Genomic DNA, 64291 nt, shown 5'->3' on the forward strand with positions numbered 1-64291 from the left:
GGTTATGCCTTAGTGTATTGTACAATCTTATTTTCCTGGCATTTGACAACAGCTGGTGAAATCATGCAAAAATTCATTTAAATTTTATCATTAAGAAATGCATTTCCTCCTTTGTTCACTTTAAGTTCTTTCTTAAAGTCAGTTGCAAAACAGAGAAACCGAACAAATGGATTGATGGAATGATGGATGGATGATAGGATTGATTACTCCATTGCAGATAGATAGATAGATAGATAGATAGATAGATAGATAGATAGATAGATAGATAGATAGATAGATAGATAGATAGATAGATAGATAGATAGATAGATAGATAGATAGATAGATAGATAGATAGATAGATAGATTGATAGATAGATAGATAGATACTGGAAGATAGCTGTGTATGTGTTGGTAACTTATAAATGAAGTAGAGAAATCTTCGTCAAAAACCGTGACAAAACAGTTGTCCTTTTTATTGATTGGTATCTTTTCCAAAACCTGACAAGAAGAAGGCAGGGAGAAAAGGATAGCAAAAGATTAGTTTATACATATCCAATCAATTTCAATACAGGAGAGACACCGTATGCCCCATATGATATTACTGTTTAATGACTAATTGTACCAAAATACAATGAGGATTTGTCTGATATGATTGAACAGATCAGATGATTTTTAATGTAAAGTCTACATTGTTAGCATGTTTGATCTGTTGATTAGACCTATGAGGCACTAACATGTCTTGTATTAACGGTGTACACCAGGTACTAATAGGACTTCTGTTGCATGATTTGTAAACGAAGAAATACATGTACTTTTAGTACCGATGCAAACCATTACTAGATTTAGCTCATTATTGACACAGTTTCTACATGGTTGAGCACACATAGTCTTAGTTTTACGTTTAGGGGTGATAGAAACAGACAAAACTTGAACTTTGAGCGGTGGATTCTGCTTATGGGTATTAATGGTGTTTCTAGCAGGCACATTTGATGACCAAGAAAATAGTTCAGCTATATTTAAAACCAAGTTGCAGTAAGCAAGGTTATGCCTTAGTGTATTGTACAATCTTATTTTCCTGGCATTTGACAGCAGCTGGTGAAATCATGCAAAAATTCATTTAAATTTTATCATTAAGAAATGCATTTCCTCCTTTGTTCACTTTAAGTTCTTTCTTAAAGTCAGTTCAGAAACAGAGAAACCGAACAAATGGATTGATGGAATGATGGATGGATGATAGGATTGATTACTCCATTGCAGATAGATAGATAGATAGATAGATAGACAGATAGATAGATAGATAGATAGATAGATAGATAGATAGATAGATAGATAGATAGATAGATAGATAGATAGATACTGGAAAATAGCTGTTAATGAGTTTTTAACTTATAAATGAAGTAGAGAAATCTTCATCGAAAACCGTGACAAAACAGTTGTCCTTTTTATTGATTGGTATCCTTGCCCAAACTTGACAAGAAGAAGGCAGAGAGCAAATGATAGCAAAAGATCCCATCAATTCCAATACAGGAGAGACACTTTATGACCGATATGAGATTACTGTTTAATGCCTAGTTGTACCAAAATACAATGAGGATTTGTCTGATATGATTGAACAGATCAGATGATTTTTAATGTAAAGTCTACATTGTTAGCATGTTTGATCTGTTGATTAGACCTACGAGGCTCTAACATGTCTTGTATTAACGGTGTACACACAGTACTAATAGGACTTCTGTTCCATGATTTGTAAACGAAGAAATACATGTACCTTTTAGTACCGACGCAGACCATTACTAGATTTAGCTCAGTATTGACAAAGGTTCTACATGGTTAAGCACACATAGTCTTAATTTTACGTTAGGGGTGATAGAAACAGACAAAACTTGAACTTTGAGCGGTGGATTCTGCTTATGGGTATTAATGGTGTTTCTAGCAGGCACATTAGATGACTAATCGCACGTCAAAAATGACCAAGTAAATCAGTTTTATTTAAAACCAAGTTGCAGTAAGCAAGGTTATGACTTAGTGTATTGTACAATCTTATTTTCCTGGCATTTGACAGCAGCTGGTGAAATCATGCAAAAATTCATTTAAATTTTATCATTAAAAAATGCATTTTCTCCTTTGTTCACTTTAAGTTCTTTCTTAAAGTCAGTTGCAAAACAGAGAAACCGAACAAATGGATTGATGGAATAATGGATGGATGATAGGATTGATTACTCCATTGCAGATAGATAGATAGATAGATAGATAGATAGATAGATAGATAGATAGATAGATAGATAGATAGATAGATAGATAGATAGATAGATAGATAGATAGATAAATAGATAGATAGATAGATGGATGGATAGATAGAGATAGATAGATAGATAGATAGATAGATAGATAGATAGATAGATAGATAGATAGATAGATAGATAGATAGATAGATAGATAGATACTGGAAGATAGCTGTGTATGTGTTGGTAACTTATAAATGAAGTAGAGAAATCGTCATCAAAAACCGTGACAAAACAGTTGTCCTTTTTATTGATTGGTATCCTTTCCAAAACCTGACAAGAAGAAGGCAGGGAGAAAATGATAGCAAAAGATTTAATTATACATATCCAATCAATTTCAATACAGGAGAGACACCTTATGCCGCATATTATATTACTGTTTAATGACTTATTGTACCAAAATACAATGAGGATTTGTCTGATATGATTGAACAGATCAGATGATTTTTAATGTAAAGTCTACATTGTTAGCATGTTTGATCTGTTGATTACACCTATGAGGCACTAACATGTCTTGTATTAACAGTGTACACCAGGTACTAATAGGACTTCTGTTCCATGATTTGTAAACGAAGAAATACATGTACTTTTAGTACCGATGCAAACCATTACTAGATTTAGCTCATTATTGACAAAGTTTCTACATGGTTGAGCACACATAGTCTTAGTTTTACGTTTAGAGGTGATAGAAACAGACAAAACTTGAACTTTGAGCGGTGGATTCTGCTTATGGGTATTAATGGTGTTTCTAGCAAGCACATTTGATGACTAATTGCACGTGATAAATGACCAAGAAAATAGTTCAGCTATATTTAAAACCAAGTTGCAGTAAGCAAGGTTATGCCTTAGTGTATTGTACAATCTTATTTTCCTGGCATTTGACAACAGCTGGTGAAATCATGCAAAAATTCATTTAAATTTTATCATTAAGAAATGCATTTCCTCCTTTGTTCACTTTCAGTTCTTTCTTAAGGTCAGTTGCAAAACAGAGAAACCGAACAAATGGATTGATGGAATGATGGATGGATGATAGGACTGATTACTCCATTGGAGATAGATAGATAGATAGATAGATAGATAGATAGATAGATAGATAGATAGATAGATAGATAGATAGATAGATAGATAGATAGATAGATAGATAGATAGATACTGGAAGATAGCCGTTTATGTGCTGGTAACTTATAAATGAAGTAGAGAAATTTTTATCAAAAACCGTGACAAAACAGTTGTCATTTTCATTGATTAGTATCCTTTCCCAAACCTGACAAGAAGAAGGCAGGAAGCAAATGATAGCAAAAGATTTGTTTATACATATCCCATCAATTTCAATACAGCAGAGACACTTTATGCCCCATATGATATTACTGTTAAATGATTAATTGTACCAAAATACAATGAGGATTTGTCTGATATGATTGAACAGATCAGATGATTTTTAATGGCCAGTCTACATTGTTAGCATGTTTGATCTGTTGATTAGACCTATGAGGCACTAACATATCTTGTATTAACGGTGTACACCAGGTACTTATAGGACTTCTGTTCCATGATTTGTAAACGAAGAAATACATGTACTTTTAGTACCGATGCAAACCATTACTAGATTTAGCTCATTATTGACCAAGTTTCTACATGGTTGAGCACACATAGTCTTAGTTTTACGTTTAGGGGTGATAGAAACAGACAAAACTTGAACTTTGAGCGGTGGATTCTGCTTATGGGTAGTGACGGTGTTTCTAGCAGGCACATTTGATGACTAATCGCACGTCATAAATGACCAAGTAAATAGTTCAGCTATATTTAAAACCAAGTTGCAGTAAGAAAGGTTATGATTTAGTGTATTGTACAATCTTATTTTCCTGGCATTTGACAGCAGCTGGTGAAGTCATGCAAAAATTCTTTTAAATTTTATCATTAAGAAATACATTTTTCTCCTTTGTTCACTTTAAGTTCTTTCTTAAAGTCAGTTGCATAAAAGAGAAACCGAACAAATGGATTGATGGAATGATGGATGGATGATAGGATTGATTACTCCATTGCAGACAGATAGATAGATAGATAGATAGATAGATAGATAGATAGATAGATAGATAGATAGATAGATAGATAGATACTGGAAGATAGCTGTGTATGTGTTGGTAACTTATAAATGAAGTAGAGAAATCGTCATCAAAAACCGTGACAAAACAGTTGTCCTTTTTATTGATTGGTATCCTTTCCCAAACCTGACAAGAAGAAGGCAGGGAGAAAATGATAGCAAAAGATTTGTTTATACATATCCCATCAATTTCAATACAGGAGAGACACCTTATGCCCCATATGATATTAATGTTTAATGACTAATTGTACCAAAATACAATGAGGATTTGTCTGATATGATTGAACAGATCAGATGATTTTTAATGGCCAGTCTACATTGTTAGCATGTTTGATCTGTTGATTAGACCTATGAGGCACTAACATGTCTTGTATTAACGGTGTACACCAGGTACTAATAGGACTTCTGTTCCATGATTTGTAAACGAAGAAATACATGTACTTTTAGTACCGATGCAAACCATTACTAGATTTAGCTCATTATTGACACAGTTTCTACATGGTCGAGCACACATAGTCTTAATTTAACGTTTAGGGGTGATAGAAACAGACAAAACTTGAACTTTGAGCGGTGGATTCTGCTTATGGGTATTAATGGTGTTTCTAGCAGGCACATTTGATGACTAATCGCACGTGATAAAAGACCAAGTAAATAGTTCAGCTATATTTAAAACCAAGTTGCAGTAAGCAAGGTTATGACTTAGTGTATTGGACAATATTATTTTCTTGGCATTTGACAGCAGCTGGTAAAATCATGCAAAAATTCATTTAAATTTTATCATTCGGAAATGCATTTCCTCCTTTGTTTGCTTTAAGTTCTTTCTTAAAGTCAGTTGCAAAACAGAGAAACCGAACAAATGGATTGATGGAATGATGGATGGATGATAGGATTGATTACTCCATTGCAGACAGATAGATAGATAGATAGATAGATAGATAGATAGATAGATAGATAGATAGATAGATAGATAGATAGATAGATAGATAGATAGATAGATAGATAGATAGATACTGGAAGATAGCTGTGTATGTGTTGGTAACTTATAAATGAAGTAGAGAAATCTTCATCAAAAACCGTGACAAAACAGTTGTCATTTTTATTGATTGGTATCCTTTTCCAAACCTGACAAGAAGAAGGCAGGGAGAAAATGATAGCAAAAGATTTGTTTATACATATCCCATCAATTTCAATACAGGAGAGACACCTTATGCCCCATATGATATTAATGTTTAATGACTAATTGTACCAAAATACAATGAGGATTTGTCTGATATGATTGAACAGATCAGATGATTTTTAATGGCCAGTCTACATTGTTAGCATGTTTGATCTGTTGATTAGACCTATGAGGCACTAACATGTCTTGTATTAACGGTGTACACCAGGTACTAATAGGACTTCTGTTCCATGATTTGTAAACGAAGAAATACATGTACTTTTAGTACCGATGCAAACCATTACTAGATTTAGCTCATTATTGACAAAGTTTCTACATGGTTGAGCACACATAGTCTTAGTTTTACGTTTAGAGGTGATAGAAACCGACAAAACTTGAACTTTGAGCGGTGGATTCTGCTCATGGGTAGTGACGGTGTTTCTAGCAGGCACATTTGATGACTAATCGCACGTGATAAATGACCAAGAAAATAGTTCAGCTATATTTAAAACCAAGTTGCAGTAAGAAAGGTTATGATTTAGTGTATTGTACAATCTTATTTTCCTGGCATTTGACAGCAGCTGGTGAAATCATGCAAAAATTCATTTAAATTTTATCATTAAGAAATACATTTTTCTCCTTTGTTCACTTTAAGTTCTTTCTTAAAGTCAGTTGCATAAAAGAGAAACAGAACAAATGGATTGATGGAATGATGGATGGATGATAGGATTGATTACTCCATTGCAGACAGATAGATAGATAGATAGATAGATAGATAGATAGATAGATAGATAGATAGATAGATAGATAGATAGATAGATAGATAGATAGATACTGGAAGATAGCTGTGTATGTGTTGGTAACTTATAAATGAAGTAGAGAAATCTTCATCAAAAACCGTTGCAAAACAGTTGTCCTTTTTATTGATTGGTATCCTTTCCAAAACCTGACAAGAAGAAGGCAGGGAGAAAATGATAGCAAAAGATTTGTTTATACATATCCCATCAATTTCAATACAGGAGAGACACCTTATGCCCCATATGATATTAATGTTTAATGACTAATTGTACCAAAATACAATGAGGATTTGTCTGATATGATTGAACAGATCAGATGATTTTTAATGGCCAGTCTACATTGTTAGCATGTTTGATCTGTTGATTAGACCTATGAGGCACTAACATGTCTTGTATTAACGGTGTACACCAGGTACTAATAGGACTTCTGTTCCATGATTTGTAAACGAAGAAATACATGTACTTTTAGTACCGATGCAAACCATTACTAGATTTAGCTCATTATTGACACAGTTTCTACATGGTCGAGCACACATAGTCTTAATTTAACGTTTAGGGGTGATAGAAACAGACAAAACTTGAACTTTGAGCGGTGGATTCTGCTTATGGGTATTAATGGTGTTTCTAGCAGGCACATTTGATGACTAATCGCACGTGATAAAAGACCAAGTAAATAGTTCAGCTATATTTAAAACCAAGTTGCAGTAAGCAAGGTTATGACTTAGTGTATTGGACAATATTATTTTCTTGGCATTTGACAGCAGCTGGTAAAATCATGCAAAAATTCATTTAAATTTTATCATTCGGAAATGCATTTCCTCCTTTGTTCGCTTTAAGTTCTTTCTTAAAGTCAGTTGCAAAACAGAGAAACCGAACAAATGGATTGATGGAATGATGGATGGATGATAGGATTGATTACTCCATTGCAGACAGATAGATAGATAGATAGATAGATAGATAGATAGATAGATAGATAGATAGATAGATAGATAGATAGATAGATAGATAGATAAATAGATAGATAGATAGATACTGGAAGATAGCTGTGTATGTGTTGGTAACTTATAAATGAAGTAGAGAAATCTTCATCAAAAACCGTGACAAAACAGTTGTCCTTTTTATTGATTGGTATCCTTTCCCAAACCTGACAAGAAGAAGGCAGGGAGAAAATGATAGCAAAAGATTTAATTATACATATCCAATCAATTTCAATACAGGAGAGACACCTTATGCCGCATATTATATTACTGTTTAATGACTAATTGTACCAAAATACAGTGAGGATTTGTCTGATATGATTGAACAGATCAGATGATTTTTAATGGCCAGTCTACATTGTTAGCATGTTTGATCTGTTGATTAGACCTATGAGGCACTAACATGTCTTGTATTAACAGTGTACACCAGGTACTAATAGGACTTCTGTTCCATGATTTGTAAACGAAGAAATACATGTACTTTTAGTACCGATGCAAACCATTACTAGATTTAGCTTATTATTGACAAAGTTTCTACATGGTTGAGCACACATAGTCTTAGTTTTACGTTTAGGGGTGATAGAAACAGACCAAACTTGAACTTTGAGCGGTGGATTCTGCTTATGGGTATTAATGGTGTTTCTAGCAGGCACATTTGATGACTAATCGCACGTGATAAATGTCCAAAAAAAATAGTTCAGCTATATTTAAAACCAAGTTGCAGTAAGCAAGGTTATGCCTTAGTGTATTGGACAATCTTTCTTTCCTGGCATTTGACAACAGCTGGTGAAATCATGCAAAAATTCATTTAAATTTTATCATTAAGAAATGCATTTCCTCCTTTGTTCACTTTAAGTTCTTTCTTAAAGTCAGTTGCAAAACAGAGAAACCGAACAAATGGATTGATGGAATGATAGGATTGATTACTCCATTGCAGATAGATAGATAGATAGATAGATAGATAGATAGATAGATAGATAGATAGATAGATAGATAGATAGATAGATAGATAGATAGATAGATCGATCGATCGATCGATCGATCGATCGATCGATAGATAGATAGATACAGTTAGTTCAAGCATATCTTTTACAACATACACCATAGCATAGCATAGCATTGAAATCTCATCGCATAGCATTGGAATCTCATAGCATAGCATTGGAATATCATACCATAGCATACAATTTCATAGAATCGCATTCGTCATATCATACCATAGCATACCATAGCATAGCATACAACATTAGTTAAACTCAGTTTTAAATGTTTTTATATGAAAAAATTAATGTTTACATGATAGATTTGTTGTAAACTTTGGCTTCTTATTATTTCACTTCGAAATGTGTGGAACTCCTTTGTGTATGGAGGCGTTTTTGTTCAAATCTCATAGCATACCATAGCATAGCATACCATACCATATCATTAAGCCCTTCATTTCAATTTCTCATAGCATAGCATACAAATCTCATAGCATACCATACAAATCTCATAGCATATCATTAAAATCGCATACCATAGCATAGCATTAAATTGTAAAAGATATGCATGAAATGACTGTAGATAGATAGACAGATACTGGAAGATAGCTGTGTATGTGTTGGTAACTTATAAATGAAGTAGAGAAATCTTCATCAAAAACCGTGACAAAACAGTTGTCCTTTTTATTGATTGGTATCCTTTCCCAAACCTGACAAGAAGAAGGCAGGGAGAAAATGATAGCAAACGATTTGTTTATACATATCCCATCAATTTCAATACAGGAGAGACACTTTATGCCCCATATGATATTACTGTTTAATGACTAATTGTACCAAAATACAATGAGGATTTGTCTGATATGATTGAACAGATCAGATGATTTTTAATGTAAAGTCTACATTGTTAGCATGTTTGATCTGTTGATTAGACCTATGAGGCACTAACATGTCTTGTATTAACGGTGTACACCAGGTACTAATAGGACTTCTGTTCCATGATTTGTAAACGAAAAAATACATGTACTTTTAGTACCGACGCAAACCATTACTAGATTTAGCTCATTATTGACAAAGTTTCTACATGGTTGAGCACACATAGTCTAAAGTTTACGTTTAGAGGTGATAGAAACAGACAAAACTTGAACTTTGAGCGACGGATTCTGCTTATGGGTAGTGACGGTGTTTCTAGCAGTCACATTTGATGACTAATCGCACGTGATAAATGACCAAGTAAATAGTTCAGCTATATTTAAAACCAAGTTGGAGTAACCAAGGTTATGATTTAGTGTATTGTACAATCTTATTTTCCTGGCATTTGACAGCAGCTGGTGAAATCATGCAAAAATTCATTTAAATTTTATCATTAAGAAATACATTTTTCTCCTTTGTTCACTTTAAGTTCTTTCTTAAAGTCAGTTGCATAAAAGAGAAACCGAACAAATGGATTGATGGAATGATGGATGGATGATAGGATTGATTACTCCATTGCAGACAGATAGATAGATAGATAGATAGATAGATAGATAGATAGATAGATAGATAGATAGATAGATAGATAGACACTGGAAAATAGCTGTTTATGTGTTGGTAACTTATAGATGAAGTAGAGAAATCTTCATCAAAAACCGTGACAAAACAGTTGTCATTTTTATTGATTGGTATCCTTTCCCAAACCTGACAAGAAGAAGGCTGGGAGCAAATGATAACAAAAGATCCCATTAATTCCAATACAGGAGAGACACTTTATGACCGATATGATATTACTGTTTAATGGCCAGTCTACATTGTTAGCATGTTTGATCTGTTGATAAGACCTACGAGGCACTAACATGTCTTGTATTAACGGTGTACACACAGTACTAATAGGACTTCTGTTCCATGATTTGTAAACGAAGAAATACATGTACTTTTAGTACCGACGCAAACCATTACTAGATTTAGATCAGTATTGACAAAGTTTCTACATGTTTGAGCACACATAGTCTAAATTTTACGTTTAGAGGTGATAGAAACAGACAAAACTTGAACTTTGAGCGACGGATTCTGCTTATGGGTATTAATGGTATTTCTAGCAGGCACATTTGATGAATAATCGCACGTGATAAATGACCAAGTAGATGTAAGTCACTGGTGTGTTTTTGGTTAGCAAACCTGTGTCGGACGAGTGGTTTTTGTTCATGTTAAATCACTACGTCATTACCAGCTATACAGTAAAACTGTTGAAAGTTATTTTATTCGATGTATTTGTTTTAGTTTAACGCTTAAATTTAATTTACCCAGATTTTGTACATATATTTATCAATACTTTATCAGATGAGTGATTTTAGTTTATTGCTTCATTAATAGCTTAAGTACAAATCGTTTGAGTCACCTGTTATATGTGGTTATCATTTACTACAAAACATCCACATACATATATGTACATGTACATTAAAAACATGATTTAAATTGTTTTTAAATCTAAAGTTTAGCTGTTAATCAATCAATAAATCAAAAGGTGTTCTATTAAAGGGAGTTTCAGATAAGAAATAAATGAGACGTGAAAGCTCCCGCCATTTTAATCGGACAGTCAGTTTCAACAGGACACCTGTTTTAAAAGAATTAAATTGATTTAAATTTTGATAATATATAAGTTGATTGATAAATATATTTAGAAAATTCATCTGATTTTATCTAAGAACAAATGAATTAAAAGGTAACAGTTTACAACAAAGTCTTAAATATAAAAATTTAACTTCACATTGAGCGCTCGATAACTTTCTGGGTCCGTGTTAAGTCGACATTTTTTCATTCAAAAAGGATAAATATAGTATAGTTTTTGTTTAGCCATAATTCATTTATTTCTAAACATACTCTATTAACATCACAAGTTATGATATTCACGGAGTGACACGGTGATTAGAAAGTTACAGTGGCGGCAACACGGTTCTTTTTCTGGAATTTTCTAGAACACACATACGGCTTGACGCCCTGTAGACGGTTGCTTTTTCTTGATTTTTGTTAGAACACACACACGTCTTGACGCCCTGTTCACAGTGTAACTCAGACGGTTTCAATCGTATTTCTTTCAAGGTTGTTGTCGGGATACCCGTGAGCTGTACTTTGGATAGCTAGAATAAACTAAATGTTTATATCAGTGTCGCCACTTTATTTGTAAAATTCAAGAGGATGAGAGAGGAATTAAGCACTTATCCAGTCTATATCAAGGTGTCATTTCTAGCCGAAAACTATGAAAATATCTAATCTTTCTTCGAAATGACAGAGAGCGGATAATATTTATTATGTGACTTACTGAACTCAAATGTAAAGGAAATCATTGGAAGAGAAATTTATATATATATATATATATAGAGAGAGAGAAAGAGATAGATAGAGATGAAGGCTGTTAGAAGAGAGAGATTTTGAAAAGATAGGAACCGATTAAAATATATAAATCAATTCAAATCGGCAAACAAACCTTAATTTAAAGACTAGAGCAGTGTTTTATTTTGAAACCTGAGATGTAGAACACCATAAAAGGGTATCAGGGCGAACACAGTAAGAGGTTTTTTGAATAGACGTCTGTTGACATCACACGAACCATGACATTTTCATTCATATCTTATTCATAGGCTTTGCTTGGCAAAGGTCGAATATGTACAACATGTAAGACTAGGGTTTTTAAAACGTTTTCTGTAGAGACACGGGTTTATGAGCCATTATATTTAAGTAACATTGACTATGATATTAATATCAATAAATATTTACAACTCCTTGCATAGCATAGTATTAAGGGTATTTAAAAAAATACATATTTACACTATGAATAGGATTCATGACTCCATATTTCCGATCACCTTAGGATTCGACATTAATGGAAATGACCTTAAATATTATTATTTCCTCAAAAATGATTTTATATCTAAATGTTACTTTGATACTTTTATTCAGATTTTTATGTGATACTTTTATGTGGTGAAAAATACAGTATTCCTTTGTATTTATATGTATTTTGTTTAAATTAACCAAAGGCAAATCATACCAAACTTTTGAGTAGCAATATTTCAAACTTTTTATCCTTTGTTATCCTTTCCCAAACGCAATAAGAAGAGGGAAGAAAATAAATGATGGCAAAAGATCTGTTAGTACAAATGGTATTTAAACTAGATACATGTACGATCTCGTTACGAGTAACGAGTAGGTCTTCCGTTCAATTTTTAAACGATACGATTAAAATATCAATGAAATTTCAGAATTCTCCCTCAAACACTCCCATTCCGATAATGTATACGATTGTCAATATCCTTTAAAATACTTAACAAAGTGTTTTGCATTTTCAAATATTGCATATTAAAGATTTAATAGTTTAGTCCCCTAAAGTCCCTCATCATGTCATCAATTGGTTTGGAAATGAGTTTTAGAAACTTATATTGTTACCATCAACAACTTTGTTTCTGTAATGCATTACAAAATCTTGATCGTTTTTAAGGTATCTGAAAAAGACTTTACGAGTGTCTTGGCCCCTAATGTAAGGGGCCAGCCCCTTTTTCTTAAGTTCTGTTGAAAGGCCTTACAAATACTAACATTTTTTGTTCTTACACCTATTTAAAATTGTTTATTATTTTTGAGATACAAATGATTGAATATTTTAGGGGCCAGCCCTCTAGCTCCTTAATGGCGACAGAAATTTGTGTTTTGATTGATGGAATTGATTAGAATCATCAATGCAAGCATTTTCTCTTCTACAATGCTTCACAAAATATGTATCCTTCTTTAGATATATTGCATTAAAGTTTTAGAACTTTGGCCCCTTAAAATCCCTAATAACGTTATAAATGGGCGTGGCAGTGATTTTTTACTGATAGTTATTGTTACGGTCAACAACTTTGCTTCTATAATGCATTACAAAATCTTTATCGTTTTTAAGTTATTTGTAATAGAGTTTACGAGTGTCTTGGCCCCTAATTTAAGGGGCCAGCCCCTTTTTCTTGAATTCAATAAAAAGGTCTCACAAATACTCACATTTTTTGTTCTTACACCTATTTAAAATTGTTGATCAATTTTGAGATACAAATGATTGAATATTTTAGGGGCCAGCCCTCTAGATCCTTAATGGGGACAAAAATTTGTGTTTTGATTAATAGAATCAATTAGAATCATCAATGCAAGCATTTTCTCTTCTTCAATGCTTAACAAAATATGTTTCCTTCTCTAGATATATTGCGTCAAAGTTTAAGAACTTTGGCCCCTTAAAATCCCTAATTACGTAACAAATGGGCGTGGCAATGATTTTTCCTGATAGATATTGTTACGATCAACAACTTTGCTTCTATAATGCATTACAAAATCTTTATCGTTTTTAAGTTATTTGTAATATAGTTTACAAGTGTCTTGGCCCCTAAATAAAGGGGCCAGCCCCTATTTCTTGATTTTGTTGGAAAGAACTTTTAATTATCTACCAATTTTGTTATATATGTTTTAACAAAATATTAACTCATAAAAAGATACAGATCAAAACGTGTGAAAATTTTGATTCGAAATTCATACCCAATTTTCGAGCCTAGGCGAGCTCAACGAAATGGCGCCACTGGCGCAAAAAAAGTACATTCTGCACACCTTCAAACTATGGTCTACCTATCCTGAAAATTTCATATTTATATCTCTGATAGTCTCTGAGTTTATGTCTGCACAAAGTTGGTCGTAAAAACTTACAAAATCGGCCGTAAATCGGAACCGGAAGTGACGATTTCAAAATTTCAAAAAACTTCTAGAAATATGACCACTGGCAATCATCTGTGAAAAAATGGTTGAAATCGGCCGAATAGTTTTCGAGATATCGCGTGCACAAAATTTGTGGAAAAAAATAATAATAATAACTAGATACGATCTCGTTACGAGTAACGAGTAGGTCTTCCTTGCGATTTCTGTTTTTAATCATACCATGAATAATCGATATAATTTTAGAATTACCCTCCCCCCCCCCCCCCCACACACACTTTCAGATAATGTATACAAATCCCTAATTACGTAATAAATGGGTGTTGCAATGAGTTTTCAAGGTAGATATTGCTACAATCAACAACTTTGCTTTTATAATGCATTACGAAATCTTAATCGTTTTTATGTTATTTGTAATATACTTTACGAGTTTCTTGCCCCCCCCTCCCCAAAAAAAAAGGGGGCCAGCCCCTTTTTCTTGATTTCTTTGAAAAGGTCTTAAGAATACTAACAATTTTTGTTCTTACACCCATCTAAAATTGTTGATCATTTTTGAGATACAAATGTATGAATATTTTAGGGGCCAGCCCTCTAGATCCTTAATGGGGACAGGAATTCGTGTTTTGATAAGTGGAATCGATTTAAATCATAAATTCAAACATTTTCTCTTCTATCATGTCTAACAAAAAATGTCTACTTCTCTAGTTATATTGCGTCAAAGTTTAAGTACTTTGGCCCAAAAAAACCCCTAATTACGTAATAAATGGGCGTGGCAATAACTTTTTCTAATAGATATTGGTACGATCAACAACTTTGCTTCTATATTGCATTACAAAATCTTTATCGTTTTTAAGTTATTTGTAATAGAGTTTAAGAGTGCCTTGGCCCCTTAATAAAGGGGCCAGCCCCTTTTTCTTGATTTTGTTGGAAAGAACTTTTGATTCTCTACCACTTTCGTTATATATGTCTAAACAAAATATCAACTGATAAAAAGATATAAATCAAAACGTGTGAAAATTTTGAATGAAAATTCGTGCCCAATTTTCGTGCCCAGGCGAGTTCCAAGAAATGGCGCAACAGGCATTAAACAAATACATGCTGCACAACTTCAAACTATAGTCTACCTATCCTGAAAATTTCATATTCATATCTCTTATGGTTTCTGAGTTTATAGCTGCACAAAATGGGTCGTCAAAAATTACAAAATGGCCGACAATTCGGTACCGGAAGTGACTACGAAAAAATAAAGAAAAATGTATGAAATTTAGATCACGCCCAACCATCTGTGAAAAATTGGTTGAGATCGGTCAAATAGATTTCGAGAAATCTCGTGCACAAAATTTGGAAAAAAAAAATAATAATAATAACTAGACGCGATCTCGTTGCGAGCAACGAGTAGGTCTTCCGTTTGAATTGCAAGAGCAACAACTTAGATCCGATTTTTCAAATTAAAGCTGAACACCGCTCGTAAATAGGCAGTGTCCGCCATATTTCTCTTTCATTACTGCTGTTCCTACAACCCTTATGTAAGGCGAAGACCTCGAAACAGTTTAAAGTAATTTGCTGTAGAGGCTTCACCTGTGTGGATGTACAACTTGCCTCGTCGTATTACTCAAACGCGATGAAATTATCAAGTTGTACGCACTTTTTTTAAAGCCAAGAGAATACTTACATCAAATAAATTGGTCAATGCATTATTTACAAAATTTACAAAATTTATGAAACACTATAATATTCATCGTTGGTGACCTACATGTGATTCACATCGATTATCTCTATCATCACTTGAGAAAACTTGTGGACTCAAAACCGTGGTTTGCGATGATGTATAATATTTGGCGTTATATTTCCTGACCAGCAACAAGAATAGAAAATGTCAAGCATTATGATCATTTTGATAAACTGTGACAACAATAGCTTCATGATAACTAAAGTACGTGGACATTTTGTTAACTTCCACTTGCAAAGATCCAGACACATACACGTGGTCAAGAATTGTTGCTCCTTCTGTTGTATTGAAAGCAACAAGCTGCCTAAACCCCTCTTTTGTCATGAAGGATTGTATTGGTCCTTTTTTGTGTGCATCCTCATTGAAGTCCCCAACGCAAACAATGTTCCAGTTTTTATTCCTATAATGTTCAATTAACTTTTGAAGGTGCTGTAGAAACGTGCATACAGTGGTAGTGCTCGGGCGATATAAAGTAAGAATTACTGTTTCAATATTTTGTAAATGAACAGCAATACCTTCAATATTCTTCACAGGAAGAGGATTAGCTTTATTATCATGTCCATTGCTTTTGATATACACAGCAACACCGCCACCCTTTCCAACACTTTTGTTTTGCATATCTGTAGACTGATCATCGTATGCATTTCCTCTAGCTTGAGAGTGGAAAGAAAATCCATCTAAGGAAAAGTTGAAGAGATTTTCATTTGGTCTCAACCAAGTCTCTGTCAAACAGATTATATCTGCTTCTGTAAAACGCAAATCGAGCTGCAGATTTAAAAAGTGTGCTTTAAGACTCTGAATGTTGTGAAGTATAATTCTTGTACACAGCGATGACCTCTCAAAGATATTTGAAAACTTCAACTTCGTCATATCAAAAAGGGCATTTTTTACTTCAGCATCAGCGTATACCTTTTTCTCTAATGTTTTGACATCATCGGTTTCGATGAATAATCCGTCTTTGGATCTCACTCTTGTTAGCGCAACATATCCTTGACCTGCAGAAAATGTTCGGTCTAAATTGACAACGACTTTGTCAACAGTCATTCCTTGGACCTTGTGAGCTGTACACGCCCATGATAATCGTAGAGGAAACTGATGTCTGACATATGATTTTGATTTTTTTTCCACCACTTCCTCTTGCACCCTCTCGATTAAAACAACATTTCCCTGTGATGTTTTTCTCCCAGTATGTTTTCCAACATTCTTGTTATCGAATATCACCCCAACTGCAAGAACATGATCTACATTTCCGTCTTTCAAAATGAAATTTGAAATGTTTCCCATGACACCGTTTACAAGTCCGTCCTCTACATTACAATTTCGAGTAAGCATTACCCGTGCATTTACCGCAATCAAAAGGGAACTGGACAGACCGTCCGTTTTTGATCTAGATATAGGCTTTCTTCTCAGTGTTAGTTTCCCTGTTGCTGTGTCTTTTTCGAAATCCCGAGCATCAATCTCAACAAATTCCTTGCAACTTTTACGCAGCATTTTAAGATTGAAATTATTTACTTCGTCGTTCGTAGCATATACATGCAACACGTCCTCTGGTCCCTCTCTAACACATTCATGAAGCATGGACAAGGTGTCAGTTTTAAGAGGTTCCCGCAATTCTCGTGTACGGAGAGAATTAAGAATTTCTGCAAATGGTACATCCTGTTTTTGTCTCATGATTTCTGTTAACTCGACAACTTTGAATAATTCTTGCCAGTGATCAACTGGATATGAAATGTTGCTTTTGTAGAGTCTTTCATCTTTACGTTGTTTCACTGGAGGGAGCTGGTAAAAGTCGCCTACCGCAATGACACTGACTCCTCCAAACGGCTTTTTGCTTTTTTTTATTTGCACAAGTCTTTCGTGGATATAATACAGCAGTCTCTTGTAAACCATAGACACTTCATCAATTACCAGAACACTCAGATCTCGAAGTTGTACTCTTATTTCACTGAGAATCTGTTCTTTTAATGGTTCATAAGGTAGACGCATATACTTTGGCAATGCAAAAAGGTGATGAATTGTATTTCCACCAATGTTGAATGCAGCTGTTCCTGTGAAAGCAGACAACAGAACTGATAAACTATCTGGCGTCGACAAGTTTTTTGCAAGCAAACGTGAGGATTCATAATGAATTGCCTTAATAACATGACTTTTTCCTGTACCTGCACCACCTGTTATAAATATGTGAAAGGGGTCTGGGTTTTGTCCTGTTGATTTTTCTATACACCAGTCTCTTATATAATAAAAGATGTTTCTCTGTGTCTCATTTAGGTTTTGGATTATCTGCAAGGCTTCTTCTCTGGATTGGTTATTTTGTTGGACTTTGAACATGACATCAGCTGAGTTTGCCTCGGTCTCCATCTCCGGTATTTCATCGACATGATCATCCAACACATTCAGTGTACTTCTTTCTTCAATACATTCCTTTCGTATCAATTCAGTTTCTGGACATAAACTTGCCCATGCATCCTGCGGTTCTCCGATAGTCTCAAATGTTTCTTGTGCGTCCGCTATCATTTCTTCATTTTCTGCAAATTTTGCATGATTTGTATCGACCAATATCTTGACTGCTTGTAATGTCTTATCATTTCTCACTTTAACATGGCCATTCTCATAAAATGTCTGATAGAGATCAAAACCTGTTGGTTTTAATTGAGTTGTTGTCTCGTGCGGCAGGAAGAGCTGTAGGAGACACTGATAATATTTTTCAGACATTTTGTCAACACTAAACCGTGGGTATCTAATTACAGCTGGTTTTGTTCTGGTTCTCTTTTGTACAAATCCCTTTGAATTTTGCAATTCAAATACATTTTCATTTGGAGTCTTTGGAACCTGAGACTTTGCAAGAACGCGGTATTCTGAACAGAATTGAGCCAAACACATGTCGTGAAACATTATCTTGTTTGGTCGATTTTCATACCTTTCAACAATATTTGTCATCCATAAATCCTCTTCCTCATTTCCATCGTCATTGGCTTCTTCTCTCTCCTTATGTGTGGCTCGTTTTATCTGAGAAAGTGGTTTGGTTAAACGGGTTGGGTTTTCTCCCACTGGTATAAAAACAACCTTCCTCGAACACTCTTTCATTTTCAAATTACAGACACGATAAACAGCTTCTTGTGCACTCACTTCCCGATGTTTTAAGTAGGCAGACCCAATTTTCTTCAATGTTTGGCGTGCTTCACAGTTCCCTTCCTCGGCCTCTATCTTTGTTTGTTTCAGCAACATCCCCATTTCTCTTTCAGATTTTGAGATATAAGAAATGATATAAACAATGCAGCTAAATGGATCTAAAACAAATTGAATGTCCATGTTTGCATCCCAGCACCTTAATAGACATGGGTTGTACTGGTTGGTCCAGAGCTCACACGGTTCTCTTTGCAGAACAATTGCCTTCTTTTTTGTAATAATGTTATATGCTGTTTCATATTGTTCTTGCGTCAATCCCAATGCATTGAAGATTTCGCCCACTGTGCTTGATGAATTGCTGTCTAGTTGCATTTCATCCCAGACACGCATTAGCATATCTTTAGCAACCCTTTTCTCTGTCTCATTTTTTGTTTCTGTTTCAATATTTTGATCTATTTCATCAGTTTCAGGTGAAGTGATGAATGTGCGTACAGAAGGCGGTCTAGGAAAATTAAACCTGCACTCTGAGCCCTTCTTTCTGCATGACTTGGAGTGTTTTTTACTGTGTTGTTGAACAGCCAGCACAATGCTTCTTAGCTCAGCATCTTCCTCCTCCAAAGGAACTGCGCAAGATACATATTTATCGACGAAATTACACACTGCTTCCTCGCCATCTTGATCAATTTTAGGAGAGTTTTCAACCCAATATAAGCAGTGCATGTGAGGCGATCCTCTTTGTTGAAACTCAACTCTCTGAAAAAAGTCTATAACTTTTCCAATTGGTTCCGATGGCGATAAAATGACATCTTTCTGAAACACGTGGAATCTCTGTTCAAACATCCTTGCAACAGTAACTGGATTACTTTTTAGTACTTCGTTTTTTTCAGACCAATCTAACAAATCTGGATCTCTGTGATCATTCTGTTGTTGTAAAATTGTTCTAATAGAATCATTCCATCTATGTTCAGCAGCAGAGAACGAACAAAACCATGTAGGTATTCCCAACTGCCGCAGCATTGCAAAGAGATCTTTTTGGGCTGCAGACCAATATGCCGGTGTTCCACGAATAGGCTGCATAAAGCGTAATGCCTCGTCATTTCTCAACAGCTTTGAAAGGGTCTCCGGATCTTGTAACATGTCTGGTGTAACTAATTTATCACTCCCAATCTTTGTGACAGATTTTCGAATTGAGATTTGAGTTTTCTCTATTACTTGATTCAGTTCTGACAAATACTGGCTGAAAAAAATGTAACTTGTATCTTTAGCAAATCGGTTATCTGCATTCATTAACCGGTTGTTGAAATATCTAGATAACGTTATCCTTTCCGGCCTATCGTCATTCCATGAGAACTTTCCGCTAGGAAAAAGGTATGGAAAGGATTTAGCTTCATTTCCTGGTTCTTGCAACATGCGAACAGGATTCTTACCTTCTCCAGGTGCAATACTGTATATGTCATCAAAGAAATGATCTAAAACTTCCTGTGCAATATCCAGTGGCTGTAAACAGGTGTCAGTAGCTAATTCTTGGTGTTCTACATCATCTAATTGTACTTCATCAGTTACTTCTGTAACTTCTTCACCAAAATCATTTTCTTTCCAATTCTTGTCTATTGTAACACTTGCATACCATTTGTTATTCTGTTTCAAGTAATCTAAGGCAGCAAAAACGTGCTTTGGGTCTACAAACTGATATTCAAAATATCCTTTGTAATTTAATTTCCTTTTCAATTTTACACGCAACAACAAATTTTCATCTTCCTTCAGCGGTAGATTTGCTACCTTTTTCATGTCTGATGGCACACAAACAACCGGTCCATGAACATTCTTCTGACCACCATGAGGAAGCCCCATTACCTTCATAAAAGGTATTTGTAATGCAATTAGGTGTCTTTCGAGGCTATTCAAGTTGGAAAGTTCCTTCGGAATATCTTCCAAAATCAAATTGTTCACGGTCGCCTCTGCTGGAATTTTTCCTTTTAGAATCTTCCTATGACAGGTAAAGCAAATCCACAATGATGATCTTGTACAGTTCGGAAGGCAAAATTCTGAACACTGATGCAAATATTTTGTCTGTATGCAGACTTCGGCTGCTGATGCTCCTTCTGTGTTCTTTTCATAAGATGGGGGATTGCATCTTTGGACTTGATTTTCAAACAAGAGCCGATTACAACAACAACATATGTAATTAATGCCTTCCTTTACTTTACACCTAAACAAGGCTGCTACTTCCTCTTCGTTATCTAGTTTTTGTCTTTTTGCTCTTCTTTGCTGTATTAATGCATCTTTTTTCTTTAATCTGACATTAGAACTTGATGCATACATTTCTTTACTATAGACTTTAGCTCTTGTTCTGAAGCCATCATCTGTTTCATACTTCATTGACCTTTTCCTAAGATTTCTTTTCCTGTATGATTCATCAGTATTGTATCTCCGAATACTTGCAGAATTTACACGCTTTTTGTGAGCTTCATCACTATTGTAGATCTGCTTACTCCTAATCTTAACATTTTCTCTGTGTTTTTCATCTGATTGGTATTTAATTATACTTCTCTTTTTCATCTCTTCTCTGTGTTTTTCATCTGATTGGTATTTAATTATACTTCGCTTTTTCATCTCTTCTCTATGCTTTGCATTAGTTTGATATTTCACTGTACTTCTTTTCTTCATCTCCTCTTTGTGTACAGGATCTGTTCTGTACTTCTCTTTGCTTCTCAGTTTTACATCTTCTCTATGCGAAGTGTTTCTTCTGTATTTCTCTGTGCTTATCTCTCTCTTAACATCTCGATTTTTGTCATACAACTTCTTACTTCTTTCTCTGCATTTGGTATCAGATCTATATTTTTCCTTGTATCTTTCCTTCACAAATGATTGGTAATACTTGTCTTCTCTATATTTAAGAGCCGCTGCAGCTAATTTTCTGTTTCGTAGTACTGGGTTCTGATTATATTTCTCTCTCTTTATGTTTTTCTGCTTTTCATAAGAGGTTAATCTTGATGAAGATTTCCTGATATTCCTCCTTTGCATAAAATGTTCTTCAATTTTCTCATGCATAAGTACTGTTTCATTTCTTTCCAAGTTGACATGCATAGAAATCACAACATTGTAATGGTTTTGATGTAAATGATGCAAATAAATTGCTCCACGTCTTTTGTTCAGACACTTGGTAACCATGTCCCCTGAGAACTTCAGCCATTGACCTCCAGAATATGTAAAAATATCAACTCTCAAAAAGTGTGCCATAGCCAAAATTTCTACCTCAGTTGCCCATGTCCCTTCTTGTCTCATCAACGAAGCAGAAAGATGACTCTCAATAGACCCCTCTCCATTACGTAAAAATGTTTTGAATAACTCTTGATTTGTCATCATGTGTCCGCAAACAGCACTTCGAATGGAACTATGAAAATCTTCTGAGTTTGATACACTATAGGAAACTGCTCTGAAGAAACAATTACCATCTCCAATAATTTCTTTTTCTGTTGCAGGTGAAGTTAATTCTTTTTCTACAACTTGAGAGATATGTTCATTTTCAATGCACATTAAAGGAACATTCAGTTGTTCACACAGATTCCTTTTGACATCTTCATTTAGAGGCAAAAACATAAACCGTTCGATTTCATGAGATAAAATCATAAAATCATCATTCTTCAACATTTTATTGTTCCCTTTTGACTCTCTCTCTGCATCAACAGTCCTAACAAGTGATTCAAAATTACTATCTGTGTCTGTCATAACAGCAGTTTTGCAATACACCCCAGTTAAATTACAAATCACGTTCGACGAGTATCCCATTGAAATAGCTAAAGAATGAACATGCATATACACCTGTCCCAGATCAGCTAGAAGAATTCTTGTGCTTTTCCCATTTTCATTCACCATTCCATTAACAGACCTTGAGTGAGAATCAAACAGAAAAAAACCATGTTCAAATTTGCCAATTAAAAAAGAGTTTCCTCCATAACAAACAAAACAACCATCTGTCTCTCCAAGAGATATTTCTAATGCTTCATTCAGTGGCAAGGCATGAAAATCTGCATAATTCAATTCATCACTTGGCAAAATCACACTGGTCAGTGGCTCATCTGCTTTGAAAACATATGACATATCAAAACATTCAAAAAGTTGTGGTAATTCCTCTACCAACAAGTATGTTTTATTTATAGATGAACTTCTTTGCAGAAATGTGTACAGTTCATTGCCTGTAATAAGTATCTGGTCCATGTCTTCTGATGTCCAATACACTGTGTTTTTCATTTTGTGATAAGAAATACTTGCCAGACAATTGGCAACACACTGAGTACCAGCATTTTCTCCAAACATTATGTCTCCCTGATGAAAAGTCCCTTGAATTACTTTTTTTGAGACAAAATTAAAGTTTTCATTACTTGGAAAATTAGCCTTAACTATCAAATTTTTTCCACAAGCAAATTCATTGTCATTGAGATTTCCTAGCATGTTATTCCTTTGTGATGCAATAACATTCCTTTGCCTCTTTCTCCCTCTTCCAGCATTTTTATTTACTTCAAGATCATTCTCATTTTCTATTTTGCCATTTATATCCTTCATTGTCCTTGTCTGTTGATTCTCATACAGATTCACATGTATGGCAGTTACACGTTTTTCATTCATATTCTCTGTAACCTCACTCTCTTCATTCTCATTAAGATTCTTTGATATCTCATTATGGCTGTCATACATATTCTCTGATATCTTAATACACTGGTTTTCTATAATACTTTCTGATATCTCATCATATATATTCTTTGATATCTCATCATATATTTCCTCTGATATATCATTGTTCTGGTTCTCATATATAGTTTCTAGTATCTTGTGTTCGTTTAGAATACGTTTTGTTTTTCGTTCAGTATCCGTTTTGTTTCTCGTTAAGGTTTCCTCATCTTTTAGAATACTGCTGGTCTCTTCCTCCCTGGAGGTATCCAGCTGCGCCTGACCTGCTGGACCAGACACGTGCACGGTGTCCAGTCCAGGTGCCCTCGGTGGAGCACAAACCCACGCTGGGGAGTCAGGGGACGGTGCCTTGTCCTGTTCACGGACAAACAGACGACTTCCTCGAGGAGATGGCAACCTCGAGGCAGGTGAGTGCATTCTCTCGCGAAGAGAGGCCTGCACTCTGGCCAGGGGTTTTTTACTATTAGGAAACCCCATGGAAACCTGCCCCTGAAAATTACTGGGGGGAGCAGAGATTGCTCCATCCAATGGTTCAACAGAAACACTGGACTCTACAACCAGCTCATTGGGAGGAGTGTCTGGATACCGAGACTGCTGTCTCTTCTCCCTCATTCTCATTTTTTGTTTCTCCCTCTGCTTCCTGCCATCAAATGTTTTACGTTTCGGCATCTACAAAATGACAAGAAAAAAACCAAAACAGTGGTGATTAAATTCAAGATTCATTATTCTGAAGGAGTATATGTTCCCTTAAACCCTTAACTTGGACTGAAAGTAATTTTAAGACGACGTAATTTTCTTTCCAAATGTATTGTTACTAGGCTCAAGTTCAACAAGAGTCCCATGGGCTTAATTGGTCACCTGAGTAACAGCAGTGTGGCTTTTGTACATTGATGTGCATTATAATTACAGGGCTGATGAAATCCTTTTTGAAGCTTTATAGTGCAATGGATTTATCCCTTAAGTGTAGTTAGGTTTGGCATGCATCCTCAGCCATTTTAAGATACTAGTATGACCTGAACCGTCTGAACGGGATTCCGTACATTTCCAATAGATGTACAATTGATGTGCAAAATAAAAATCTTGTTGTATTTTTCTAATAAATTACAAAAAAATTCAAAGTACAAGAACTATGCTCATCTCTGATAAAAATAAGAACTTCTTAACTTGAGAACATTTGAGTTTTTATGAATAATTTAAATGTTTTCCTTTGAAAAATTGGAATCCCCCCCCCCCCCCCCCCCCCCCCGATGTGGACCAACCCTACTCCTGAAGAATATAATTTTGACAAATTTTATTCTTCACTATCGGAACTGACTAAAGTTAGAGCTTTTCTAGACAATTTGTGTTTTAGAAGATGATTTTTAAAGATTTTTCCTTACATATTCCTATGTAAAATTTGGACACCCCCCCCCCCACCCCCATGGATCATGATTTGAACAAACTTGAATCTTCTCTAACTGATGTTGCTTCCATACAAGTTGCAACTTTTCTACATGATCAGTTTCTGAGAAGATTTTTAAAGATTTTTCTCTATATAATCAAATTTGAAAATTCAACCCCCCCCCCCCCTGTGGCCCCACCCTACCCATAAGAATCATAATTTTATCAAAGTTAAATCTACCTTAACCACGGATGTTTTCACACAAGTTAGAGCTTTTATGGCTGATCAGTTTCTGAGAAGATTTTTAAAGATTTTTCTCTTTACATTCCTATGTAAAAATTTGACCCCAATTGTGGCCCCATCCTACCCCTGGGGATCATGATTTGAACAAACTTGAATCTACACTACCTGAGATGCTTCGTCACAAGTAATAGTTTTTCTGGCCAATCAGTTTCTGAGAAGAAGGTTTTTAGAGATTTACTCTATATGTTCCTATGTAAAATTCAACCCTCCATTGTGGCCCCACTCAACACCTGGGGATCATGATTTGAACAAACATGAATCTACACTACCTAAGGATGCTTCCACACAAGTTTCAGCTTTCCTGGCTGATCAGTTTCAGAGAAGATTTTTAAAGATTTAATCTATATCTTCTTATGTAATAATCCCCCCCCCCCCAATTGTGGCCCCACCCTACCTTCGGGGATCATGATTTGAACAACTTGAATCTACACTACCTGAGGATGCTTTCACACAAGTTGCAGCTTTTCTGGTCAAATGGTTTTTGAGATTTTTGAAAAATACCAACAAATTTTCTATTATTTTTTAGTATCTTCCCTTGAAAGAGGGCGTGGCTCTTCATTTTAATAAACTTGAATCCCCTTACCTAAGGACGCTTTGTGCTAAATTTGATTAAAATTGGCCCAGTGCTTCTGGCGAAAAAGTCAAAAATGTAAAAGTTTACAGACAGACGGACGCTGGACAAAAAGTGATCAATAAAGCTCACTTGAGCTTTCAAAACCCAAGCACTATGAACATTCTGATATATGTACAATCGATCTGCAAAAAAAACTTCATATTTTAAACACAGGTAATCAAAGATTATGAAGCTCACCTCGACGAACGTGATTTATAAGTATGGCAACTCTCGCATCATATTATTATGTCTAGTTAGTGTACATCTCAAGATCAATTTAATATATTAAGTGTGTTTAAGTAGGACTTAAAGTTACTTGGACATAGACCTGTTCAAAAGACTTTTAACCTGTTTACTGATTAAGAAAATTTTGGTCATTGATAGCAAGTCTGGATGTTTTCATCCATACCGTCTTGTATAAAATCTAGTCAAACGTCTATCAAAAAATTATTTGAATGCGAGGATACAACTGATTAACAGCAAACCCCTAAATATAATAAAATTTACTTTTATCAATTTCATTTCCCATTTGAAACAAGATTACCTATGGTATGGTTGTTTGCAAACAAACCAACACCACATCCGTCGATCTGCCGTTTGTGTAATGCTCCACCAAATCAGGTGCAATATCATGTTTACTTATTGCAATAAAATGACAATTTTATCACTTACATTTAATTTGGAGACCGAGTCCAACAAAAATTAAATTTACATAAATTTAATTTTTATCGGGTACGGTCTCCAAATAAAATGTTAGGGAAAACCTAGCTAATATCATATTTGGTGAATTTTTATACCTTATCGTATTTTTACCACCATATCTTGATTAAGCAATGTTAAATGTTATATATTTGCAATGATTTGTCAAAAACCAGGAAGGCACCATTTGGTTTTAGTGTACAATTTAGTTGAATAAATGAAAAAAAAAAACCTTTTAATACTTTAAGAAACTTATTTCTTATGTGCATTTATATGGCAGTGCAGAAAAAAAATCTGGATAATTGCCAACTTGACAATTGCTAGAAGACTGGTTAGCTGAACACCTTAATAATAATCGGTCCAAATTACACCACCCTACACTATATTATCATAAGAGCCGTGCCCTAACACTACAACCTCTGATCCAAAGGCCATGAAATTCATTATTTTGAAAGAGGCACTCTTCCTCATCATAACTATGTACTTAGTTCATGGGCTTAATATCCAGGAGCAGAGAAGACTTTAAAAAAATTACTGTTTTTTAACTAGGTAATTAGTAGAACCCTGCCCTAACACAAGAACCCCTGACCCAGGGGCCATAAAATTCATTTTTTTTTAGGAATCATTCTTCTTCATCATAACTATGTGCCATTACTAAGTTCAATGTCTAAATACCAGGAGCAGGAGAGGAGATTTTAAAAGAATTAATGTATTTTCACTATATAATCATTAGAGCCCAACCCTAGAGCAAGAACTCCTGACACGGGGGCTATGAATTTCACAATTTTGGTAGAGAGCTCAATGTTTATAACAATCATGCCAGCAGTTCGACTGCTTGAGATCCAGGCGTAAAGAAGAACATTTTTTAATGATTGCATAAATTTTGATGGTTTTAGTCCCACCCCTCAGGCCCGGGGGTGGGGTGGGGGGGTTTCAGGGGCCATGAATTTCACAAGTTTTACTACCCTTCAGCCATAGATACTATATGCCAAATTTGGTTGAAATTGGTTCAGTGGTTCCAGAGAAGAAGTTAGAAATGTTTTAAAAGTTTGGAACTGACGAACAACATGACAAACAAAAACAGATGGCAATAAGTCACTTGAGTGATTAAGGTGTCCTAAAAAAAAGAACAAAAATTCTAAACTTAGACCATGAGAATTCTACTCCAATTTTAAAAAACACATTTCATACATTATACAATAGAACATTTTCTTTTTCTAAAATTCTTTCCCGTTAACAAACAATGCTGTTTATTAATTAAACAAAATGAAATCCGTACTATTTAGAAATACATGTCCACTTAAAAAAATTTATAAATCACTAAAGTTTTCAAGTTTCATGATTAAATGACAAACAAAAACTCTTCAATTACAAATTCTTTCAGTATATGCCCTAAAATTCAAAGATTGTCTGAATCTGATGAAAATACACACTACCATCTTAAACACATGTTTGTACTTTGTATAAAGAACTAACTTATATATACACTTCTATCCTGTATTCAACAAGAGGCCAATGGGTCACATTGCTCACCTGAGTAACATTACCCATAAGTCTAATAAAAGCAGCTACATGTAACTCTAATCAAAGTAGCTTTATAAAGTCAATAAAATATTTAAGCCAGTGCTGTTTCAGTGGTAGTTGTGTCAAAAACTAAAAGTAAATGCTTTAATACATAACATTTATATTTTCTACTGTATTTGTCTGTGATATCATTTGGCCTAAAAAAAAAATAATTGTTTGTTTCCGCTTTCATGCTGAAAAAAATTTTTCAAATATTTTTTTTCCTTTAATATTGCATTATCCATACATGCAAGTTAGATACTGACACTGCTGAATGGTAAAAAATGAGAAATACTTTTAATATCTTTCCTGACTATTAAGCTGGTCTAAAGAAAACACAAAAATGATATAATATATCAGACAAATACTTCCTCTGCCAGTGATGAGAGTATTATTAATACATGTATCTACAACACAAGGAAATATACACCCATTTTGAAACAAAACATTTGAGTTACACTGATTTGAAAAGAGTAATTGCTACAAGCGTTTTTGTGACCAAAATTTTGAGTAATTTTCTTCCAAATTGGATAAAAATGCAAATAAACGATTTTCCATCAAAATTCTTTTACCCGTAATAAAAGTTTTGAGTCGGCGTAAAAAAGTTAGGGTCGGTCGGGAAAGTGATAACAAACAACTTTTTTATGCCTTACGAATCAATTTTGAAGCATAAAACATAATCATTTCATAAATGATGAGTGACACAAAATGGGCAGGTCTTATAGCATAATCAAGAAACATATGGCTGCATTGTAATACATAACAGGTGCTACATAAAGAAATAGTGACTTTAATTTATGTTGTTTTAAAGTGTAGAAATTGGAAACAATATAAATACATGTATAAGTAATAAAGACTCTTTATTTGAATATTATGAGGTGATGATTCCGGTCGAAGTGAGGTCAAATCTATCATACAGCCATTCAGGCTTTATTGGATTTGACCACGCCCCAACCAAAATTATCGCCTCATAATACTCGAAGAATGATTCCTTATTCGATAAATAATATTCCAAATGGTAGAATTGCAGTTCTTAATAATTAAAAATATTTTGAATAGGGATGTCAACAAGTAATCAAGTCCTTGACTATCACTAGTAGGTCATTAATCATTGACTAAAATTTACTTGTTATAAAGTGGGAAAAAATCAAAACATATTATTTTAACTCCTCACATGTTCTTTTTGCAGCATTCTTAATTCCTTACAGTCTGTTCCATTGGTGCTCCTTGAGAATTTTTTTTTAAAGTGGTTAATATATCGGATTTTTTCATTTTGTTGAAAATTCCTGAATTATTTATTATTAACAAATACATGTATAAAATGTTCTTGAAAAAAAACCAATGAATTAATTTAGGAAACATATGAAATCTAAATAGAACATCTAACTTATTACTTTCAATTGCTATGAGTATAACCAATTTAATTATCAATTAGCAATCAGACAAAGGCATTGCAGCCATTACGATATTGTGATTATAATTATAAGTGAAATGGAATCATCATATACTATACTCTGTCCCAAGTTTTTGCTTCCACCACCTGTCACTTAATATTTCAATAATCATATAGACCTCTGTGCTCATGCAAACAACATTATCCGCTATTCTAATATGAAAAATGTCCAGATTATCTGTTTTGAAGTGCCCCCTCAACAGCTTCAGCTTTCAATACACAACCCAAAATAGAACATCTTCGCTAGCCAAGGGTTTTCGGTCCACTTTGCTCCCCATAAACCCTTGGCAGATTTCGTTACGAAAACTTGGTGACAAGCTTCATTTTATGATTAGCTGCAGCTGCGAGTAGCTGATCCAATCGCAGTGCTTGAAAATATAAACTTTAAAAGAAAATATGTGTGATCTTTGGTAAAACATTCGGTGCTTTTAACCAGTTGAGACACAAGTTCTCGGGTACAGTGCCTCCCCAACGATGGTCGAACCAGATCACTTTAAAAACCATTATATGTTACTGGGATTGAACATAGTTCTATAAACTTGTCAAGGCTCGCATGCTAGCATGGGAAGTAAACATGGCGAATATAGAATTAAAGATTCCTATCCCGCTAGTATATATACGTTTTTGCTTGTGGTTATTGCTTATAAAGGTTCAATGAGCTGCGTTTTATTTGATTTCTTTGGTACGCAATATTCAAGACAACAATACCTGATTTTATGGCATGAAAACTTTCATATAAATCGGCAACTTTTTCACTCCCGGTACAGGTCCTTACTAAACACTATGAATAAAACATCTCATGCTTTCCCTAGATTATAACCATAATTCATATAAAATAGCATCGTTAATCATGTTCTGATATTCGGTAATCAACATGTTTTCAAGTTGTATTAATGCCATGATGTGTATATAACCCGTTGTTTAATTCGATTAAAATATATCTGAAATTTAGGACCCAGATTCAGCATCCAAGTCTTTCAAGTCCATAAGTCCAGATGCATCATCCATGCAAGTTTGGTGAAGATAGGACAAGTAATAACTTAGATACAGGACCTGCAACAAAAACTTTAACCAGGTCCTGACGCCGACACCGAGGGTATAGCATAAGCTCCCCATGACTTCGTCTCGGTGAGCTAAAAATGATGGAAGCAATAATTTGGGATACTCTATATGAGAGCGAAGCTGTAAATGATCAGAAGGACATTAAGGGGGGGAGTTGTCCAGCATTTGATTAACATGCATCACCAGCTTCCTTACCATTTTGAAGGAATATTGTATAAATTTTTTAGAAAAAAATATAGATAATTAACAAAAAAAAACCCTTCTCTACAGTTTCACAATTTATTGCAATTAAAATGCAGCTAAGTTCAACAACCTTCTGCAGCAGAAGTACATCATACTTCTGCCGCTAGCAGCTCAAAAGGGTAGCCCCAAGATGTTTAGGCCCTTCATTGATAAGACGCTTAGGCCCCAAGATGTTTAGGCACCAGCCTACATTTTTCTAACTTAATTATAATTTTCATTTTATTTTTTAAATGAATAATGGTTTAGGCACCAGCATACATTTGTCTAAGTTAATTATAATTTACATTTTATTATTTAAAACTTCATTTACAAGGTGGTTTATAAGGTGGTTAATGTGTATTTTTACTGCATATATATATATACTGTAAACGTCTTTAATTTCATGTGTCTAAAATTTCACGATTTCCTGTATAAGTACCTTTCACAGTGTTTTTAATTTCACTGATAATCGATTTCTTATCCTAGAAAAGTAAATCCTGATTATAAATAATCTGATGAGTGATGAACCTGCATCATGTAATTTTGTTATTTTCTTTTGTAAAACGTAAAATCAAAGCCTTATTTAGGTAAAGTGCTATGAGAATAATAAAACATGTTTGTGTCGAATGTAATAAGCACTGGTGTAAAATGCGCATTTGATATTTTGGGCACGAAAATTATGGGGGAAACGTGTGTGAAATCTGTTAGAAAGAAGTACACCGTTATAATCAATCAATCCTAAAATGAGCTGTTCAAGATGGATGCCGATCGCAAACAACTTCATGGTTGTACAGGGGCTTTTGCCCTAGGGAGATGTCCGAGATAATAAGTGAAAATTAGTACCCGTGTTCACAATGGCTTCGATAGGGCCGCAGAGATAAAGATGAAACGAATATTCCGTTATAAAAATTGTTTAATTACGATATTAATTGTATTAAATTAATGTAATACTCATTCTTGCTATTTTTAACGAATTTTAAATATACTATGATTACGATAAACAAGTAGTTACTTAGGCCGGGCTTAAGCTTATTATCTGTAATGGCGGCCTACACGGAGATGGTGAATGCACAGCTGAATATATTCACGGTGGCTAAATGTTCACGGAAAATTGTCAGACCGTGAACATAGTGAAATTAAAAACACCGTAATGTTTTCCACATCTACAGTATACTTAACATGATATGCTTAAAATGATTGCTTGTTTATTCAATGATTTTGTTTTTCATTGATAATAAAAGAATATAAATGATCTCGATGTGTTTTTGTTTTGCCTGCCAAAGAAATACCAGAGAATAATGTTACAGTCATTTCACGCATATCTTTTACAATTTAATGCTATGCTATGGTATGCGATTTTAATGATATGCTATGAGATTTGTATGGTATGCTATGAGATTTGTATGCTATGCCATAAGAAATTTAAATGAAGGGCTTAATGATATGGTATGCTATGCTATGCTATGCTATGGTATGCTATGAGATTTGAACAAAAACGCCTCCATACACAGAAGAGTTCCACACATTTCGAAGTAAAATAATAAGAAGATAAAGTGTACCACAAATCTATCATGTAAACATTTATTTTTTCAATAAAAACATTTAAAACCGAGTAAAAATAATATTGTATGCTATGCTATGGTATGATATGACAAATGCGATTCTAAGAGATTGTATGCTATGGTATGAAATTCCAATGCTATGATATGAGATTTCAATGTTATGCTATGAGATTTTAATGCTATGCTATGCTATGGTGTATGTTGTAAAAGATATGCTTGAACTGACTGTAATAATCTATTTATTAAAATATACATCTACATACCCAAATACAAGTTTTTGAATTGCGAACTGCGTTCTAGAACGCAGTTCACTAATCGATTGCGAAAAGGTCAAAATTTCAAAAAGTAGAGAAGACTTCTTCACCAAATTTTCATGATGGCAGTGGTATACCACCAGTAGATGCCCCTGAAAATTTCGAGCCCCAAATATGAATTCTAACTTTTGAATTGCGGACTGCGTTCTAGATAGAACGCAGTTCACTATTCAATTGCATATTAGCCCGATTCTTAAAAACTAGAGAGAGCTGCATCACCATATTTTCACAGTGGTAGTGAAATACCACTAGTAGATGCCCCTGAAAATTTCGGGCCCCAAATATGAATTCTAAATTTTGAATTGCGAACTGCGTTCTAGAACGTAGTTCACTATTCAATTGCGAACTGCGTTCTAAAAACCGATCGCCATTGTATGTTTACTACAAATCAAAGTAAATTGCATTTATTGGCTCAAAAGTGCTTAAAAGCCATGTTCTTTTAACTATCAGTTATTATTATAAACAACATGTGCCTAAACATCTTGGGGCCTAAACATCTTACCTGGGGCTAACCGTCTTGGGGCCTAAACATGTTGGGGCCTAAACGTCTGCAATTCCTCAAAAGCATTGAAACAGCTATTTTCGATGTGCAACACATATTCATGATACTTACAGTGATTTCTTGAGCTGGGAAAACGTTCTAAAAATTTCGTAATTCTTAGAACAGTTAGGTAAACAGTTGCGTAGATGAAAGTTTGCAGAACTCTGAACAGCGTAGGTTACTTCCACTATGTAAACAAGCTGACGTCATACATCATTTATAGTAAAGCGTACTAAAGATGATTCGGATTGCGCAAATATGAAATTATAAGTGAGGCGTGTAAAATGTCTATACACGGACAGATAAGATTTTGAATATCAAAATATCAACAAACTTACAATTTAAAAAAAATAAATATATTTAAAACAACAGATATATTACATATCATCATTTAAATTATGTTTAATATATATATATACTTTGAATATGTTGATTCATATTGGGTATATATGTATGTACTTATCAGAACCTCCAAATAGTGTCATTTTAGAACTCTTATAATGTTGGTCTGGGATCCATATTTTCGCCATAATCTCAATGAGATTCTTATGGTTTGTTAAATATATTAAAAACTGAATATAGTTAGAAATTGTGCATGGTTTTGCAAATTTGCATTAAAATATATTTTAATAGATGTAATAAAAAAATAGATTAAAAATATTATTGTATTTTACGACTAAACCAAGTGCGCGTTTGCGCTATCTTATCCCCTCTCCTATCTTCTTTAAAATCCTTTTGTAAAAAGACGGCAAAATAAAAACATTAAGAAACTCGGCATATTGTAGATCGGTTGGGAGGGGTTATATATTTGTTTAGTACACATGCAGGCTTTCAAAAGCGGATTCTACACATATGCTTCGATTACCAGACGCATCCCCTCCATTTGTTTACCTTGTTGACTCATGCCTGCACTGGCAAGTGGGGGCTTCAAGGCAGACCCCGACTTGTTACTACCTCCCTTGTGAACTTTCCGCATTTGCAACATATATAACCCGGTGCACGTACATCCTATAATCATCGGGCAAATATAACGAAGAAACTGCAGCTAGGGGTTTTTTTAAGAATAAAAAAAAGAACTCATTTTTTTTTTTAATTTTCATAAGTATCTATTATCTACATCTGAAATTGTAATTACCGAAGATTCTGGAGGCTTCGCCTCCTGCACGATCCCCAACAAGGTGAGAATAAGACAGGTTGATCAAGCAAGGTGTGAATATCGTCTTAATGTGTTGAAGTCTGGCTTGTTATTTCATCAGAGTCCACGCAGTAATTAACAGAAATAAACACGCCTAACTGTATTAATCTTTTAAAACGCTAGTATATATAATTTTTTTTTTAGAAATAAAAATATACCGTTCAAATCGGTCTAAAACGTTGCATAATATTTCGACTTTTTGTTTTTACGCACTAATGCTAAATCAAAGGATAGTTGATATTCTTTTTATCTATATCAATATAACTGAGAAAAAAAAAACAGTTATATGAGTTGAATTATTTTCTTACAAAGTATCAGTGAACATGCATTTAAATTATTTGTGGTTTAAAAGGTAGAAGAACACGAAGCGTTGTGTATTAGAGAGAGAGAGAGAGAGAGAGAGAGAGAGAGAGAGAGAGAGAGAGAGAGAGAGAGAGAGAGAGATTTAGTGTTCAGGAATTCAATATAAACGCAACATTTGTCAATAAACGCATGTATACATGTATACATATCTAATTGTTTGAATAAATACAAAACAGCCCTTCTTTTAAAGCCATGTTTAATACTAAAAACGTTGGTGTATTGCTAAATGTTGTGTGTATACAATCATTGAGATGGTGGTATTTCTTTGATGCCGGCAAAGTGATACAGTGAACTCTAATGCGGTCGAATTGCAGGGGTGCTTCGACGGCATGTCTTTGATGCCGGCAACGCGACAAGCGTCCGAATTTAGCGAGCTGCTGACAGAAGAGAGCTTTATATTTGTACTGAAAAAAAAGCCGCTATTATTTTTATTTATGACAAAAAGAAAACGGAAAACATTCAAATCCATCATTATAAAGATAAAATCGTTAAACAAAACACAAATAAGCAAGAAAAAATAATCGGCACTCGGGGACTGAACCCGGGTCGCCTGGGCACAAGTCAACCACTCTGACGACTGAGCTACGCAGACTCTCGCTTCAGAATTTTGGAGCCCAAAATCTCGGGAATGCGTGGATCGATTTTAAAACAGATTTCATATTCAGAAGTTTTGAGACCGTCTCTATCGAATAGTAACATAAAAAAAATTCAAGTTCAAAAAATTGAAAAATTAAGGTTTTTCATATCCTTCCGTTGACGACCGGAAGTGACGGCGGACGTTCGGATATGCAAAGGGCACTGCGGCCGTTCACTCTCTACCATCTCTGAAAATTTGAAGGTTCTATCTTAAATACTTTTTGAGAAAAATCGTGAACAAGCAAAAACGTAAAATCTTTAATATTTCGGTACCGGAAGTGAGGACCAAAAAAAGCTCGTGTAATTTTCTTACAAATTTTGTCATGAATAAGATCTGAAAGTTTCATGAAAATCGGCTGAAGCATTTTTGAGAAAACGTGGGAGAAAAAAAAAAGAATAATAATAATAATAGAGGAAAAGAATCAAAGCAATAACAATAAGGTCTTCCGTTAGAAACGGAAGACCTTAATAAGAAACAGTACAAAAACAATAAGGTCTTCCGCTGGAAACGGAAGACCTTAATAATAAGAAACAGTACGAAAACAATAAGGTCTTCCGTTGGAAACGGAAGACCTTAAAAAGCATTATCCCACATATCATACTACTGTACAATGACTAATTGCACCAAACTACACTAAGGGTTTATCTGATACAATTTAACAGACAAGTCTATATTGTGAGCAAATTTAATCCGTATATTGGACTTATGGGCAGGAAAAAGTCTGGTATGAACGGTGTACACTCGGTTCGACTAGAACTCACGTTCTATGATTTGTCAAGTAAGAAATACTATGAGTATCGACCCAAACAAATATTAAATATAGTTTGGTATTGACCAATTTTTTATAAGCAAAAAACGTTTCAATTTTACAGTAATAGGTGATAGAAAAAAACAATACTAGTTCTTTGAACAATTGATTCTGCAAACAAGTATTGTTGGTATTTTAAGCACGCACATTCCTCGTTAATAACTAACTGCATGTGATGCAAGTTCTCAGAAATAGTGTAGGTATATTTCAGTAATCAAGTCTGTTACTTACTTTATTTCATAACTTTATTTTCATGGCATTTGGCAGCAAGTAAATTATGCCAAAGTTGATATAAATTTTATTGATAAGCACTGCATTTCTCTTCATTGTTTAGTTTTAGTTCTTGCCTAGAACCAGTAACAAAATGATACTACCAAGCATCAGTTTATACCGCTGAATAATCACGTGAATACAAACAAAAACGAAATAAATGGATTTGATACTGAAAAATATTCTAATGACAATTTCAAAAATATATATATATTGATACAATTTACTTTTCAAATAAACTAAAATTCAATAACTATTTTTATAAAATCAAGAAATCCTGTAGGTCAGAACGACTTTCTTGACCTAGTTTCAAATGTAAACAATATGGCTACCACCTGTGTTATGATGGTTATCTTGACGTTCGTGTTTTAGTGAAGTTTATTTATATTTCCAATTGTTTACATTTCTATTTATAAAAACAAAATATATTATCAACATGTGTTTAAAGGTACTAATGACTTGCTTTAATGAACATCTAAGGAATGTTCTCTTCAAAGACTTTTAAACATTTGCAAAAATATTCCATTTGAGTCAACACGAAAAAATGACTTACAGTGAACCTAGTTTTTCTAATATCATCTGTCATTGTTTGTTTTCATTATTCAGTTACATGTTTGGAAGTAAATATCAAGATTACACTTAATGACAGAGTTTTTATTGGTTTTACAAGAAGGACAACAATAATATACAAAAGGGCTATTCCAGCACAAGTTTCTCTTCACATCTTCACATTTTTATGTTAATGTTATGCAGACTAAGTGGTAAATAAATAATATTCGCCGACTTCATTACTCGCTAGGTGGCGGGCGTGCACTAGAGGTTATAGAAAAATTAAAACGGCGGCCAAATATAAACAGTGGTTGGTGCAACGTCTAAAATGCGAACTTGCTCAAAGAGGTGCCGCATGTGGGGAAGGAAGATCGAAAGGTAGGTATCTGATATAGAAATAAAGACATAGTTTTCATTCACGGAAATTATGAGATCGTTTATAAAGTGTACATTTAATCGTCGTTTTACAACACAAGACTTGGCAGTTAAGAACCATTTTAGAACATAACTATAGCTATTTCAAAAAATGAAACTGGTTTCAAGGCAAAAATGTACACACTGATTAGCTCAAAAGTCAGACAAATCTTGTTGCTTTCAAAGAGCCATGGCTGAGAAACAAGCCTACGTCACATTACTGTTTATACAAGTACCCGAAGTCCAAGCTCTTTTTAAAATATTTTCATCTAGCAAGGTACATATATATAAAAACAATATCTACGAGCTTCGTGAGCTTAGCGAATTCGTTTGCAAAGCTCATAGATGTTTTCATTTACCGTGCTTTAAAAAAATGCTAAGTCCTGTTTAACAACAATAGGAATCCACCAAAATCGATCTTAAAATGTAGTTCAGTGAAACTTTTTCACGTGTCTTTTCTTTATATACAATTATTTGATATATAATTTAATCATCATATCTGTATTTTGAACTATTGAATTAAATCATACCTCATCATTGTTTTTTTCAGTAAATTATTAAACTGTTCAATAATTTACACTTGATAACGCATTTTAAAGGCACTATAGGAACTACAGTAATGTAACATTAGCCTAGTGGTCCAAAGTATCCTGGTCTTTTTTTTCACTGATTTTCACATTTTACTTGCCAGTAGAACCTGCACAGTAACATTAATTATAATTGCTTTAATAGACCAGGAAAACCTCAGATCTTTAGGAATATATTTTGTCATTGTACATGTACATGTTTACACACGTGCATCAAGGTCTATAGATATCGGATATTTCAGGCTTGAATGACGGAAATAAGAATTTCAGAGAAGATCCCATCATAATTCCAGAGCCATTAATGTATTCTGGTCTGTAACTGGCTTCCAGCAACTCAGACCAGAACACAGGAAGTCAATGCCACAGTTAACATATCACCAGATTCAACAATACTTTCTGTATAGGATGGCAGGTAAATGTGTAAATCAAAATTTAACTGAAATGTTTCTAATTAAAGTGATATTTTAAACTAGAATGTAATATATTTCTGATTTTAATTTTTCATACATCTGCATGTACAGGCTTACAACATTAACAACATACATTTGATCACCTTTTAAATTTAAAAAGAACATTCTCTAGGAAAATGTTCCAATTTTTCATTTTGTAGAAGACAAATAGATGACATTTGACTTTAAAGCCTAGGAAAAGGGCAAGGACCTTCTAAATGGAGAAAGAATTTTTGCATGCAGCATGTCATCAGATGATACACATATTTATTTATCTGGAATAGTGGGTGCAGCAATGAAACAAAAGGTTTGGATCAACAATTTTGATGCTATTTAAATAGACATAATACAATAACGGGTTGATGTAATTGCTTATATATATATATATATATATATATATATATATATATATATATATATATATATATATATATATATATATATATATATATATATATATATATATATATATACAATAATACAACAATAATTTTTGTCTTGCCTAGATAGCCGAGTGGGGAGCGCGGTGGCCGCTCACTGTTAGGAGAATGGGTTCCAGAGGCGGATGGTGGAGCTCCAACAAAAGTGAATTTCTCTGTGCTTTATATATATATATATATATATATATATATATATATATATATATAAATATATATATATATATATATATATATATATATATATATATATATATATATATATATATATATATAACTTTACTGAATTATTCTTGAATTTATAGTGCTAGCTTTTGCAGTACTTGTAAAATTGGCAAAATTGACCACATGATATAAGATAGTAAACTACCTATGTGTTATATTAAATTTAGCTTGATAGTTATCATTTATGTCCTGATGATTTTGTAAGATTATTGACTGATTTTCTATACATAATGGCCATAAAAACATCTTAGTTATCCTACAATTTTTATTCTGGAATTGACAACTGTTGCTTCTTGTTTGTAATAGGCTTGTATGCTATTTGATTTCATGCACATGTCAGTTATTTTCATATTATGCACACTTCATTGTTGAAGATTTTTGGTGCACTAGATATAGCAGAAAGAAGACTGTACATTTTTTGATGCAATGGTTTGGTGTTTGCATTTTCATTTGGAGTAACATTAAATTAAGTCATTCTCTTTCTGTGAAATGAAACAGTTAGCCATACTACTGTTCTGTATCAATATATTGTACAATTAATACAGCTGCTCAGAAGGGTGGGGGGTTAGAATATTTTATCTTTGTGTCTGTCTGTCTGTCGGTAACAAATTTCTGTCAGATTTTTTCAGAAACTATTAATTGCAGATGCTTGAAATTTTAATACTCTTTATTAGATATGCCATATGGTGGGATTCATTTTTTAACAAATTCAATATCAACCTTGAGTTAAATGCTGACTTTACTAATTAGGTATATTCATTATGTATCATGGAAATTGTGAGGGAAGAAACTGAAGATGTTGTTCAATCAAAGTTCATTATCTCTTGATCTGAACAATTGTGAAATTAATTATTTGGCATTTGTAATTGTAAATTTCCTCATCTTAATTATACCTGTAATTGAAACAGAATCTTGTTATCTTTATCATGATTTAAGAATATAAATATATAATATGTAAATCATATATTTTTACTAAAATAATAAAGTGCTCTTGTAGTCCGACGACACAAAGTGAGCCTTGCTTACAAAATCATTAGGTCCGGGTTTCCAAAGTTGTTTTGTTTTTAAATCAGTGCGTTTTATCGAAATTCTCCACTTTTTTGAGTGGATTTTGTCATGAGGAAACTTGTGTCCACCATGTCCCGTGCACCCAGGCACACAGCAATAATGAGGCATTGAAGATTGAAGTTACGCCAACGTACCGTCTTACGATACGTAGTAAATAAAGCCTATAGTTACGGAATTTGTTTATACCCGCTACTACACGTGTGCCATCGTTTTAGATGAGAAATGGAGAAAAATATGACTGCCCGAACTTAAAATACTTCTTACTAGACAAATATATTCTACACAGCTCATCGAATCATCAATACGCAAAGCGACAGAAACACCAATTGCAGAACTTAGATCAATTAAACAACGTGAAGAAAGCAACAACACGAAAATTCCTTTGGTTGTCACCCACAACCCGATATATCACATGTTTAAATCAGCCAAACGTTATTTTCCTAACCCTTTTATTATATTATATTGTATTCTATTGTCTCATATTCGGAATAATACGATGCCTTTTTAATTTTCGATTGATGTTGTTTCGGGAGGAGTGAAAAGGCCAGAAGATAAATTTTTTAAACACGCACATGTTCAGCTTCGATGTAAACAAATTATCTTGCCACACTGGATTGACTTTGTTTTTATTGTATTTGTATCGTTTAATGCTTTTAATTTACTTTAATTTATCATTCCTTTTATATCATAATACGCTTGCATATCACTTTATACGATGCATATAGATTTTTTATATGTATCAATAAGTCTACACTTAGGATAACATTATTTTCATAACTTATGACCCGTATTGACGTTTTTCATTTCTATCCAACATAGAAGCATTTACAACTCTTATCCAGGCGAGCTTTACTGCTTTGGAAGTCGTCAATGCTCGTAAAAATTATTGAGCATTAATCATTTTGATATGAATTAAAATATGTCGATAATTAAGTGAAATATAATTTTTCTGTTCGAGTACTCTCAGTACTTTGATGTATTTCCTTATTGGCTGTTAGCTTCTACGGGCTTAGTGGCTGCTGTTAGTGGCTGCTAGCTTCAGCCTGGTATTTTCCTATTCTACAACAATCGACTTACAAGAACTAATCCAGCCTAACGATATACTTCACAGCAGACGTCAACCTCCAAATCTGAAGAACATTCTTACCAAAGCCAAATTCACTTCAAAACCCGTAAAACCAACTGTATATAAATGCGAGGATCCACAATGCGGGACATGTCATTTTCTTCCAATCGGCCCATCCATAATGTTCAAGAACGGTATGCATTTTAACGTTAATTAAGGTCTTCCGCTTCCGAGCGGAAGACCTTACTATTATTCTGAACAATTTTCAGATTTCTTATTAATTTTTTCTTCCAGACGCCAACTTTGATCTTTAATATCTCGCTCGTTTGTTCACCGATTGATTTGAAATTTTCAAGTCTAAAGTCATGCTGCGCGATGTTGTCGTTTCATATTTTACTTGATGAATCTCCCGATCCGATTTTGAATTATTCACCTTTTAGTAAAATTTACGACTTCTTTTGTAGGATGGGTTTAGCTTTAACGATGACAGGCAGGGTCACAAAGATCCGTTGGTTTGTAAGCTGATACATTGAATTCGTGCAAGACATATTTCATTCGTTAAAGGAAAGGTATAGGTGTTGAAACAAAGGTTAGAAAAAAATGCATAAAATATCACGTATTTTCCGTATTAGTTTTCTACCTGATAATAATTTGTTATAAGATGTATTTTAAACGCTTTTGGTCTTACCGAGACCTTTCATACGGTACACAGAAAAAGGGGCTGGCCCCAATAATAAGGGAGTTAGAGGCGTCAAAAGTTTTTGTCCATAACTTGCAAAGGAATAAAAATTTCTTAATGCATTATTGATGCAAAGTTGTAAAGAAATTAATTTCAAATCCTTTCATAGTATTTAATTTGATGGTTTCGTAATTTATAGTCAGTATTTGCAGAAACAATTTTTGTCAGATCAGTCCATTTTTGTGTGGGTGTGCACGTTTAGGAAGTTATGAAGGCTTCTTGTAATGTACTAACTGATACATACAGCGCGTAAAGATGATTCCACATAACATTTCTAAATGTTTTTATTCATATGTACATTTTCATATAAAGATGAACCTCTTTGACCTTATTTTTGTTGTTTGTTGCAATGCTGTGCCCCTCTCTATATTTAGATGCATTACGAGACTTAGGTAACAGATCAATAGCAGAGTCGCTAGCTGTATTGTGCCCAGACGACAGTGCATGTGCTTGTTTAACGCCCCACTGTTTTACTGTAACGAAGACTTCTTGAATTGCTTCAGTACTGGGAGATATGTTTATAAAATGGTTCCAATTCATGGTAATTAAGGTCTTCCGTTTCCAACGGAAGACCTTATTGTTTTCGTACTGTTTCTTATTAAGGTCTTCCGTTTCCAACGGAAGACCTTATAGTTTTCGTACTGTTTCTTATTATTTTTTTTTTCCAAATTTTGTGCACGAGATTTCTCGAACACTGTTTAACAGATTTCAACTATTTTTTCACAGAAGATGGGACTTGATGTAAACTTAATACATTTTTGAGATATTTCCTGTCGTCACTTCCGGTACCGATTTATCGGCCATTTTGTACATTTTTATGACCTTTTTTGCGCAGAGATGATCTCAGAAACTATCAGAGATATGACTATGAAATTTTCAGGATAGGTAGTCTATAGTTTGAAGTTGTGCACTATTATGTTGTTTTACGCCAGTGGCGCCATTTCTTGGAGCTCGCCTGGGCACGAAAATTGAGTACGAATTTGTATTCAAAATTTTCATACGTTTTGATCTGTATCTTTTTATCAGTTGATATTTTGTTAAGACATATACAACAAAAAGAGTAGATAATCAAAAGTTCTTTCCAACAAAATCAAAAAGAAGGGACTGGCCCCTTTTTTCTAGGGGCCACGACACCCGTAAACTCTATTTCAAATAACTTAAAAATGCTAAAGATATTGTAATCTATTATAGAAACAAAGTTGTTGATATTACCAATATCTATTAGAAAAAATCATTGCCACGCCCATTTATGACGTAATAAGGAATTTTTAGGGGCCAAAGTACTTAAACTTTGACGCAATATATCTAGAAAAGTAGACATATTTTGTTAGACGTCATAGAAGAGAAAATGTTTGCATTATTGATTTAAATCGATTCCACTTATCAAAACATCAATGTCTGTCCCTATTAGGGATCTACAAAGCTGGCACCTAAAATATTCAATCATTTGTATTTCAAAAATGAACAACAATTTTAGAATGGTGGAAGAACAAAAAATGTTAGTATTTGTAGGACCTTTTGAATAAACTAAAAAAAAAAGGGGCTGGCCCCTTAAATGCGGGGCCAAGACACTCGTAAACTCTTTTACAAATAACTTAAAAACGATCAAGTTTTTTCAATGCATTATAGAAGCAAAGTTATTGATCATAACAATATCTATCTGAAAAATCAATGCCGCGTCCATTTATAACGTAATTAGGGATTTTTAGGGGCCAAAGTACTTAAACTTTTACGCATAGTACTTATACTTTGACGCAACATATCTAGAAAAGGAAACATATTTTGATAGGCATTGTAAAAGAGAAAATGTTTGGACTTACGATTCTAATCGATTCCTTTAATCAAAACACCAATGTCTGTCCCCATTAAGGATCTAGAGGACTGGCCCCTAAAATATTCAATCATTTGTATCTAAAAAATGAACAAGAATTTTAGATGGATGTAAAAACAAAAAATGTTAGTATTCGTGGGACTTTCTGAATGAACTCAAGAAAAAGGGGCTGGCATCTGAAATTAGGGGCCAAGACACTCGTAAACTCTTTTACAAATAACTCAAAACGATAGAGAATTTGTAATGCATTATAGAAGCAAAGTTGTTGATCGTAACAATATCAGTTTGTAAAACGCATTGGCACATCCATTGATGACGTAATTTGGGATTTTAGGGGACTTAAATCTTAAATGTGCTGTATCTTTAAAAAGCAAAACACTTTGTTAAGCATTGCAAAACATATTGACAATCGTATTCAATATCTAAAAGGAAGGGGTTGAGGGAAAATTCTGAAATTTTATTAAAATTTAAACGTATTGTTTAAGAAATTGAACGAGATCGTATCTAGTTATTAAGGTCTTCCGTTTCCAACGGAAGACCTTATTGTTTTCGTACTGTTTATTATTATTTTTTTTTTCCAAATTTTGTGCACGCGATTTCTCGAAAACTACTCAACTGATCTGAACGATTTTTTCACAGATGATGGGAAATTATCTGAATTTTATATGTTTTTGAATTTTTTGTCGTCGTCACTTCCGGTCCGGATTTACGGTCAATTTTGTAATTTTTTACGACCAATTTTGTGCAGAGTTGATCTCAGAAACTATAAGAGATATGACTTTGAAATTTTCAGGATAGGTAGAGCATGGTTTGAAGTTGTGCACTATTTAGTTGTTTTGCACCAGTGGCGCTATTCCTTGGAGCTCGCTTAGGCACAAAAATGGGGTACAGATTTCGAATCAAAATTTCCATATGTTTTGATCAGTATCTCTTTATCAGTTGATATTTTGACAAGACATATAGAACAAAAGTAGTAGAGAATCAAAAGTTCTATCCAATAAAATCAAGAAAAAGGGGTTGGCCCCTTTAATTAGGGACCAAGAGACTCGTAAATTCTATTACGAATAACTTGAAAACGATAAATATTTTGTTAGGCATTATAAAAATCAAAGTTGTTGATCTCTACATTATCGGTTTGAAAGAGTCATCGTCAGGCCCATGTCTGACGTAATTAGGGTTTTTATTCTTTATCTTCAAATTTTTTTTTTTTGGGGGGGGGGGATTTTGAAATTGTATCGATATCTCATGGTATCATTTTATCTAAAAAAAAAAAAATCGGACGGAAGACCTACTCGTTACTCGTAACGAGGTCGTATCTAGTTATTATTATTTTTTTCCACAAATTTTGTGCACGCGATATCTCGAAAACTATTCGGCCGATTTCGACCATTTTTTCACAGATGATTGCCAGTAGTCATAATTCTAGAAGTTTTTTGAAATTTTGAAATCGTCACTTCCGGTTCCGATTTACGGCCGATTTTGTAAGTTTTTACCACCCATTTTGTGCAGACATAAACTCAGAGACTATCAGAGATATAATTATTAACTTTTCAGGATAGGTAGATCATAGTTTGAAGTTGTGCACAAAGCAGTTGTTTAACGCCAGTGGCGCCACTCCTTTGAGCTCGCCTAGGCTCAAAAATTAAGTACGAATTTTGCATCAAGATTTTCATACATTTTGATCTGTATCTTTTTATCAGTTAATATTTTGAGTAGACATATATAACAAAAGTAGTAGATAATCAAAAGTTCTTTCCAATAAATTCCAAAAAAAGGGGCTGGCCCCTTTATTTAGGGGCCAAGACACTTGTAAACTCTAATACAGATAACTTAAAAACGATAAAGATTTTGTAATGCATTATAGAAGCAAAGTTGTTGATCGTAACAATATCTATCAGGAAAAATCATTGCCACGCCCATTTATTACGAAATTAGGGATTTTTAGGGGCCAGAGTACTTAAACTTTGACGCAATATATCTAGAGAAGGAGACATATTTTGTTAAGCATCGTAGAATAGAAAATGCTTGCATTGATGATTCTCATCGATTACATCAATCAAAATACCAATGTCTGCCCCCATTAAGGATCGAAAGGGCTGGCCCCTTAAATATGTAAACATTTGTATCTCAAAAATTATAAACAATTTTAAAAAGGTGCAAGAACAAAAAATGTTAGAATTCTTGAGACCTTTCGATTGAATTCAAGAAGAAGGGGCTGGCCCCTTAAATTAAGGGCCAAGACTCTCGTAAACTCTATTAGAGATAACTTAAAAATGATAAAGATTTTGTAATGCATTATAGAAGCAAAGTTGTTGATCGTAACAATATCTATCAGGAAAAATCATTGCCCCGCCCATTTATGACGCAATTAAGGATTTTTAGGGGCCAGAGTACTTAAACTTTAACGCAATATATCTAGAGAAGGAGACATATTTTGTTAAGCATCGTAGAAGAGAACATTCTTGCATTGATGATTCTCATCGATACCATCAATCAAAATATCAATGTCTGTCCCCATTAAGGATCTAGAGGGCTGGCCCCTAAAATATTCAATCATTTGTATCTATAAAATGAACAACCATTCCAGATAAGTATAAGAACAAAAAATGTTAGTATTCGTGGGACCTTTTTAATGAACTCAAGGAAAAAGGGCTGGCCCCTTAAATTAGGGGCCAAGACACTCGTAAAGTCTATTATACATATCTTAAAAACGATCAAGATTTTGTAATGCATTATAGAAACAAAGTTGTTGGTCGTAACAATATCAGTTTGTAAAACCATTTCCAAACCAATTGATGACGTAATTAGAGATTTTAGGGGACTAAAATCTTAAACCTTAAATATGCTGTATGTGAAAAAGCAAAACTCTTTGTTAAGCAAGTCAAGGGATATTGACAATGGTAAGCATTTTCTGAGAGGGAGTGGTTAAGAGGGGAATTCTAAATTTCCATTGATATTTTAATCTTATCGTTTAAAAATTGAACGGAAGACCTACTCGTTACTCGTAACGAGATCGTATCTAGTTAAAGTCAACTTTTCTAAAATACACGGCCGTCATATAACGCATAATGTGTAATACTGACATGACAAATGTATGCTGGCAATTTAAACAAAACGGGATAGCTTCCGATAAAATATTTCTTTTAAAGCAAAACAAAATACTGATTTACGATGAAGATGATATTATTATCGTAGAGATGATTTTAAAAAGTGAACTTAATATTCGTATACGATAATATCTGAATCCAAAGCCGCTTATTTTAAGTGACAGTTATTAGGGATATTAATTATGACTTTATTTGCAAAACATCTACAAACGAAAAGGTCAAACAACTTTCAGCAGCAATTTATGAATTATTTATTAAAAACACAATTGTAAAGAGGTAATTAGATGAATTGCGCTTAAAAATTGTAATCGCTATCTTCCTTGGAAAATAATTGCATGGAAAAAATGATGTTCAATGTTTATCAAATACGCTGTAGCCTTAGCAATCGAAAAAAAATAACAAACTGTATATTGTTAGATTGACACATTAACAAACATTCAGACCCGCAATGTGTTTTTTACAAATTCTATAAAATGAAGACTCAGTGACTGAATGCTTTACTGTTTTCCGTTTGGTGTATTTTGAATCACGTGTGTACGCTATATGTAAATATAGATTAATAGCCATATAGATAAACATTTAGGTATTGAATTTTTAAAAGATATTGTGTGCATGCAAAGCAATGCAATGCTAGGACTATCAAATTTGAAAAATGTATGTGGTGAGGGTCGGACTGATACTAGTTCTGCTTGTTCTACAAATAGCGAATGTAAGACGAAGTATTTGGGTATTATTTTTTAAACAAATAAGTATTTCTTTCTTACAAGCTTGCATTATAAAACAAAGTATTTCATTGGAAGCATTATTAGCCATCTAACCACCTATATGTAGCTCTCGGTCTAAATAAATTGACTTCCATCCGAAATTTTTCATACAAGGGCTACAGACTTGCAGCTAACAATATATTTAAGAATTTGCCGCTGTTCATAAATTCATCAAAAGACCGGCGGATTCAAGTGGTAATATGTCGTTTGATATGGGATTTATGACGTCTATTTATATTGTTTTCATTATTATTATATTATTATTTCAAGCTTGTGGGTAGAATGAAAACAGTTTCACATGTTATATGACATAAAGATAACAATATATAGGCCTTTCCGCCAATTTCAAGTCATGATAAAAAGGACTCTCAAAATAAGAAAATAGATGCAAAGTAAACTGCGTTCACGGTTCATGTTCACACTATATGATGTGTCTCAAAAGTTCCTATTATGGAATCGTCCACTATAACTTCGAAAAAATTAATGGATGAGACATTCTGGCGCGGAGTTTTGTAAATGAAATTTCCATTGGTCAGAATGGATTCTTCTGTGAGGGTCGGGGTTGGTATAAAAACCAATATAATCGTTCAAAGTTTTGAATTGTTAATAACGATATATCAGATCGAATGTTTTAGAACGGTTTATAAATCCAAAATACAGTCATTTTTAATCGGTTGACGCGTGAGCATGTGTATTTAGATGTAAATGTATGAAGTTTCAAGATACTACTCATCATTGCTTTATCCGAAATATTGCATTGAAAAAACATTTACATCGCATACTAAAATATTCATTGGCGCTTGTGTTCGCTAAAAAATTCGTGTAAAATGTTTGGTCTTTTTACCTTCACACCGGACATACCCACTGTGTGACTATAATCGTCGTCCTTATTCTGTCTATATTAAGTCAATTATGATGATTAATAAAGTTTCTCAAAATAAAATACATATGTAAAAAACAACATGCGGCGAATCAAACTATAGACAACTTTTAAAATCTGTATTTGCTTACATACATGTAGTATAGCACTTTGTTTCTTTTACTCAGTGTTTATACATCTAATATTGTACCATGGTCAGATATCATTCTTTTGTATTGCGTCACAAGTGTGATGCAGCTACGACGGAAGATCTAATCGTTGCTTGCAACGAGCTCGTCTCTAGTTTAACAATGAATTGCAAATCCATGAACCTGATTTACTGCATGACGTGCCCTACTTGTGTTCACAACTATATAGGACAAACTGGAACCAAACTCGCAGATAGAGTGCGCGTCCACAAGCAGCAGATTAGAGACCCATCTCTAAAGAACACACCATGCAGCGGCCATTTCGATATATACGGAAAGGGAATGTTTTATATTTTCTCTTTTTATTAAGTGAAAGAAAACAATGAACAATTGCGTAAAGCTAAAGAAAACCATTTTGTTAAATTGTTTAAACCAAAGTTAAATTCTTAATATTATGTATTTTTTACATCTATACGTATAAAATCTCGTTAACTGTGTAAACATGTATATAATTATGTACAAGAGACACTGGACTTTTATCATCATAATTGTTAAGTCTTATTATGCACTGTATACATGTAATGTTTAGACGTCACTATCGATATTTTATTTAAGGGTTGTTGGAAACAATTGTACTTACTCAAAATAATATGATTATATAGATTATATTTGGTACATTTTCATATTTTTTTCAATTATACGTCTGTGTGTTGTACATGTAGTACCGGTATATTCATAGCGAAGAAAAGCAGTGAAACGGTATTTGATAATTTTCCTTTATCAATCACTTTAATTATAACCTCATTTGTGTTCCAAGAAACTATTGCAATACTTACTTAACTCTTGTCTTACTAGATATCCAACCTTTGCTTTGCAAAGTAAATGACGTAAATATGAATGAAAATACTATGATCATTTTGATGCTAAATGATTATGATTCATAAGCCCCAGTCATAATTTTTGTCCGTCCTTATGCCTATTTCTCGCGTTGTACATATCAGATTTAAAAGTACAACACTGCTCTAGCCTGAATTGTAAGATTTTGTTTGCAAATTTGAATCAGTTACTACTTAATAGCTTAAAAAACTGACTCTTTCTCTTCTCTCTCCCTTTACAACCTCCCTATCCGATCTCTCTCTCTCTCTCTCTCTCTCTCTCTCTCTCTCTCTCTCTCTCTCTCTCTCTCTCTCTCTCTCTCTCTGAGTGTACGTACATGTAATTGTGTACAAACACTTTTGTATTATTTAAATATTAAATTTTTGATTGTATGAATTTAATTTATTTATTTTTGACTCGTGGTCTCAACAACAATTTCAATACAATGACTAAACGTTTGTGCACTAGATGATGTAATCATATTTTTCGGTTTAATTTCGACGCTATATGTTTGTGCATAGGTGTAAATAACCAGATCTCGCGTGCACCTATTTCCGCTTACAAATATTCAGAGTTTGTTGTGAATGGCAATGACTTCTACCCACAAATGAAGACAATAAAACCTATTGTTAAAAAAACCAAGATGAAAGACACTGCTGTTATTTTGATTTGCTTTAGTAAACGTGTGTCGGACAAATGGTTTTTGTTCATGTTAAATAACGACGCCATATACACTGTACCAGCTATACACGAACACTGTTAAAAGTTATTTAATTCGATGCGTGTATTTGTTTTAGTTCAACGCTTAAATTCAATTTAACCATATTTTGTACATGTATTTTATCAATACTTTATCAAATGAGTGAATTTTATTTAATGCTTCATTGATAGCTTAAGTACAAATCGTTTGAGTCACTTGTAATATGGGGTTTTCAATTACAACAAAACATCCACATACATATATGTACATGTATTTAAAAGCATGATATAACATTTTGTTAAATCTAAAGTTTAGCTGTTAATCAATAAATAAATCAAAAGGTGTTCTATTAAAGGGAGTTTTCAGATAAGATATAAATGCAGATGTAAAGTTAACTATTTGGTATAAATATAATCTAAATTACTAATTTTAAGTAAACGGTATTTATTAATTTGGAGGTACTTTAAGAAAAGTTTTGTCACAAGGAATACATCTGTGAAATATGAAAGCAATTGCCCCACCAACTCAAAAGTTAAGGCCAAGGTTTAAATTTTTGCGGACAAACAGATGGACGAACAGGGCAAAACTATATACTTCAGAATCTTCGATAAGGGTGGGGGCATAAAAAAGCTTAAACTTAAAACTTAAAATGTCTCTGCGCTAAGTAACGAATCGTGTACCTTTAGCAAGCGAACATTTATATCACGGGAAGGCACAACAGTGAATATTGTATTAAGCATTCCGGAACAGATGAAATATTTATTTCCACCCCCACCCCCTTTCAAAAACCAAGAAATAAGAATTCCTTCAACGCTAAATGGGTATTTCTAAGAGAATAATTTAAAATTTTGGCAAGGTGCTAGAAATATGGATAGAAAACTTAACTTTAAATAGGCACGTAGCATCGTTTTTGAAAGTGGGGGAGGGGGGGGGGGGGGTAAAGTTACTTTTAACTTCGGTGAACTTATTTTCAATTCAAATTTTAACATGGTCCCATAAAAGTGGGGGGGGGGGGGGGTAACTCCATCTTAATTCAATTTTTTTGCATATAAATTTAATATAAATATTTGCGGCCCAAAAAAAGTGGGAAGGGGGGCCAGCCCCCCCCCCCCCACGGGGCCCCTCCCTGATGCTACGCGCCTGATTAAATTATGAATTGTGCTTGTGTAGTAATGACATTTTTTTTTAAACTTATCAGGTGAAAAACTTAAATAGACAATGCGCAAATCTATTTTCATGTCTTATAATTTGGAAAGATATACTTCAATCCTCATCAAGTATTTTAATAATGTTTAAGCAGGGCTAGACAAATAGCATTGCCAGGCAATGGGTACATCCATCTATAAATTGAGCCATTTTAAGGTCCCGTAAAATATTCATTTTTTCATAGCACGACTTCCGAAAGATCATCATTATAAAGATGAAAGCACAGCATATAATACCGTGTCTACATCACAACGAAATGCATAAACTACCGCACGCAATGCTAACAGGACCGGCCATAATATTTAACGCTCATCATTATCATAATAACAGAAATACTACATATAATAATGAATATAATGTATGTAATGTGAGAAGTACATAATATAATGTTGTGTTCACCGCATATAATGTAAGAACGACCGCATATAATGTTAGAACGACCACATATAATGTTAAAAGCACCTCATAAAATGTTAGAAGCACCTCATATAATATTGGAAGCACCTCATATTATGATAAATGTACATAATATAGTGATATAACTACATCATACCGGTATAATGAAAGAAGTACTGTATATAATGTAAACTGCACACGATATAATGTAAAAAGGACCCCATTTAATGAATATTCTACCAATTATAAATATAATGAGAAAAACACTGCGTATAATGTTTAATCCTCAAATAAGACAGTCCCGGCGTTCCATAGAGGTCCCTTTTGAAATAAAAAACCCAAGAATTGATTTAGATTTTTACAATATATCAATTTATTGAGAGATACATTAGATAAATTCATATGATTTTATTTAAGAACAAATAAATTAACAGTACCCATTTACAACGGAGTTTTGAATATAAAAATTTAACTTCACATTTAGCGCTCGATAACTTCCTGGGTCCGCGTTAAGTCGACAATATTTTTAATTAAAAAAGGATATATAGTTTAATCTTTGTTAAGCCATTTTTTCCTAAACATACTCTATTAACGTCTCAGGTAAGGATATTGAAGGAGTGACACGGTGAAAAGAAAGTTACAGTGGCGGTAACACGGTGCTTTTTCTTAAATTTTCTAGAACACACATACGGCTTGACGCCCTGTACACAGTGTAACTCAGATTGTTTCAATCGTATCTATTTCAAGGTTGGTGTTGGGATACCCGTGAGCTGTACTTTGGATAGATAGAGTAAAATGAATGGTTATATATGTGTCGCCACTTTATTTGTAAAATTCAAGAGAATGAGAGAGAAATTAAGCACTTATTTAGTCTATATCAAGGTGTCATATCTTGTCAAAAGAGAGAGAGAGAGAGAGAGAGAGAGAGACAGAGAGAGAGAGAGAGAGAGAGAGAGAGATGGAGGTTGTAAGAAGAGAGATTTTGAAGTTTTTGACAATAAATGAATATACACCATGAATCGGATTCATGACCTGTGTCTCCTATATAACCAATGACCATGGTATTTAGCATCAATGAAAATGACCTTAAATATAATTATCTCCTCAGAAATGTACGTGTATTAAAATATGAATTTGATACTGGCATTTAGATGATAATGTGACACTTTCATATGGTAAATTGTAGGACATTCATTTGTATATAATGGTATTTTTAGAATTAATCCGATGAAAATCATACCACACGTTTGAGTGACATGATGTCATTTTGAAATGAATATATAATCTTTGTAAATTTTATATAGTAGACTAGAAGAAACTCAACATTTTTTATCAATTGTTATCCTTTTGTAAACTTTTTATAAAATCGATAAATCCAGTAAATCGAAACTACTTTCCTGACCTAGTTTCAAATGTAAACAAATGGCTTCCGCTTTTTCCCCCTGTATCACATTCAGTTGGTGGTTATGTCGACACCCGTGATTTACATTGCTTTTTCAGTTAAGTTTATTTCTCCAATTACTTACATTTCAAATGATACTATCAAAATATATTAGAACCGTTTTAACAAGTGCTTGGACTGTTGGTCGTTGTGTAAATCAATGTTACGTAGGCATGTCTATTTCAGTGCTCGCCACTTAGTCATGACTCTTTGAAATCAGCACGTTTGTCTGGCGTTTGAGCTAAAGACTATGGAATCTATGTATATGTCACTCGAAACCAGTGTCATTTTTAACTTGTTTTGATGCAAGAAATAGATTGTACTAATAGATAGGTAGGTAATGCTTAAAAGCAGCTTGTGCTATACTCTAGTACATGTGAAAACTATATCAATATCTGACCCTCCTTAGGCTACAGAATTGTATATTCATGATTAAACGCGAGGAATTAATATCCGCAAAAATTCCGATTGGCATGCCTTGCAGGTTTTTAAATCTCACTTTTTTCTCAAAGTTGTGAACCTGTGAAATTAAAACAAAGTTTGGTGCACCCGATTTTATATTCTTAAGATTTGGCACAAAACTATGGAATCGCAGAATTAAATATACTCGATAAAATTAACAAATCTAAAGTATTCTAACATTAAAAATTGAGTTACACATTACAAAGTAAAATCCATATATTAGTTCTGAATAAAACATTTTTTTCTTCTGAAATACAAAACATAAACTATGTATGTTTCCTATTCACACAAAGTTTTCATTGATAGAGATTCTAAACCTTGGGTGAGGGGGAGTGTCGTACATGTAGTATACTAATGACTTCAAATGACTTCAATTTCACTGTTCATTCCCTACTTTTCAATTCAATTTTTTAAATGGCCTTCAAGAAAAAGAGTCGGGCAAATCCATGATAAATCACGTTTTAATATGAAAAAATAGGAAAAATAATTTCTGCAACAAAACGTGGGGTAACCCCCCCCCCCCTCCCGATGTGTATCACTTACAGCCAGGCTTATTGTAGTTTTGTTTTTTATCAATTATGTAAACATGTTAACTTAATGTCCCTGTTTAGACTTGAAGATGTTTAAACTATGGTTAATTATAGACATGAACCTCAAACATATCTACCTGTGAACTGGTCTTGATTGAATGAAAAACTAAATTGACCGACTTCTCCCGCCGAACAAAATTATAAATTCTCTCTCCCCCCCCCCATCTTGAAAACATATGAATCTTGAACTGAATATATAAATATTTGAGCGAAATGTTCTGGTGCGAAACACCCCGCATTTTTACTATTTTTACTATATAAGCTAGTTGCGTCGGGTTTTATCTTCGTATAGTGGAACAGCAATTGTAGCGCACATACTGCCGTCAGTGGTGTCATAATGCAGCATTTAATTCATACAATTCGTATTCGTCTTTATTGAATGCGCTTTATGGTTTACGTGATTGAATTCACGCTTGTAACAGAGACAGAAGTACGAATTTACACAATTAAAAAACTCCTATGACGTCACCCATTGTATTTAGTCAACGTTTATTTTCACTATTCAACCAGCAGGTGTTGGATATATAAATATCCAACTGATAGGAGTTTGATATTTTTAATATCCAACCGTCAATCAGTTGGATATTCAAATATCCAACTGGGCATTTAACAAAGAAAACTGAAAAAAATGTTGAAACGTGTATTTCCAACATAAATCCAAATTTATAATTAAAACAGAATTTTGTCATACATAAATGTATATCCGATAAGCAACGAATAATTTTTTTGCAGAAATATCTCCTTTTCTTAATTTTGATAGATTCGGGATCATATATAAATCACTTTCATAAAATTTTAGACTTCCTCTTTGAACCTTGAACCATATCACTCCTTCTAATTAGTTTAACAATATCGGAAATATTGTCGCACTATGACTTCATAAGACTACTATCAATTTTTTAGATAAATCATCGTCTATTAATTGACGTCAAAATTCTGATTTTTTCTTTCTCCTTGCAAGTTTAAAATATCATTCATTCAAACGGTATCCATGTCTTTCCAGGAACTGTGGATCTCTATAAACATTGAACAAGTGTGTACTTTGCGTTAAAAAATTCATCTTCTAAATCTATGTCTGCTCAGTACAGCGGTATGGTTTTCTATAACATGCGCACCTGTTCACTCGTCCATGATTAAAAAGGTGTGTTTAATTAGGCTATTGTGTATGGTATTGCTGGAATTATACTTTTGTATGACATCACAGTTGGATATATGAATGGGTCAATGCTTCTTAGAGGCTAAAATGGGGGAATTTTTTAAAGTAAGATAAATAACTCGATAGTGTTGAATAGTTTAGAGAAAACATCCCCTCCTCGGGCTTTCGGCCCTCGGAGGGAATGTTTTCTCTAAACATTCTGAAGCTGGCCAAATGCTTCTGGAGAAGAAGATTTTTAAAGATTTGCTCTATATATTACTAGTTCAAAATTCGACCCCTCACAATGGCTTCATCCTACTCTCCGGAGTCATGATTTTCACAACCGTTAATCTACACAACCCGAGGATGCTTCCATATACGTTTCAGCATTCCTGGCCAAATGGTTCCTGAGAAGAAGGTTTTTAAAGATTTACTCTATATAATCTTGTGTTAAAATTTGACCCCCCATTGTGTCTCCATCCTACCCAGGAGGGTTATGTTTTACTCAACCTTGAATTTATGCCAACTAATAATGTTTCCATATAAATTTCAACTTTCTTTACCAAATGGTTATTGATAAGAAAAATTTAAAGCAATATGAGCTGCAATTTTCATGCTGAATTTTTTTGAAACGAATATGTTATTTTCTTCTAAAACTTTAAAAATACCATGGTTCTTAAGTGTTTGCGTTATTTTAATGGAAAAAAGCCGTTTAGAAGCCTTAATTGAAGCAAAACTTAATTTTTGTCGTCCTGTACAAAATCGATCTGTTATACATTCCTTAGCAAAGAAATTTCTCTTCTGACAAAGATTAATGATTTTTTCGAATCTTATTATCATAAAAGTTTAAGTTACATGCAGACGTATCACCCAAGAAGGTTTTTGCAACAAATTAAAAAAAAATACAGCTCATATTGCTTTAAAGATTTACTCAATATATTCTTATGTAAAAAGTTGACCCCCCTCATCGTGGCCCCACCATACCCCCGAGGGTCATAATTTTCACAACTTCGAATATACATTACCCGAGGATGCTTCTACAAATGTCTCTTGGCCTAATGGTTCGTAAGAAGAAGATTTTTGAAAAATTCTCGAACACTTTCTATAATTTCTAATTATCTCCCTTTGAAAAGGATGTGGTCCTTAATTTTCACAACTTTGAATCCCCTTAGCCTAAAGATGCTTTGTGCCAGGTGTGGTTGAAATTGGGCAGTGATTCTAGAGAAGATGAAAATGTGAAAACAGACGGACGACAGACAAAATGTGATCAGAATAGCTCACTTGAGCTTTCAGCGAAGGTGAGCTAAAAAGCAAAGACAAAGATTCCTACTATATTTGCCAAAACCTTCGACAATGGGCCTCTGAAAGCCCTGAAAAAGAAAATAATCAACCAGCCGGTGACAAGAAAAAACCTCGACCCCTAGAAATCCGAGTCTAAAAAGAGAGAATAACATCCAAAACAACAGTGAACCTTACAAAAATATCAAAACTAGCTATCCCCAAGAAAACGTTACATTATTGTTAGCTTTGGTGCAATTGAACCGTTTCAATGTTATTTCATACTTGCTTTTAATTTTATGCATTTCTCAATAAATCAATGTTCACTGATTATTCGTTTTTTTTATGATTATTTCATACATACATATCATATACATACATAATTCGAATAGGACACCTTGCCCTCGGGATTTATGATGCCCCATCTAAAATCATGCGCTCTAATGCTTACTATAGCTTTGGCACCCCGCATTATTACCTTAAAATCTCAGGTAGCCAGCTTTTCAGCCGCATCGCTGGCCGGGTCCACTCTGGTAAGTGCACTCAGTTGACCCGGCCAGTGAGGCGGCTTATACTCCTTGGGACGATTGAGGCTTGTCTGCATGATAACCACTATGCTAGGCAAATCTTTACATCGTGCAATAGCTCGAGAATCGTCGTTACTTTTTAAGCAAGTGGGTTATCTTTCTTGTTTTCCAGATATAAATGCCGTTATAGTGAAGCTATGGGTTTCACCCACACTGTAGAGTAAGAAAATTTGTGGGAGGTAATCCGAGAGATAAAAATGTAAACATTTCCCATTATGAATCTCCGTAGAAAATCTGTTTTTGTTCCTATGAATTTTTACGAGGGAAAATTAACAATCTAAAGGAAAAATACAAAACAGGAGCAAAACAAAGTTAGCATCGACCTTGGTACGATCAGATGCCAAGAAGAATTGAGTATTCTCTGCTGATCGGGTTTTGTTGTCCTCTATGTCAGATTTAAGAATACATTTTTGCTGTATTGTCCATATTAAAATTTTGTTGGGAAGTTTTTGGGTTTGAGCCAAAACAAGCTTATTTGCCTAAAGTATACCTTATCACTTGATAACCATACCATTCGGTTTAGGGACTCATCAAGTTGTAAGCATAAACATATCACTGAACAAAATCTCTTTCTTCTGAATGATAATTGCAGAATTTAGCATGACTAAGTCGGATCGCTTTACATTTTATGTAGTATAATGAATAAAGTTGCGTGATATTTATTTTACATTTAAAAAAAATCTGTCAGGCTTGAATTATATTTCAAAGTTTTGGGCGGTTTATAAAACTGAGTGCTTTAAACTCATATAGCTATATTAGTGTGTGTGTGTTGACCACCCTAATGTTATAATTTACTGGTATGTCCTGTTTTGGATTATGTTTGTGAAGCCTTGATTCAGCCTTCGGCCCTCGGAGGGAATGTTTTCTCTAAACTATTCAACACCATCTCATTATTTATCCATTTTATAAGAAGAGAACGTAGAAATGCAACCATAAAGAAAAAAAGATGCTCAAAGTGAAATTGGATAAGTATGAATATCAAAACAATAAAGTGACATGCAGGTGTAACTGTACTAAAGAATAAAGAAGTAAGCATAGTAAGAATAAAAGCAAGATACATAGACATTTGGCGGTATATCCTTTCCATTTAACTACAATGAATTTTACTGAGAAAGTTTGCCATCTCATTATTTACTATATTTATTCTTTCCTTTTCCATTCCAATCAATTTTAATTGCTTACAACGTATTCACAACAGAAAAATATAAACAAGGATGTCTTAAAAAGAAAAAAAATGGCTCGCAGAATTGAATTCTATCAAATAGATGTTTCCTTGTTATACTTCGATATCTTTACAAAATATTTCTACACTACTCTTGCCAAAGTCTAAATTTTTCATTCCTAGTTCAGCAAGTAAAGGAACTTCTGTGAACAAAGGAACACAGATCCTTCTTATTATTATTTTACATGTCAGGTAACATAAAATTAAATCTTAACCAGCAAACTTATATAACAACTTACTTGAAACTATCAGTCTTTGGTCCTCTTCACAAAGAGAATCCCTCCTTAGAATCATGTTATGAACATTTGATAGAGTGATAGATACAGCCAGCACAAACATAGTTGTTGTATGCTAGAAAGTTGACAGTTTAAACACTTTTTGCTTTATTCCTATATCTGATTGATAATGAATCAAGGCTTCACAAACATAATCCAAAACAGGACATACCAGTAAATTATAACATTAGGGTGGTCAACACACACACACTAATATAGCTATAAGAGTTTAAAGCACTCGGTTTTATAAACCGCCCAAAACTTTGAAATATAATTCAAGCCTGACAGATTTTTTTTAAATGTAAAATAAATATCCCGCAACTTTATTCATTATACTACATAAAATGTAAAGCGATCCGACTTAGTCATGTTAAATTCTGCAATTATCATTCTGAAGAAAGAGATTTTGTTCAGTGATATGTTTATGCTTACAACTTGATGAGTCCCTAAACCGAATGGTATGGTTATCAAGTGATAAGGTATACTTTAGGCAAATAAGCTTGTTTTGGCTCAAACCCAAAAACTTCCCAACAAAATTTTAATATGGACAATACAGCAAAAATGTATTCTTAAATCTGACATAGAGGACAACAAAACCCGATCAGCAGAGAATACTCAATTCTTCTTGGCATCTGATCGTACCAAGGTCGATGCTAACTTTGCTTTGCTCCTGTTTTGTATTTTTCCTTTAGATTGTTAATTTCCCCTCGTAAAAATTCACAGGAACAAAAACAGATTTTCTACGGAGATTCATAATGGGAAATGTTTACATTTTTATCTCTCGGATTACCTCCCACAAATTTTCTTACTCTACAGTGTGGGTGAAACCCATAGCTTCACTATAACGGCATTTATATCTGGAAAACAAGAAAGATAATCCACTTGCTTAAAAAGTAACGACGATTCTCGAGCTATTGCACGATGTAAAGATTTGCCTAGCATAGTGGTTATCATGCAGACAAGCCTCAATCGTCCCAAGGAGTATAAGCCGCCTCACTGGCCGGGTCAACTGAGTGCACTTACCAGAGTGGACCCGGCCAGCGATGCGGCTGAAAAGCTAGCTACCTGAAATTTTAAGGTAATAATGCGGGGTGCCAAAGCTATAGTAAGCATTAGAGCGCATGATTTTAGATGGGGCATCATAAATCCCGAGGGCAAGGTGTCCTATTCGAATTATGTATGTATATAATATGTATGTATGAAATAATCATAAAAAACCGAATAATCAGTGAACATTGATTTATTGAGAAATGCATAAAATTAAAAGCAAGTATGAAATAACATTGAAACGGTTCAATTGCACAAAAGCTAACAATAATGTAACGTTTTCTTGGAGATAGCTAGTTTTGATATTTTTGTAAGGTTCACTGTTGTTTTGGATGTTATTCTCTCTTTTTAGACTCGGATTTCTAGGGGTCGAGGTTTTTTCTTGTCACCGGCTGGTTGATTATTTTCTTTTTCAGGGCTTTCAGAGGCCCATTGTCGAAGGTTTTGGCAAATATAGTAGGAATCTTTGTCTTTGCTTTTTAGCTCACCTTCGCTGAAAGCTCAAGTGAGCTATTCTGATCACATTTTGTCTGTCGTCCGTCTGTTTTCACATTTTCATCTTCTCTAGAATCACTGCCCAATTTCAACCACACCTGGCACAAAGCATCTTTAGGCTAAGGGGATTCAAAGTTGTGAAAATTAAGGACCACATCCTTTTCAAAGGGAGATAATTAGAAATTATAGAAAGTGTTCGAGAATTTTTCAAAAATCTTCTTCTTACGAACCATTAGGCCAAGAGACATTTGTAGAAGCATCCTCGGGTAATGTATATTCGAAGTTGTGAAAGTTATGACCCTCGGGGGTATGGTGGGGCCACGATGAGGGGGGTCAACTTTTTACATAAGAATATATTGAGTAAATCTTTAAAGCAATATGAGCTGTATTTTTTTTAATTTGTTGCAAAAACCTTCTTGGGTGATACGTCTGCATGTAACTTAAACTTTTATGATAATAAGATTCGAAAAAATCATTAATCTTTGTCAGAAGAGAAATTTCTTTGCTAAGGAATGTATAACAGATCGATTTTGTACAGGACGACAAAAATTAAGTTTTGCTTCAATTAAGGCTTCTAAACGGCTTTTTTCCATTAAAATAACGCAAACACTTAAGAACCATGGTATTTTTAAAGTTTTAGAAGAAAATAACATATTTGTTTCAAAAAATTTCAGCATGAAAATTGCAGCTCATATTGCTTTAAATTTTTCTTATCAAGAACCATTTGGTAAAGAAAGTTGAAATTTATATGGAAACATTATTAGTTGGCGTAAATTCAAGGCTGAGTAGAACATAACCCTCCTGGGTATGATGGAGACACAATGGGGGGTCAAATTTTAACACAAGATTATATAGAGTAAATCTTTAAAAACCTTCTTCTCAGGAACCATTTGGCCAGGAATGCTGAAACGTATATGGAAGCATCCTCGGGTTGTGTAGATTAACGGTTGTGAAAATCATGACTCCGGAGAGTAGGATGAAGCCATTGTGAGGGGTCGAATTTTGAACTAGTAATATATAGAGCAAATCTTTAAAAATCTTCTTCTCCAGAACCATTTGGCCAGGAAAGCTGAAACTTGTTTGGAAGCATCGTCAGGTAGTGAGATATCAAGTTCAATCAACTCATGATTACCGGGGAGTAGGATGGGGTTACAAGGAGGGAGGGGAGACAAATTTTTGCTTAGGAATATAGATAAAAATGTCTTTAATTCTTTATCTAAAAAAATTGCCTAGAAAAGTTGTTACTTCTTTGACAGCAGCTTCAGATAGTGTAGATTCATATTTGTTCAAGTCACAATCTTTAGAAGTAGTAGGGCCACATTAGGGATTCAGTTGTACAAAGGAAAACATTTTAATTATTCACAAAAACTGAAATGTTATTATATTTGCTTTGACTTATATGCAAGCATTCAATATATTGCTGATTCTTTAGAATTGTTTAAACTTTTATTTGCCCCTGGACGATTATTTGGCCTCAGAAGGGGTTCGGACTGATATGTAGGTTCATATCCTGTATATAAACTATTGTTAAGGGTCTTTTTGAGAACTGCAATATGTGAATATGACTATAAAATCATCCTGTTAGAAAAGGGACTTCATTATGCATATAAGAATATCCAGGGGGGAAACAGATTTTTTTTTATAGGATCTACATGTATTATACCATATTGTCCAAATATTTTGTATTATGACTCCATGAAGCTGATTTTATCATGCCTATTGTTGCTCAGGTAAGCGATTTTGCATGTGGGCCTCTTGTTTAGGTGGATCCTGCTTTTTGTGGACATTCAGGTGCCCAATTCCCTAGTTCTCCGCCGCAGATACAACAGGGACTTGTTTTCCTGGTCGGGATTTTTTATTTTTCATGTGTGGTTTTTCTGGTTTCATTTTTTATTTCACCTAGTACTTGTTCGCTTCGAGCCTGTAGATCATTGGTAAAACTTTATATGGTTTCACTGATTTCGTTGACAAGATTCATCAGATTGTTGATGCTCCCATCTAGAGTGGTCATGAGCAGAGCAAGGCCTTCTTTAGTAGCTGGTTTTTCTGGTTTTTCTTGATCCAAGCATGCCAATTCAAGATCTGTTGCATCCTGCGATTTCGGGATAGACTGAAAATAATTCATTGATTACCTAAGTGCGGTAGGATGATTATAATTTAAACTGGCAAAGACAGGGTCTGGACTATCAAAGCGGTCTAGTTGTTTCTGCGCCATGTCTGTTTAATGTCAGGGCAAGACTGAGGGAAATAGCAGCGATATGCTAATTTATAAATCTTATGGAGTTTTCTGCACGCGGGTCTAAAAATAGCAATTCTTTCTAAAAATAGCATTTTTTCTATTTAGATACCAGCTCCGATGCAATATATATTTCAAAAATAGCACAGTTTTTAAATTGGTTATTTTTTTTCCATCTTTGCTGATGGAAATAGCAGCGATATGCTAATTTATAAATCTTAAGCAGTCTTCTGCAAGCGGCTCTAAAGATAGCAATTCTTTCTAAAAATAGCATTTTTTCTATTTCGGTACCAGCTCCGATGCAATATATATTTCAAAAATAGCAAAATTTTAAAAGTGGCTATTATTTTTTTTCCATCTTTGCTGCATGCAACCCTAAAATTAGCTAACTTTTTCTTCTAAAATTAGCTATTTTTTAATCTTGATAATAGATCCGATGGAATATCTATTTAAATTAGAAATAGCGAAAATATTGTTTAAAAAGCAATTGTTTGAAATAACATATATCTACTTTTACAAATAAATCATATTTCATTTCCATATATGTATAAAAAGCGTGTACGATCGAGGCACTTCAACAGAATTGATCATGACGCTCACATCTAGTTAAAACAGTCTTCTCTGCGAGCAACGCCGCTTGTGAGAATATCGATTGAAGAACGTTTAAACTTCGGCATTTACGGGGTTTTTTTTAAAAGCTAAAACGGAAAGAGAAATTGGCCCAAACGAGAGAAAAATCCGAGTACAATTAGCTAAGACACGATCGAGGTCGTCGTTCACGTAAATTCAAAGTCCAAGAAAATGTATTTAACATTAATTTTGAACCCATACCTCAGAAAGATCATTCTCCATTCGTTTGGAATGTGATTAGTAAGATGTTAAGAAAGAACGAATGCCTTGTGACCCCAACGATTTTTTGCGATTAAACATACGGCACCCCTCCTCAACTTACGACATTTGGTATGAGTTTACACAATGCAAGCATCTAAATGCTCAGAGAATACTCGCTAAATAAAATATAAGGGGTACAACAATCCAAAAGAGATTTCATCATGACAGACAGAGCTGTTCAGTTTGATATTTTTCATGTCCATAATCCTCAAGGAAGTGGTGAAAATAAAAAAAACAACTATATACAAACAAGGAGAATTTTAAAAATGTTGAAAATGTTCATTCGGAACAGAGATTCTATATGTTTACCTCGTGCTGTTGTAGTTGCTCGTCTACACAGTAAAAAACCACAGGACCCCGGAGATTTTAAATCATGGCAAAAATAATGAAAGCGGAAATAAGAAGCATATTGTAAGAGCGCAGTTAAGAGAAACAAGTTCTAGAGCTAATTGAACTTACCCGGTGTGATTGAACTCTATCTTCGTGTGGGTCTTTACAGTGGGAAGATTTACAGAGGGTGTTGTACCGTGAATTTTGCCTTAAAATATTTCAATTCCACGCAAACAGTTCTACATTAATATTAGAGCAATTGAACAAGGGATATAGAAACGGCAAGTGCTTAAACATGTTGTTAGATAATGGGCATTTTGATACTATACTTTCCATTCCTTGGATTAGTGATCACCAGCATTACTGTGATGATTGTGA

General features: G+C 33.9%; 1 protein-coding gene across 1 annotated transcript; it reads right to left on the minus strand.

The window, feature by feature from the left end:
* Nucleotides 1-16228: 16228 nt before the first annotated feature.
* On the minus strand, nucleotides 16229-24185 carry LOC128159314 (uncharacterized). Its single transcript, XM_052822370.1, has 3 exons — nucleotides 23346-24185; nucleotides 16611-21794; nucleotides 16229-16378 (listed from the first exon to the last, which is right to left on the minus strand). The coding sequence occupies exons 1-3, from the start codon at nucleotides 24183-24185 to the stop codon at nucleotides 16229-16231; spliced, it is 6174 nt and encodes a 2057-aa protein (XP_052678330.1).
* Nucleotides 24186-64291: the final 40106 nt, after the last annotated feature.

This window comes from Crassostrea angulata, chromosome 8 (genome assembly GCF_025612915.1).
Source record: "Crassostrea angulata isolate pt1a10 chromosome 8, ASM2561291v2, whole genome shotgun sequence".
NCBI lineage: Eukaryota > Metazoa > Mollusca > Bivalvia > Ostreida > Ostreidae > Magallana > Magallana angulata.

Coding starts and splice junctions, on each gene's coding strand:
- LOC128159314 (XM_052822370.1), bottom strand. CDS start 24,185: ATGCCGAAACGTAAAACATTTGATGGCAGGAAGCAGAGGGAGAAACAA. Junction 21,795..23,345: donor AAAATGAGAATGATCTTGAA/GTAAATAAAAAT, acceptor TATGAAAAGCAG/AAAAACATAAAGAGAGAGAA. Junction 16,379..16,610: donor TCAAAACATTAGAGAAAAAG/GTATACGCTGAT, acceptor ACTTTTCCTTAG/ATGGATTTTCTTTCCACTCT.